At 40.8% G+C, this 72,089-nt stretch overlaps 1 protein-coding gene across 2 annotated transcripts; it reads left to right on the top strand.

Annotated features, from left to right (window-relative positions):
- Positions 1 to 33,220: 33,220 nt before the first annotated feature.
- AQP9 (aquaporin 9) lies at positions 33,221 to 71,336 on the top strand. 2 transcript variants are annotated; one of them, XM_059056300.2, is made up of 6 exons: positions 33,221 to 33,331; positions 57,013 to 57,139; positions 62,611 to 62,748; positions 64,139 to 64,257; positions 66,031 to 66,248; positions 71,162 to 71,336. In XM_059056300.2, the coding sequence occupies exons 1-6, from the start codon at positions 33,221 to 33,223 to the stop codon at positions 71,334 to 71,336; spliced, it is 888 nt and encodes a 295-aa protein (XP_058912283.2). The 2 variants fall into 2 exon arrangements, with proteins under 2 accessions (XP_058912283.2, XP_066886825.1); XM_067030724.1 differs by lacking the exon at positions 66,031 to 66,248 and having other exon boundaries at positions 71,162 to 71,173.
- The last annotated feature ends 753 nt before the right edge of the window (positions 71,337 to 72,089 follow it).

The following is a 72,089-nucleotide window of genomic DNA, read 5'->3' as shown; positions in this document are numbered from 1 at the left end:
GGAAAAGATAAGGCAAATGTAAAAGATAACTATGGTAGAAGGCTAAATATGTAGTATAAGGTCAGAGACATATCGAAGGTGACTCCAAGATTACAAAACTGGGAGACCTAGAGGATAAAGGTATGTTAACAAGAAATGGAGAATGTGGAAAGACAAGAAGGTTTGCTTGGAAAAGATGAGGGTAAAGAGCCTGCCCTGTGGAGCCAGAATCAAAGTTCCCAGTTTACCTCAGGACTTTGGATCTCCAAGGGTAGCACTTGTGGGATTTGTGCTGAAAACCCAGAAGCCAGACTCTGAAGCCAGGCTTGAGCAAGTGTCCAAGGACAGTCTTTGGGGACTGATTCCCCAGCCAGGAATTGAAGGGAGCCGGAGAAGGGACATGGAAGCCATAGAGGTGGGTATGAGGATGGTACCCTTGACCTGTAGCCACCAAGTCCTCTAATCAATATGATGGATTGACTCCAACCCTGGGGTCTAGCCAAGGATCAATCCTGTCCCTAGAAGGAGGGGAATTTAGGAACTCTAGGTCAAGAATTTATTAACTCTATGATTAGTAAATTGGCCTTCAGTCAGAGGGTATTCAGACATAAAGGTTCAGTTAATTGGTTCCTGTTAGGAATAAGGAATCCTGAATGGCACTGAAATAAAAACAACAATAGCAACAACTGGAGCAAAACAAATAAACAAAATGCAGGACAGCTGTGCCAAAATGTACAATCAGGGCTGTCCCAAGAAATTCCAGGCGTCTGGATTGAACTGATTATGGACAATAGGTCCATGTCCTTATTTTGGGAGTCTATAAGAAGGTGCCCCTAGAATATGCAAACAACTTAAAGAAAGGGTTGTTCTGAATTTTATGAGGGAGACCATAGAGCATTAAGGAGAAGGAGAAAAGCCTGGGTTCTAGAACTGGGAAGACCTCGGTTCAAGTAAGAGCTCCTCCAGTTGCCATCCATTCCAGACAACGTCCTAATACCAGGAAGCCCAGTTTCCTCATCTTTAGAACTGCAAAAACAATACCTTCCTTTATAAGGGTGCTGCCAATGTTACATGTGGTAATATTCATAAAGCTATTCACATGGTGCCTGACACATTAATGAGTGCTAAATAAGTGGTGGCTGTTGTCACTGTGATGAGGCAGATGCTAAGTTGTGTATGCTGGAGATGGTAAGCAAGTATGAATATGCTATCTAATCTAATCTGATCCTCTCCTGCATCACATCAACAGGGTGTCACTCTGAAACAATAGCCCAGTCAACTGCATTGTGAAACATCTGAGGTCATTGTGCTCTCATAAAGGAAAGGGGCTACTTGGAATCCAGAAAAAGTATAGACCAAGAGCAGTAACAGTATTTTGTGCTTACTATGTGCCATATGGATTGTTCTATAAAATAATTCATTTACACCTGAGAAGCTCTGAGATATGAACTATTATAATCCCCTTTCTATAAAAGAGGAAACTGAGGTGCAAAGCACTTAATAACTTGCCAAAGGCACCACAGCTATTAAGTGGTGAAGAAAAAATAGAAGCCAAAGCTCTCTGACTCCGGGGCCTGTGAGTTCAACCCCACACTGAGCTCTCTCTCAAAAGAAGAAATGGTCTCCAGGATTGCTGATGGAGTCATGACCAATGGATACAATGGTCTCATTCCTTCCATGGATAGATTTCTGTAGTAGAAATAGGTACATCATCCATCAGGTTACTTTCTGAATCCCCTCCAGGACAAAGTGATGGGGAGGCGGATGCTAGGCTTTTGGATGGAGAAGGATTCTGGTTGCTGGGCTAGACGTGAGGGTGAGCAGTGACAGTGCCAAGAGTTATCTGAAGGACAGAAGCGAAAAGTGAAAGTCAGATTGAGATCCAGGGACCATCTAAGGAAACATCAATCCCAAAGCAGAGGGACTGAAAGGTGAAAATTGAAAAGGTTGATGAAAAGGGAATACGAAAAGGAGCCAAGAAGATGAGGATCAGGAGGATCTGCAGCCTAGAGAGGGAATCCCTAAGTGTGGAATGAGAAGCAAATCCTTCCTGAAGGGCAACACCTTGTGGGTGGAAGAAGCAGTTGTTGAGGCAGCCAATTCCCTCTATTCTGATCCATGTTTTCCAAGCTTTCAAGAGCAATTTGGCTTCTGCGAAGACTATTAATAGTAAATTAATAAAGACATCTCATTCATTAGTCAGCATCTAGTGAATTTGGTGACTTGAGTCAGTCCTCCAGGGCTTAGTCATATTTGAGTGACATTATGAAATTAAGCTTTAGATCTGTGAAGCTGAAGACAACATCCTGGGTCTCAGTTCATTCCATTCAAGGACAATCTCCTTTCATAAGAGTTAATCAGACTCTCTCTTTGACATCCTTTTAAAGGCAAAAAGTTCTGGAAATTCTATGGATTAAGAGTTTACTCAGTTCAACCATTTATACATTTACAAAATTTATACGTTTACAAAATTTACCAACTATCTATGTGGTTTCTTAATTGGATTGAGATCATCTTGAAGGCCCAGGCTCTTTTTCATTCAACTTCATGTACCCAGGACCTAGCACAGTCCTAAGCACTTATATATTCCAAAAATGTTTGTTGAACTGAATTGCATCAGTGTGGATAAAACAATATACCATACTATAGACAATACAAACAACATGCCCAACACGTTTTCAGATAGTATATTAAGCTGCTTTCAAATATCACTTTGCCTCTCTCCATGTACCAAATATAATATTTTAATGCTCACTTGATAAATATAACTGACTGCCATTTTCAAATCGACGGTAATGTTCTCCTTCATATCCTTTAGTAGCATCCCAAGTTTCATCAGTCAAACCCTTTGATATCACAGAAACAGCAAAAACAAAAGTGACCTTCCTCCATTTAGTCAACATACTTTCCCTTAAATTCTCTCTGAGCAAATATTTGGGAAAACAGATGTTCTTTATCTTTGTACCCAGAAGATCAATGAACTCAGATCATAGAGGACATGACAGTCATGGAATCAAAGATTTCCCTGGGCAAGCACACATTAGCTACAACTACATTCAATTCAGATCAAATGGAGTTGACTTAAAATTTTTTCTCTACTGCTTATGGTGATCATTAATTGATTGGTTACTTTTTGTCAAGTCAACCGTTAAAGCACCTCAGCTAGGTGGAGATTTGATCCATTATTCAGAGATTAATTTGCAAAAGGTCCATATGAGTAGCCACTATTGTAGTCTCCAAATTCTTTGCATTAAATCAGATGTTTAGAGGTGTTTTGAGAGCACACTTCCATTGGGAAATATTGCATTTCAAAACACACTGTTAGAGCTTCCCTGGAGGTGCAGTTGTTGAGAATCCGCCTGCCAATGCAGGGGACAGGGGTTCATGCCCCGGTCCGGGAAGATCCCACATGCCGCAGAGCGGCTGGGCCCGTGAGCCATGGCTGCTGAGCCTGTGCGTCCGGAGCCTGTGCTCCACAACGGGAGAGGCCACAACAGTGAGAGGCCCGTGTACCACAAAAAAAAACAAAAAAAACCACACAAAAAACAAACACACTGTTAACTCACCACCAATAACAAAAATGTTTTGCTGCCAGTGGTATATTCTGCAGTGAATTCCTAGATAATGGTCTACTTGAAACTATATGGTTTTGTTTAAAAATTTCTGGAGGTCACTGTAATATATTTTTCACCAGCTAACAAATTAAATTTTCAAACATTGTAATAATAATTTTTTAAAAAGCAACCTTGGTAGATTTGGGAAATGAAGGAAACTTACACTGCATGTGTGACTCAGTTTCTCATGGGAGTCTCCCAGAAGTATATGGAGAGTTCCAGGATGTTCTTTAGGTTAGGATGCCATGTCTTATCTAAGGACAAGGTAAAGTTCACCCTTTACTTTGCCCTTCACTGAGAAATGGATCAGTAACCATTGCTGATTCTTCCCATTGCGCTACAATAAATACAAAATTAGGAGAAGAGGGCTACCTTGGAAAGAACTTTAAAAGCAGATTTTTGTGCCCTCTGTACTTAATGGAGCAGTTAGAATTGTAATTCGTGGAGTAACTTCTGGAAGGAAAGCCTTCTGATCTAGCACTTTTATAGACATGACTGACAATATAACCAACCAAAAGAGCAATAGTTACTTGCTAGAATAAGAAGGAATTCCCAGATTCTCAGGACTGTATGGAGAGCAGGCTGGGCTACTATATAGAACCAGTAGGCATTTGGGGAGCTCCATTGGCAGAGCTCAAAAAGCAGGCAATGGGGCTTCCTTGGTGGCGCAGTGGTTGAGAGTCTGCCTGCCGATGCAAGGGACACGGGTTCGTGCCCTGGTCGGGGAGGATCCCACATGCTGCGGAGCGGGTAGGCCCGTGAGCCATGGCCGCTGGGCCTGCACGTCCGGAGCCTGTGCCCCGCGACGGGAGAGGCCACAACAGTGAGAGGCCCGCGTACCGCAAAAAAAAAAAAAAAAAAAAAAAAAGCAGGCAATGGACCCCTAACCTAACTGCTGAAAGATATGGGGGGAACTTCAATGCCTTTCTCAAGTTACTGTGTCCAGCATCTTCCTGGTGGGGGGAATGCATGAACTTCCAGGGCAATGGGCTTCCTTGTGGAACTTGTGATCCCTCACCCCGATCCCAAGCCTGATGAATTATTTAGGCTCTTGAAATACTAAAGTTACAGTTGTAATACTAGCTGCCCTATACAGAGATGTTGTTGCTAATGTACTATCTACAGGGCACATGCTTTTGTTTTCTTGAAGTTCTGGAGATAGATTTGCACAAGATAACCCCTGGACTGAGTGATCAGCTGTGTGTAATTTGGAGATGCACATGACGGGCTGTGGAGTCATCCAGGTCAAATGACACTAGCAGGACCAATCCCTTGGCCTCAGCCTCACTCACAGAGAACTGCAATTCTACCAAAGGAATCTTTTCCCAATTATAGTGTATTCACTCTATGAAATAGCATACTCATAAACAAATTGGGAAAGGTTGAATAAAAATCTACCATAAGCCAATATCTCCTTTCACTTTATGACAAAATGGGATTTCTCCACTGTATCTGAGCAATTGTAGAAGGTGAACTGGAACCAGAGTCCAAAGGTTCAGATTTGAATCCTCACCCTCCCACTAACTGCATGGTTTTGGACAGGTCGCTACTTTGTCTTGGGCTTCAGTTTTCTCAGCTGTAAAGGGAGGCTTCTCCTCACTCCCTACATCAACAGATATTTGTATTCAAAGATTATGTGCCATGGACATACCACATCCTGGGTGTCACAGTCAACATAGTTTCTTTTTTTTTTTTTTTCTTTTTTTTTTCTTTTGTGGTATGTGGGCCTCTCACTACTGTGGCCTCTCTCGTTGAGGAGCACAGGCTCCAGATGCACAAGCCCAGCAGCCATGGCTCACGGGCCCAGCCGCTCCGTGGCATGTGGGATCTTCTCAGACCGGCGCACGAACCCGTGTCCCCTGCATTGGCAGGCGGATTCTCAACCACTGCACCACGAGGGAAGCCCAACATAGTTTCTAATCCTTGAAACATTCACAGTATAGTACAAGAGACAGAGAAATAACAAGAAATTGCAATTTATATCTACCCCTTTTACTTTACATGATTGTTTTGAGATATAAATAAATAATTTATGCAAAAGCTCGATAAACTGTGAAAAGCTATTAAAAAAAAGAGCATTCTGCCTATATGGAATCTCCATAAATACTTATAAAGTTGTACTTCTATGATGATAATTTTATTGTGAGATGATTTGTGTGTTTGATAAAGACAGAGTTATAGGTTTTCTTTTTTTTTTTAACATCTTTATTGGAGTATAATTGTTTTACAATGGTGTGTTAGTTTCTGCTGTATCACAAAGTGAATCAGCTATACATATACATATATCTCCATATCCCCTCCCTCTTGCGTCTCCCACCCACCCTCCCTATCCCACCCCTCTAGGTGGTCACAAAGCACAGAGCTGATCTCCCTGTGCTATGCAGCTGCTTCCCACTAGCTATCTATTTTACATTTGGCACTGTATATATGTCCATGCCACTCTCTCACTTTGCCCCAGCTTACCCTTCCCCTCCCTGTGTCCTCAAGTCCATTCTCTACGTCTGTGTCTTTATTCCTGTCCTGCCCCTAGGTTCTTCAGAACCATTTATTTTATTTTTAGGTTCCACATATATGTATTAGCATATGGCATCGGTTTTTCTGACATACATGATTCTGTATGACAGACTCTAGGTCCATCTGCCTCACTACAAATAACTCAATTTCATTACTTTTTATGGCTGAGTAATATTCCATTGTATATATGTGCCACATCTTATTTATCCATTCATCTGTCGACGGACACTTAGGTTGCTTCCATGCCCTGGCTATTGTAAATAGAGCTGCAGTGAACATTGTGGTACATGACTCTTTTTGAATTATGGTTTTCTCAGGGTATATGCCCAGTAGTGGGGTTGCTGGGTTGTATAGTAGTTCTATTTTTAGATTTTTAAGGAACCTCCACACTGTTCTCCATAGTAGCTGTATCAATTTACATTCCCACCAACAGTGCAAGAGGGTTCCCTTTTCTCCACATCCTACCCAGCATTTATTGTTTGTAGACTTTTTGATGATGACCATTCTGACCAGTGTGAGGTGAAACCTCATTGCAGTTTTGATTTGCGTTTCTCTAATGATTAGTGACATTGAGCATCCTTTCATGTGTTTGTTGGCAATCTTCTTTGGAGAAATGTCGATTTAGGTCCTCTGCCCATTTTTGGATTACTTGGTTGTTTTTCTGATATTGAGCTGCATGAGCTGCCTGTATATTTTGGAGATTAATCCTTTGTCAGTTGCTTCATTTGCAAATATTTTCTCCCATTCTGAGGGATGTCTTTTCATCTTGTTTATCATTTCCTTTGCTGTGCAAAAGCTTTTAAGTTTCATTGGGTCCCATATGTTTATTTTTGTTTTTATTTATCTTTCTCTAGGAGCTGGCTCAAAAAGGATCTTGCTGTGATTTATGTCATAGACTGTTCTGCCTATGTTTTCCTCTTCCAAGAGTTTTATAGTGTCTGGCCTTCCATTTAGGTCTTTAATCCATTTTGAGTATATTTTTGTGTATGGTGTTAGGGAGTGTTCTAATGTCATTCTTTTACATGTACCTGTCCAGTTTTCCCAGCACCACTTATTGAAGAGGCTGTCTTTTCTCCATTGTATATTCTTGCCTCTTTAATCAAAAATAAGGCGATGATATGTGTGTGGGCTTATCTCTCGGCTTTCTCTTCTGTTCCATTGATCTATATTTCTGTTTTTATGCCAGTACCATACTGTTTTGATTATTGTAGCTTTATATTACAGTCTGAAGTCAGGGAGCCTGATTCCTCCAGCTCCGTTTTTCTTTCTCAGGATTGCTTTGGCTATTTGGGGTCTTTTGTGTTTTCATACAAATTCTGAAATTTTTTGCTCTAGTTCTGTGAAAAACACCATTGGTAGTTTGATGGGGATTGCACTGAATGTGTAGATTGCTTTGGGTAGTAGAGTCATTTTCACAATGTTGATTCTTTCAATCCAAGAATGTCTCTCCATCTGTTTGTATTATCTTTAATTTCTTTCATCAGTGTCTTATAGTTTTCTGCATACAGGTCTTTTGTCACCTTAGGTAGGTTTATTCCTAGGTATTTTACTCTTTTTGTTGCAGTGGTAAAAGGGAGTGTTTCCTTAATTCTCTTTCTGATCTTTCGTTGTTAGTGTATAGGAATGCAAGAGATTTCTGTGCATTAATTTTGTATCCTGCTACTTTATCAAATTCAATGATTAGATCTAGTTGTTTTCTGGTAGTACCTTTAGGATTCTCTATGTATAGTATCATGTTACCTGCAAACAGTGACAGTTTTACTTCTTCTTTTCCAATTTGGATTCCTTTTATTTCCTTTTCTTCTCTGATTGCTGTGGCTAATATTTCCAAAACTATGTTGAATAATAGTGGTGAGAGTGGACAACCTTGTCTTGTTCCTGATCTTAGAGGAAATGGTTTCAGTTTTTCACCATTGAGAATGATGTTGGCTGTAGGTTTGTCATATATGCCCTTTATTATGTTGAGGTAAGATCCCTCTATGCCTACTTTCTGTAGGGCTTTTATCATAAATGGATGTTGAATTTTGTCAAAAGCTTTTTCTGCATCTATTGAGATGATCATATGGTTTTTCTCCTTCAATTTGTTAATATGGTGTATCACATTGGTTGATTTGTGTATACTGAAGAATCTTTGCATTCCTGGGATAAACCCCACTTGATCATGGTGTATGATCCTTTTCATGTGCTGTTGGATTCTGTTCGCTAGTAATTTTGTGTGTGTGTGTGTGGTACGCGGGCCTCTCACTGTTGTGGCCTCTCCCGTTGCGGAGCACAGACTCCAGACGCACAGGCTAAGCGGCCATGGCTCACGGGCATAGCCGCTCTGTGGCATGTGGGATCTTCCCAGACCGGGGCATGAACCCGTGTCCCCTGCATCGGCAGGCGAACTCTCAACCACTGCGCCACCAGGGAAGCCCTGTTTGCTAGTATTTTGTTGAGGAGTTTTGCATCTATGTTCATCAGTGATATTGGCCTGTAGTTTTCTTTCTTTGTGATATCTTTGTCTTGTTTTGGTATCAGGGTGATGGTCGCCTCATAGAATGAGTTTGGGACTGTTCCTCCCTCTGATATATTTTGGAAGAGTTTGAGAAAGATAGTTGTTAACTCTTCTCTAAATGTTTGATAGAATTCATCTGTGAAGCCATTTGGTCCTGGGCTTTTGTTTGTTGGAATATTTTAAATCAGTTTCAATTTCAGTGCTTGTGATTGGTCTGTTTATATTTTCTACTTCTTCCTGGTTCAGTCTCAGAAGGTTGTGCTTTTCTAAGAATTGGTGCATTTCTTCCAGTTTGTCCATTTTATTGGCATAGAGTTGCTTGTAGTAATCTCTTAGGATGCTTTGTATTTCTACGGTGTCTGTTGTAACTTCTCCTTTAGCATTTCTAATTCTATTGATTTGAGTCTTCTCTGTTTTTTTCTTGATGAATCCGGTGAATGGTTTAGCAATTTATCTTCTCAAAGAACCAGCTTTTAGTTTTATTGATCTTTGCTATTGTTTCCTTCATTTCTTTTTCATTTATTTCTGATCTGATCTCTATGATTTCTTTCCTCCTGCTAACTTTGGAGGTTTTTTTGTTCTTTGTTTCTCTAATTGCTTTAGGTGTAAGGTTAGGTTATTTGAGATGTTTCTTGTTTCTTGAGGTAGGACAGTATTACTATAAACTTCCCTTGTAGAACTGTTTTTGCTGCATCCCATAGGTTCTAGGTCATCATGTTTTCATTGTCATTTGTTTCTAAGTACTTGTTGATTTCCTCTTCGATTTCTTCAGTGATCTCTTGGTTATTTAGTTGTGTATTGTTTAGCCTCCATGTGTTTGTATTTTTTACAGATTTATTACTTGTAATTGATATCTAGTCCCATAGCATTGTGGTCGGAAAAGATACTTGATATGATTTCAATTTTCTTAAATTTACCAAGGCTTGATTTGTGACCCAAGACATAATCTATCCTGGAGAATGCTCCATGAGCACTTGAGAAGAAAGTATATTCTGTTGTTTTTGGATGGACTGTCCTATAAATATCAATTAAATTCATCTTGTTTAATGTATCATTTAAAGCTTGTGTTGTTTATTTTCATTTTAGATGATCTGTCCATTGCTGAAAGTGGCATGTTAAAGTACCCTACTATGATTGTGTTACTGTTGATTTCCCCTTTTATGGTTGTTATCATTTGCCTTATGTACTGCAGTGCTCCTATGTTGGGTGCATAAATATTTACAATTGTTATATCTTCTTATGGATTGACCCCTTGATCATCATGTAGTATCCTTCTTTGTCTCTTGTAATAGTCTTTATTTTAAAGTCTGTTTTGTTTAATATAAGTATTGCTACTCCAGCTTTCTTTTGATTTCCATTTGCATGGAATATCTTTTTCCATTCCCTCACTTTCAGCCTGTATGTGTCCCTTGGTCTGAAGTGGGTCTCTTGTAGACAACATATATATGGGTCTTGTTTTTGTATCCATTCAGCCAGTCTATATCTTTGGTTGGAGCATTTAATCCATTTACATTTAAGGTAATTATCAATATGTATGTTCCTATTACCCTTTTCTTAATTGTTTTGGGCTTGTTATTGTAGGTCTTTTCCTTCTCTTGTGCTTCCTGCCTAGAGAAGTTTCTTTAGCATTTCTTGTAAAGCTGGTTTAGTGGTGCTGAATTCTCTTAGCTTTTGCCTGTCTGTAATGCAAAATTTCTCCATCGAATCTGAATGAGATCATTGCTGGGTAATCTTGGTTGGAGGTTTTTCCCTTTCATCACTTTAAATATGTCCTGCCACTCCCTTCTGGCCTGCGGAGTTTCTGCTGAAAGATCAGCTGTTAACTTTATCGGGATTCCCTTGTATGTTATTTGTTGTTTTTCCCTTGCTGCTTTTAATATTTTTTCTTTCTATTTAATTTTTGATAGTTTGATTAATATGTGTCTTGCTGTGTTTCTCCTTGGATTTATCCTGTATGGGCCTCTCCTTGCTTCCTGGACTTGATTGACTATTTCCTTCCCCATATTAGGGAAGTTTTCAACTATAATGTCTTCAAATATTTTCTCAGTCCCTTTCTTTTTCTCTTCTTCTTCTGGGACCCCTATAATTCGAATGTTGGTGCATTTATTGTTTTCCCAGAGGTCTCTGAGACTGTCCTCAATTCTTTTCATTCTTTTTTCTTTATTCTGCTCTGCAGTAGTTATTTCCACTATTTTATATTCCAGGTCACTTATCCGTTCTTCTGCCTCAGTTAATCTGCTATTGATTCCTTTTAGAGAATTTTTAATTACCTTTACTGTGTTGTTCATCATTGTTTGCTCTTTAGTTCTTCTAGGTCCTTGTTAAACGTTTCTTGTATTTTCTCCATTCTATTTCCAAATTTTGGATCATCTTTACTATCATTACTCTGAATTATTTTTCAGGTAGACTGCCTATTTCCTGTTCATTTGTTTGCTCTGGTTGATTTTTACCTTGCTCCTTCATCTGCTGTGTATTTCTCTCTCTTCTGATTTTCCTTAACTTACTGTGTTTGAGGTCTCCTTTTCACAGACTGCAGGTTCATAGTTCCTGTTGTTTTTGGTGTCCGCCCCTTGTTGCTAAGGTTGTTTCAGTGGATTGTGCAGTCCTCCTGGTTGATGGGACTGGTGCCTGTTTTCTGGTGAATGAGGCTGGATCTTGTCTTTCTGTTGGGTAGGACCGTGTCCAGTGGTGTGTTTTGGGGTGCCTGTTATGATTTTAGGCAGCCTCTCTGCTAATCAATGGGGTTGTGCTCCTGTCTTGCTAGTTGTTTGGCATAGGGTGTCCAGTGCTGTAGCTTGCTGGCTGTTGAGTGGAGCTGGGTCTTAGCATTGAGGGGAGATCTCTGGGAGAGCTTTCACCATTTGATATTATGTGGAGCCAGGAGGTCTCTGGTGGACCAATGTCCTGAACTTGGCTCTCCCACCTCAGAGGCTCAGGCCTGACACCCAGCCAGAGCACCAAGACCCTGTCAGCCACACAGCTCAGAAGAAAAGGGAGAAAAAAAGAAAGAAAATAATAAAATAAAATAAAGTTATTACAATAAAAATTAAAAATAAAAAAATTATTAAGTATAAAAAAAATTTTTAAGTAATTAAAAAAAGAAAGTAGATAGCAACCAAACCAAAAAACAAATTCCCCAATGATAACAAGTGCTAAAAACTCTACTTAAAAACAAACAAACAAGAAAACGGACAGACAGAACCCTAGGACAAATGGTAAAATAAAGCTGTACAGATAAAATACACAAAGAAGCATATACATACACACAAAAAAGAAAAAGGAAAAAACAATTTATCTATATATTAAAAAAAAGAAATGGAGGAAGAGGGCAACCAAATCAATAAACAAATCTACCAATGATAATAAACTAAATACTAAATTAAGATAAACATAAAACCAGAAACAAATTAGATGCAGAAAGCAAACCCCAACTCTACAGTTGCTCCCAAAGTCCACCGTCTCAATTTTGGGATGATTTGTTGTCTATTCACGTATTCCAGAGATGCAGGGTGCATCAAGTTGATTGTGGGGATTTAATCCGCTGCTCCTGAGGCTGCTGGGAGAAATTTCCCTTTCTCTTCTTTGTTCGAACAGCTCCTGGGTTTCAGCTTTGGATTTGGCCCCGCCTCTTCATGTAGGTCACCTGAGGGTGTCTGTTCCTGCTCAGACCACATGGGGTTAAAGTAGCAGGTGATTAGGGGGCTCTGGCTCACTCAGTCTGGGAAAAGGGAGGGGTATGGAATGCAGGGCAAGAGGCCAGTGAGACATCTGTGGCTGAAGAGGCCAGTGACGCACTGCAACAGCATGAGGTGCACCATGTTCTCCCAGCGAAGTTGTCCCTGCATCATGGGACCCTGGCAGTGGCGGGCTGCATGGGCTCCACGGAGGGGAGGTGTGGATAGTGACCTGTGCTTGCACACAGGCTTCTTGGTGGCTGCAGCAGCAGCCTTAGTGTTTCATGCCCGTCTCTGGGGTCCATGCTCATAGCCACAGCTCGCGCCCATCTCTGCAGCTCGTTTAGGTGGTGCTCTGAATCCCCTCTCCTCGCACACACTGAAACAATCGTCTCTTGCCTCTTTGGCAGGTCCAGAATTTTTTCTGGACTCCCTCCCGGCTAGCTGTGGCGCGCTAGTCCCCTTCAGGCTGTGTTCATGCTGCCAACCCCAGTCCTCTCCCTGGGATCCTACCAAAGCCCTAGCTTCACCTCCCAGCCCCCCACCCCCACCCCAGCGGGTGAGCAGACAAGCCTCTGGTGTTGGTGAGTGCTGGTCGGCATGGATCCCCTGTTCAGGAATCTCTCCCCTTTGCCCTCTGCACTGCTGTTGCTGCGCTCTCCTCCATGGCTCTGAAGCTTCCCCCCACCCACCGGCCAACCCCCTGTCTCCGCCAGTGAAGGGCCTTCCTAGTGTGTGGAAACTTTTCCTCCTTCACAGCTCACTCCCCGAGGTACAAGTCCCATCCCTATTCTTTTGTTTCTGTTTTTTCTTTTTTCTTTTGCCCTACCCAGGTGGGTTAGGGAGGTAGTTTCTTGCCTTTTGGGAAGTCTGAGGTCTTCTGCCAGCATTCAGTAGGTGTTCTGTAGGAGTTGTTCCACGTGTAGATGTATTTCTGATGTATTTGTGGGGAGAAAGGTGATCTCCACGTCTTACTCCTCCGCTATCTTGAAGGTCTCCCAGAAAGCTTCTTTATTTATGACAAATGTTTACTGTGCTAAGTAAATAATTCTTATTATTTCTGAAGAGTTTGTCATCCATTTGGGGATAAAAAAACACGTGTGTACATACATACACACACACAGACAAGAAGAGGTAAGAAGCTGTATATAATTAAGGGATAAGTGAGTAATTCATGCCATGAATGGGACAGGCATTTGACTGTGAGAGATTTCACTGTTCAGTGGAATTGAGAGGAAAGGGTTCATAAATCAGTTAGCAAGTAGTCATGGCCTTTGGGAGATAAGGTGAGTAGGGTTTGAATGGGAAGAGAGGCAGAGGAAGGGCATTTGAGGTGAATGGATAGAGCACAAGGAAGAACCTGTGGGCAGAAATGAGCAAGGCACTTTGTGGGACCCTTATGGGCCCTTCCAGAAGAAATGGAGTGATTAATTTGGGAAGATGTTGAAATACATATTTGGGTAGGTCTGGAGGAGCCAGATTTGTGAAAGACCTTGAATATTTGTCTAGGGAGTTTGGACTTCACTCTCTAAAGAATGGGGACTCACTGAGCTATAGGAAAGGAAAAATTGTAACTAAATCATGTTTTTAAAAGATTTCTCTTGGAGTTCCCTGATGTCCTAGTGGTTAGGATTCAGTGCTGTCTCTGCCGTGGCCTGGGTTCAATCTCTGGTGGAGAAACCGAGATGCTGAAAGCCATGCAGTGCAGCCAAAAAAAAAAAGACTTCTCAAAGACATACAGGGTGTGCTTCCCTGGTGGCGCAGTGGTTGGGAGTCCGCCTGCCAATGCAGGGGACACGGGTTCGTGTCCCGGTCTGGGAAGATACCACATGCCGCGGAGTGGTTGGGCCCGTGAGCCATGGCCGCTGAGCCTGTGAGTCCGGAGCCTGTGCTCCACAATGGGAGAGGCCACAGCAGTGAGAGGCCCACGTACCGCAAAAAAAAAAAAAAAAAAAAAAAAAAAAAGACATACAGGGTGAATCAGTGAGCAGAGGGAAGCAGAGAGCTCATTTCTTCTGTTATTTTTTCAATGTTTTACTTCTTCTCTTTATTAATAAAACAAAAGCAAGGTATAAAAATTCACGATACAATGAACACCTCTGAGCCCATCTCCCAGCTTATGATGAGCAATAGGACTATTACCTTACTGTCCCCTGTCTGGTCCCTCAAATCCCCTTCTTCTCCCCCCTCTCCTGAGACATAAGCCCTGATAATCCTGAGCTTTATTTTTAGCATCACTTTGCATTTCTTCATAGATTTATCACGTAGACTTTGTTCCTAAAAATTGCTGGACAATTTTCTATGTTTTTTCCTTAATGTAAAAAGAGTTGTTCTTTATGAATTCTTCTGCAACATGCTTTTTTTGGGTCAACATTCTATTTCTGAGATTCACTTATGTTGTTTTTTAGAACTGTAATTCATTAATTTCAACTGCTTTATAGTATCCCATTATAAAAGTTTACTCAGTTTATTTATCTATTTAACTATTGTTTAGCATCTGGTTGTTTCTAATTATTTTACTATTAGAAATAGTGCTGCTAGGAACCATCTTATACATTTCTCTAGGTACATTATGCAATCATTTTCCCAGGGTGTATTTCTTGGTGTGGAATTGCTGGGTCATTGGGTACCCACATCTTCAAATTTATTAGATAATGCCAAACTAGGTATTGTCTTATATCAATTTATACTGCTACCAGCAATGTACTGGTGTTGCAGTGGATCTAAATCCTGGCTTACTCTGGATACTGTAACATTTTTTGTTTTTGCCAATCTGATTGGCATGAATTGTTATCTTATTGGGGTTTTAATTTGCATTTGTTCAGTTACTAGCACAGGAGAGCATATTTGAGGTCCATAGGGCAGGCAGTTAGAAAGGGAAGATGGATGAAAAGTGAGGGAGAACAAGAACAGGCCGGAAACTACCAGCACAATCAGGAGTCCACAAGGACAGACTGACAACTGCTGAAAACTCTTAGCCCTTATTGTCCCTGACCTTGGTGGTTTGGATGTCCTACAGAAGCTGAGACACTTCATTGTGGAATCACACACACATACACACACCCCTAGTGCAGGAATCAGAGAAGCTGAAGGAGGTGCCAGGGCAGGTGAAGTGGGTGCAATCTGGCTGCTGCTTCCCACCCACCAGGTGAACCAGCAGACAAGCAGCAACACGTGTGAGCTACGAAATGCCTACCCTTTAAATTCTGTCCTCCACAACTTGTGTGAGAATCTCTCTGGTGGCTCCACCCCAACCAGAAATATACAGAAAAGGGAATTCAGCAAGATGCATTGAGCCCAGCCATGCTGACACAGTGCAAAGCCACCCAACAAACAACAAAGCATAATATAGACATATATTAAGTAAAACCTTCCAGTAACACAGGAATTTATTAAAACCATTATCATGGCAGAAGATCTGAACATAGTTTCCTCAGGATTTGATAGGTTAAGTGTGGCAGAAAGAATTCTTAGTTGGTCCCCAAGTTTCCCATCGCTGGTATATACACTCTCTATAGGCCACTCTTCTTGAGCATGGGCCAGGCTTGAATACAATGGGATATCACTCCTGTGATTGTGTTATGTTAATGGCTGAAGGGATTTTGCAACTATAATTTATATCCCTAATCAGTTGACTTTGAGTTAAACAAAAGGGAGGTTATCCTGGGTGAGCTAGATCTAATTAGAGGAACCCTTAAAATGGACAAGGCTGTTTCCAAACTAAGAAATTTGGAAGTCAGAGACGGCTTATGGAGGGGGTTATATGGCAAGGACCTGAAAGCAATCCTAGGGTCTGAAAGCAGCTCCCAACCAACAACTAGCAACACAATGGAAACATTCTTTCAACCAAAAGGAAAATAATTCTACCAAAAACCTGAGGTACTTTGAATGTCTTTCTCTAGTCGAGCCTCCAGATCAGGACACTGGCTGATGGCTGGCCAACAGCTTGATTTTAGCCTTGTGAGGTCTGAGCAGAGGAATAGTCAATGCCATCTTGGCCCATACAATCTGTAAGATAATAAATTTGTGTTGTATTAAGATGCTAGGTTTGTGGCAATTTGTAATGCAATAATAGAAAACTAATATAATAAATATAATAAAGTAACAAGTTTAAATAAGCATTCATCTTGATTATATAAATATATAACTTTGTGCAATGCAAAGATATTCTTCAAAAGCTTGCAGACTGTTAAAAACTTGGATTGTATATTAGGCCACAAAGACATTTACAATATCTCCCACAAATTTGATATCTTAGCACACATTCCCTGAATATTCTACAATAAAGTTAGATACTAATAATAAAACTTCCTTGGATACTATATTTAAAAATCACACTGACAAGTAACTATTTGGTCTAAGGGAAATCAAACAGAAATGACAGATTTTTCTAAGAATTAACGACAATTAAACACAATATACCAAAATATATTTATACAACCAAAGCAATTCTCAGAGGAAAACTCAAAACCTGAATTACTTCTACAAGGAAGAATATAAATTAAAATCAGTAAACTTAAAGAAACAAATATGAACAATGAAAGAAATTAAACTAAATCAGGGGACATATATTAAGAAAAATAAGAAACTAGTTGATTTTAAATAAAACAAAACTAACTGACAAAAATCAAGGCATCATTCTTCAATAACTATGAAAACAGATACACCTCTAGCAACTGAGACTAAGGAAAAAAGAGAGGAAAATATAAGTAAATAATTTTTGAAATGAAAAAGGATGCTTTAAAATTGTATGCTACATCAGTATTACTAATTTTAAAAATCTACATCAAATAAAAGAATTTCTAGAAAAGCATAACTGATCAAAAATCACTTAAGACATATAAACAACAATAACTATAGTAGATACTAAAACCTTCTCCAAGATCTGCTAACCAAAGAGGAGGTTGGCTCATGTTTGTATATAAATGGAACACATTATTATTATTATTTTTTTCTTTTGTGGTATGCAGGCCTCACTGTTGGGGCCTCTCCCGTTGCAGAGCACAGGCTCCGGACGCGCAGGCTCAGCGGCCATGGCTCACGGGCCCAGCCGCTCCGCGGCATGTGGGATCTTCCCAGACCGGAGCACGAACCCGCGTCCCCTGCATCAGCAGGCAGATTCTCAACCACTGCGCCACCAGGGAAGCCCAAGAACACATTATTTTTAAGGAACAGATCATTCTTGGGTTATATAAATTGTTCCATAGGCTAGAGAAATATGGAAATCTTTCCAGTTCTTTTGTTCATGAATAGTATTAGTTTGATATCAAAGTCTGAGAAATAAAACACAAATCACCTACTTATAATTTCCAAGCCAAAAAGAAATCAAAAACTAAATACTGGAAAATTAAATCTAGCTGTATATGAATATGTGTATCATGACTAAATGGGGTCTTTTCAGGAATACAAGGCTAGTTCAACAGTAGAACATTTAAAATATAGTATAATTAAGTAATAACATAAGAAGAAACAGAAGAATTTTTTGAAATGCAATATCCTCATTAAATATTCAAAAGACACTTGATAAAATCCAAACTCATTCTTGTTTTTAAAATCACATTGCTTAAATTTTTTTTAAAGTCTTATCATGAGAAACAGGAAACATGAAACTTAATGAATGGCCCACTAAAGACATTGTCAGTAAATTAAGGAACAATACAAGGATGCCTGTTTTTTTTCTTTTTTCTTTTTTTTTTTTTGCGGTACATGGGCCTCTCACCATTGTGGTCTCTCCCGCTGCGGAGCACAGGCTCTGGACGCACAGGCTCAGTGGCCATGGCTCACGGGCCCAGCTGCTCCACAGCATGTGAGATCTTCCCGGACCGGGGCACAAACCCGTGTCCCCTGCATCAGCAGGCGGACTCTCAACCACTGTGCCACCAGGGAAGCCCTGGATGCCTGTTATTATTATTATGATTCAGTATTTTTGTAACAATTTCTGCCCATATAATAAGGGAAGAAAAAGAAATAAATATAAGGATTAAGAAGAAAAAAGAGAGTAAATGATGATTATTTATAGTTCATATTATATTCTATCTTAAAAATTTAAGATACCAAACAAGTTAGGGCTCTTTAACATTGAAATTAAGAGAAATCCTGTTCAAACTGGTTTTGAAAATATTAAACATTATTGGTTTACATAACTGAAAGCTCAGAAATGGCATGGGCCTCAGGGTTGATTGATCCAGTAATTCAGTGATATCATCAAGGACTCAGCTGCATTCTGCCTTCATGTCCTGGTCCCTGTGTCAGCTTAACTGAAAGGCTAGTTTCCCTTAAAGTTATAGGATGGGTGTCTACAGTAGTTGGGGCTATAAGCTTCCTTGTTCATGTCCAGGGCATGACAGAGAATTGGGCTCATAGCTTTCAGAGAGTTGAGGAATTCCTTTCTAAAGCCTCAGAAAGTTTCTTCTCAAATTTCATTGGCCCAAATTAAACCACATTGTTATTTCTGAACCAGGCATTGTTTCAAGGGTGGAAAAATGGTTCTCATAGGTTAGACTAATCTGTTTTTACCCTTAAACCTTAAACTTGTATTTACCCTTACTCAGTGTTCCACGCAAAGCCTATAGTTGCCTAGAAAAAAAGGTGGATATCCAAATAAAAATGGGTCCTATTAGAAAGGGTGGTTAAGAGATTCCAAGTAGGCAACTAATGCTGTTCACTACAATGTCAACTAGAAACCTATTTAAAACTATAAGAAAGTTCATTAGGATGGGAAGATAAGATATACATGCAGAAATTTGCTCATAATTAATGGTCAGTCAGAAAACAGAATTAAAACAGGGATCTCATCCTAACTCCAAAAATAAAGACAATTAAATATCAAATGCCTAGAAATAAATTTAAGAATTTGCAAGACCCAGTGGAGAAAACAATGTAACCTTACTTGAGAACATAAAAAAGGCTTGAATAAATGGGAGAGATGAGAATTATATTTTTGAAGGGAAAATTCAATATTATAACTTTATCCATAAAGTTAATGCTTTTTCATTAATTAGAGTTGGGAGGATATGAAAGTTTAAAAATGATTTTAAAGTTCACCTACATAATAAATATTTGAAAACAGTAATGAGGAGGGTCCTACACTACCAAAAACACATCAAAAAGCATAGCAAGACTAGAGTAATTAAAATTACAGAGGAGGAGCTTCAAGATGGCAGAAGAGTAAGACGTGGAGAACACCTTCCTCTCCACAAATACATCAGAAATACATTTACATGTGGAACAGCTCCTACAGAACACCTACTGAATGCTGGCAGAACACCTCAGACCTCCCAAAAGGCAAAAAACTCCCCATGTACCTGGGTAGGGCAAAAGAAAAAAGAAAAAAACAGAGACAAAAGAACAGGGACAGGACCTGCACCAGTGGGAAGGAGCTGTGAAGGGGGAAAGGTTTCCACACACTAGGAAAGCACTTCGTGGGCAGAGACTGCGGGTGGCGGAGGTGAGGAAGCTTTGGAGCCATGGAGGAGAGCGCAGCAAAAGGGGTGCGGAGGGCAAAGAGGAGAGACTCCCGCACAGAAGACTGGTGCCGACCAGCAATCACCAGCCCAAGGGGCTTCTCTGCTCACCCACCAGGGCGGGCGGGCGGGGGTTGGGAGCTGAGACTCGGGCTTCAGAGGTCAGATCCCAGGGAGAGGACTGGTGTTGGCTGCGTGAACACAGCCTGAAGGGACTAGTGCGCCACAGCCAGCCAGCAAGGAGTCCGGCAAAAAGTCTGGAGCTGCTGAAGAGGCAAGAGACTTTTTCTTGCCTCTTTGTTTCCTGGTGCAAGAGGAGTGGGGATTAAGTGCGCCGTGTAAAGGAGCTCCAGAAATGGGCACGAGCCATGGCTGTCCACATGGACACCAGAGACAGGCATGGGACGCTAGGGCTGCTGCTGCCACCACCAAGAAGCCTGTGTGCGAGCACAGGTCACTCTCCACACCTCCCCTCCTGGGAGCCTGTGCAGCCCACCATTGCCAGGGTCCCGTGATCCAGGGACAACTTGCCCAGGAGAATGCACAGCGCGCCTCAGGCTGGTGCAATGTGATGCTGGCCTCTGCTGCCACAGGCTTGCCCCGCACTCCGTACCCCTCCCTGGCCCGGCCTGAAGGAGCCAGAGCCCCTGAATCAGCTGCTCCTTTCACCCCATTCTGTCTGAGCAAACAAAAGACGCCCTCAGGAGACCTACACGCAGAGGCGGGTCCAAATCCAAGAGGAACCGTGGGAGCTGTGTGAACAAAGAAGAGAGAGGGAAATTTCTCCCATCAGCCTCAGGAGCAGCAGATTAAATCTCCACAATCAACTTGTTGTACCCTGCATCTGTGGAATACCTGAATAGACAACGAATCATCCAAAACTGAGGAGGTGGACTTTGAGAACAAAAATATATATATATTTTTCCCTTCTTCTCTTTGTGTGAGTGTGTACGTGTATGCTTCTGTGTGTGATTTTGTCTGTATATCTTTGCTTTTACCATTTGTCCTAGGGTTCTGTCCGTCTGTTGTTTTTTGTTTTTTTACTTAAAAAATTTTTTTCTTAATAATTATTTTTATTTTAATAACTTTATTTTATTTTATCTTCTTTCTTTCTTCCTCCCTCCCTCCTTCCCTCCCCCCCCCCCCCTCTCTCTCTCTCTCTCGCTCGCTCGCTCTTTCTTTCTTTTTCTCCCTTTTATTCTGAGCCATGTGGATGAAAGGCACTTGGTGCTCCAGCCAGGAGTCAGGGCTGTGTCTCTGAGGTGGCAGAGCCAAATTCAGGACACTGGTCCACAAGAGACCTCCCAGCTCCACATAATATCAAATGGTGAAAATCCCTCAGAGATCTCCATCTCAACACCAAGACCCAGATTCACTCAACAACCAGCAAGCTACAGTGCTGGACACCCTATGACAAACAACTAGCAAGACAAAACACAACCCCATTGATTAGCAGAGAGGCTGCCTAAAATCATAATAAGGCCAGAGACACCCCAAAACACACCATCAGACATGGACCTGCCTGCCAGAAATACAAGATCCAGCCTCATCGACCAGAACACAGGCTCCAGTCCCCTCCACCAGGATGCCTACACAACACACTGAACCAACCTTAGCCACTGGGGACAGACACCAAAAACAACGGGAACTGTGAATCTGCAGCCTGCAAAAAGGAGACCCCAAACACAGTAAGTTAAGCAAAATGAGAAGACAGAAAAACACACAGAAGATGAAGGAGCAAGGCAAAAACCCACCAGACCTAACAAACAACGAGGAAATAGGCAGTCTACCTGAAAAAGAGTTCAGAATAATGACAGTAAATATGATCCAAAATCTTCAAAATAGAAGAGAGGAAATATAAGAAACGTTTAACAAGGACCTAGAAGAACTAAAGAGCAAACAAACAGTGATGAACAAAACAATAAATGAAATTGAAAATTCTCTACAAGGGATCAATAGCAGAATAACTGAGGCAGAAGAACAGATAAGTGACCTGGAAGATAAAATAGTGGAAATTACTACTGCAGAGCAGAATAAAGATAAAAGAATGAAAAGAATTGAGGACAGTCTCAGAGACCTCTGGGACAACATTAAACACACAAACATTCAAATTATAGGGGTCCCAGAAGAAGAAGAGAAAAAGGAAGGGACTGAGAAAATATTTGAAGAGATTATCTTTGAAAACTTCACTAATATGTGAAAGGAAATACTTAATCAAGTCCAGGAAACACAGAGAGTCCCATACAGGATAAATCCAAGGAGAAACACGCCAAGACACATATTAATCAAACTATCAAAAATTAAATACAAAGAAAAAATATTAAAAGCAGCAAGGGGAAAAACAACTAATAACATACAAGGGAATCCCCATAAGGTTAACAGCTGATCTTTCAGCAGAAACTCTGCAAGCCAGAAGGGAGTGGCAGGACATATTTAAAGTGATGTAGGAGAACAACTTACAACCAAGATTACTCTATCCAGCAAGGATCTCATTCAGATTTGATGGAGAAATTAAAACCTTTACAGACAAGCAAAAGCTAAGATAATTCAGCACTATCAAACCAGCTTTACAAGAAATGCTAAAGGAACTTCTCTAGGCAGGAAACACAAGAGAAGGAAAACACCTACAAGAACAAACCCCAAACAATTAAGAAAATGGTAATAGGAACATACATATCGATAATTACCTTAAATGGAAATTGATTAAATGTTCCAACCAAAAGACATAGACTGGCTGAATGGATACAAAAACAAGACCCGTATATATGATGTCTACAAGAGACCCACTTCAGACCTAGGGACACATACAGACTGAAAGTGAGGGGATGAAAAAAGATATTCCATGCAAATGGAAATCAAAAGAAAGTTGGAGTAGCAATTCTCATATCAGACAAAATAGACTTTAAAATAAAGACTATTACAAGAGACAAAGAAGGACACTACATAATGATCAAGGGATCGATCCAAGAAGAAGATATAACAATTATAAATATTTATGCACCCAGAATAGGAGCACCTCAATACATAAGGCAAATACTAACAATAGGAGCACCTCAATACATAAGGCAAATACTAACAGCCATAAGGGGGGAAATCGACAGTAACACAATCACAGTAGGGGACTTTAACACCCCACTTTCACCAATGGACAGATCCAAAGTGAAAATAAATAAGGAAACACAAGCTTTAAATGATACATTAAACAGGATGGACTTAATTGATATTTATAGGACATTCCATCCAAAAACAGTGAAATACACATTCCTCTCAAGTGCTCATGGAGCATTCTCCAGGAAAGATTATATCTTGGGTCACAAATCAAGCCTTGGTAAATTTAAGAAAACTGAAATCATATCAAGTGTCTTTTCTGACCACAACACTATAAGACTAGATATCAGTTACAGGAAAAAATCTGTAAAAAATACAAACACATGGAGGCTAAACAATACACTACTAAATAACCAAGAGATCACTGAAGAAATCGAAGAGGAAATAAAAAAATACCTAGAAACAAATGACAATGAAAACACGATAACCCAAAACCTATGGGATGCAGCAAAAGCAGTTCTAAGAGGGAAGTTTATAGCAATACAATCCTACCTTAAGAAACAGGAAACATCTCGAATAAACAACTTAACCTTACACCTATAGCTTTTAGAGAAAGAAGAACAAAAAAAATCCCAAACTTATCAGAAGGAAAGGAATCATAAAGATCAGATCAGAAATAAATGAAAAAGAAATGAAGGAAATGATAGCAAAGATCAATAAAACTAAAAGCTGGTTCTTTGTGAGGATAAACAAAATTGATAAACCATTAGCCAGACTCATCAAGAAAAAAAGGGAGAAGACTCAAATCAATTGAATTAGAAATGAAAAAGAAGTAACAACTGACACTGCACAAATACAAAGGCTCATGAGAGATTACTACAAGCAACTCTACGCCAATAAAAGGGACAACCTGGAAGAAATGGACAGATTCTTAGAAATGCACAACCTGCCGAGACTGAGCCAGGAAGAAATAGAAGATATGAACAGATCAATCACAAGCACTGAAACTGAAACTGTGATTAAAAATCTTCCAACAAACAAAAGCCCAGGACCAGATGGCTTCACAGGTGAATTCTATCAAACATTTAGAGAAGAGCTAAGACCTATTCTTCTCAAACTCTTCCAAAAGATAGCAGAGGGAGGAACACTCCCAAACTCATTCTATGAGGCCACAATCACCCTGATACCAAAACCAGACAAAGACGTCACAAAGAAAGAAAACTACAGGCCAATATCACTGATGAACATAGATGCAAAAATCCTCAACAAAACACTAGCAAACAGAATCCAACAGCACATTAAAGGGATCATATAGTATGATCAAGTGGGGTTTATCCCAGGAATGCAAGGATTCTTCAATATATGCAAATCAATCAACGTGATACACCATATCAACAAACTGAAGGAGAAAAACCATATGATCATCTCAATAGATGCAGAGAAAGCTTTCGACAAAATTCAACACCATTTATGATAAAAACCCTCCAGAAAGTAGGAATAGAGGGAACTTTCCTCAACATAATAAAGGCCATATATGACAAACCCACAGCCAACATCATCCTCAAAGGTGAAACACTGAAACCATTTCCACTAATATCAGGAACAACACAAGGTTGCCCACTCTCACCACTGGTATTCAACATACTTTTGGAAGTTTTAGCCACAGCAATCAAAGAAGAAAAAGAAATGAAAGGAATCCAAAGAAGTAAAAACAAAAATCAGAAAAGAAGTAAAGCTGTCTGTCTGTTTACAGATGACATGATGCTATACATGGAGAATCCTAAAGATGCTACCAGAAAGCTACTAGAGCTAATCAATGAATTTGGTAAAGTAGCAGGATACACAATGCACAGAATTCTCTAGCATTCCTATACACTAATGATGAAAAATCTGAAAGTGAAATTAAGAAAACACTCCAATTTACCATTGCAACAAAAAGAATAAAATATCTAGGAATAAACCTACCTAAGGAGACCAAATGCCTGTATGCAGAAAATTATAAGACACTGATGAAAGAAATTAAAGATGATACAAATAGGTGGATAGATATACCATGTTTTTGGATTGGAAGAATCAACATTGTGAAAATGACTCTATTACCCAAACCAATCTACACATTCACTGCAATCACTATCAAACTACCACTGGCATTTTTCACAGAACTAGAACAAAAAATTTCACAATTTTTATGGAAACACAAAAGACCCCAATAGCCAAAGCAATCTTGAGAAAGAAATACGGAGGTGGTCCTCCACCTCCTCCGGGAATCAGGCTCCCTGACTTCCGACTATACTACAAATCTACAGTAATCAAGACAGTATGGTACTGGCATAAAAACAGAAATACAGATCAATGGAACAGGATAGAAAGCCCAGAGATAAACCCACGCACATACGGTCACCTTATCTTTGATAAAGGAGGCAGGAATATACAGTGGAGAAAAGACAGCCTCTGCAATAAGTGGTGCTGGGAAAACTGGACAGGTACATGTAAAAGTATGAAATTAGAACACTCTGTAACACCATACACAAAAATAAACTCAAAATGGATTAAAGACCTAAATGTAAGGCCAGACACTATCAAACTCTTAGAAGAAAACATAGGCAGAACACTCTGTGACCTAAATCACAGCAAGATCCTTTTTGACCCATGTCCTAGAGAAATGGAAATAAAAACAAAAATGAACAAATGGGACCTAATGAAATTTAAAAGCTTTTACACTGCAAAGGAAACCATAAACAAGATGAAAAGACAACCCACAGAATGAGAGAAAATATTTGCAAATGAAGCAACTGGCAAAGGATTAATCTCCAAAATTTACAAGCCGCTCATGCAGTTCAATATCAAAAGAACAAACAACCCAATCCAAAAATGGGCAGAAGACCTAAATAGACATTTCTCCAAAGAAGATATACAGATTGCCAACAAACACATGAATGAATCCTCAACATCATTAATCATTAGAGAAATGCAAATCAAAAGTACAATGAGATATCATCTCACACTGGTCAGAATGGCCATCATCAAAAAAATCTACAAACAATAAATGCTGGAGAGGGTGTGGAGAAAAGGGAACCCTCTTGCACTGTTCGTGGGATTGTAAATTGATACAGCCACTATGGGGAACAGTATGGAGGTTCCTTAAAAAACTAAAAGTAGAACTACCATACGACCCAGCAATCCCATTAATGGGTATATACCCTGAGAAAACCATAATTTTAAAAGAGTCATGTACCAAAACGTTCATTGCAGCTCTATTTACCATAGCCAGGACATGGAAGCAACCTAAGTGTCCATCAACAGATGAATGGATAAAGAAGATGTGGCTCATATATACAATGGAATATTACTCAGCCATATAATATACGAAATTGAGTTATTTGTAGTGAGGCGGATGGACCCAGAGTCTGTCATACAGAGTGACGTAAGTCAGAAAGAGAAAAACAAATACTGTATGCTAACAAATATATATGGAATCTAAAAGAAAGGAAAGAAAATAAAAAGGTCATGAAGAACCTAGGGGCAAGATGGGAATAAAGACACAGACCTACTAGAGAATAGACTTGAGGATATGGGGAGGGGGAAGGGTAAGCTGTGACAAAGTGAGAGAGTGGCATGGACATATATACACTACCACACGTAAAATAGATAGCTAGTGGGAAACAGCTGCAAAGCACAGGGAGATCAGCTCGGTGGTTTGTGACCACCTAGAGGGGCGGGATAGGGAGGGTGGGAGGGAGGGAGACGCAAGAGGAAGAGATATGGGAACATATGTTTATGGAAAGATGTTAAAAAAAATTACAATTTTACTTCCAGGAATTTTTTTATATAGCGTAGATGGAATTTCAAACCAAATAGTGTTGCAAAACTTGTCAAAATATTTTGGAAATATATTTGAATTCTACCTTATACTGTACATCATAACATATTCTAAAAACATTAAAAACTTTAGTGTTAAAAGTAAAATCGTGAAAGTATTGGTATAAAACATAAGACAAAGTTTAATATTTTTGTAATTTGGGGATAGAGTAGGTCTTTTTAACATAAATACCAAATTTGGTAACCATACAGAAAATATTTATAGACTTGAGTACACAAATTTTATAAACTTCTCTATGGCAGCAACACATCATCATTATAAATTAAAGATAAAAGATTAAGTAGAAAATGATTTGCCACATATAACAGATAAAAGATTTATATTCTTATAAAGAGTGACAAAACTTAATAAATAAAAAATGGAATGGATGAAAAAGAAGTAGAGGATATAAAATTTAAATGTATAAAAGAATAAACACACATAAATTTAAAATGTATAAAAGAATAAACACAAATAGCTAACACATGAAAGATGCCCAACTTCACTGTTAACCAAAGAAATGCCTACTAAAACAATGTAATTTTTTAACTGCTATCGTCGGAAAATAATTAGAAAGAATTTACATTAACCAATATTAAAGAGACCCCTTTGCCGCACCACACGGCATGCAGAATCGGATCGAACCTGTGCCCCTTGTGGTGGAAGCGAAGAGTCTTAACCACTGGACCGCCAGGGAAGTCCTGGAGAAATAGGTACTTTTGAAACCCAGAATATATGCATATTCTTTGACCAGTAATTCAACTTCTAGGCCATTGTGCTAAGAGACAGATAATTATATACACTAGGATGTTCATTTAATGGGGGGAAAATAGCAACAACCAATTGTCTATTGGAAGGAAGTTGTTTAAATTATGGCGCATTTGTACAATTGAATATTACAGTCATTAAAAAGATGAGTTATACATTGGCATAGAAAGAAGACAGAAATTTTGAAGAGAAAACACATTAATCTAGTATGTATAATATAATCCCACTTTCAGAAAAAAAATACATATCTACTGAAAAAAATTCTGGAGGGATATATTTCAATCTGTTAACAGTGGTTATCTATGAGGGCTGGGATTATGAGAGATTTTTGTTTTAATTTAAATACTTTTGAATTTTTTTTCAGTTTAGTATGATTTTTTGCTCAAGGTAAAGTGGTTATTTTTTACCCCAACTAGAAAAGAAAAATAGCAAATGAGACATGAAATGGTTGCTATGAATTCCTCACACACTGAGACCCTAATTTCCAAATGCGGTGGTGTTTGGAGTGGGGGGACTTTGGGGGAAACTGGTTTTGAATGAAGTTATGGAGGTAGAGTCTCCATGGTGGGACTGGTATCCTTAAAAGAGGATAAAAAGACTAGAACTCTCAGCCATGTGAGGATGCAACAAGAAGGTGGCTGTCTATACCCAGGAAAGGAGCTCTCACCCTCTCCCAACCTTACTGGTATCCTACTCTCAGACTTTCAGCCTCCAGCACTGTGAGAAATAAAAGCTTGTTGCTTAAGCCACCTAGTTTACGGGTCTTGATATGGTAGCCCAAATTGACTAAGACTATGGAATTTGAGGTGAAACAATTCTGAAGGAACGTTTTTCAGGATAGTCAAGACTTGAGCTTGTTTTTAGGCCCCAGGAAAGAAGCCAATGGGGGAAAGAGATTGAGAGAGTGAGGAGAATGTTAATCAGCCAAGGTCTCAGAGGGGCTGGGACAATACACCAGCATCAGGGCTAACTTTAGAAAGAAGGAAGGGAAAGAAGGACAATATAAATAAAATTAGGGCAACATTTTGAGGAGAAGAGGTACAAAAGTATTATAGCTAATGAACCCATTTGTTTTCCCAGTGGATTGGAAGAAAAGGTCATCAGCTGATTAGGAGAATTAGGACAGGGAACTGGAGGCGCATGGAAGTGGTATATTACTGCTGCAGAGAATGAAATAGTGCATGGTATCTGAGCTCCATCCCGGGATCTACCAAATCACACCCCCTGAAGTTGGGTGTCCGAATGCACCCTAAAGTCTGGAACCTTTGAAATAAAAGGTTAACTAAGGATATGGGGCCACTGCTGATGCTAGACAACTATCTCTAGGGTCAACCAACACATTTATATAATTTTTCCAGCATTATTCACAGTGTGGGAAGAGAGCATTTGAGAAAAATCGATCACTGGATTTACTCAGAGTTGGCTTTGGCAATGTGGGTGTAGAAGAAAGTCAAGGGGTCAATGGAACCAGAGACGCTGGTAAGTGCATCATTAACCTGGGTGACAGTGAGGTAAGAGCTGGGTGGAGAGGGAGGAGTTGAGAAACTGAAATCTATGAAGAGGATGTAAAGCAGATTTGTGAAAGAGAGTGGGTGAAAGTCGGGAACTGGAAGTTTTAGTCAGTGGGATGTATCTTGGTATGAAAGATTTTGAGAGAGGAGATGGTAACACAGTTCCAACAGGGGCCATAAAAGGGGCTTCTGAACTAGAGTGGGGATAAATTTGGCCAAAGTAGAAGAGGTTGGAGGAGTAAAGGTCAGAGTGTGAGATGATTATTCTTACGAACAACAGATTTGTTGAATCCCATGATGGAGGCAAAGATGGTTTCTCTTCTCAAGGCAAAAGCGGAGAAGAGAATGTTGGGGTCAGGGAGGGACAGAGTCAGGGAGAAATAAAAGAGCTGGGTACAATATTGTAAATCAACTATACTTCAATAAAAATTTAAAAAAAATAAAATGAGGAAACTGAGGCAAAAAATAAATAAATAAAAGAGCTGGGTAGGCTAGCTCCATAGATTCAGCATGGCACTGTGTCTAGGTAAGCACAATTTTAGGACTGTTGGTGGCAGGATGAGTCAATATGTTGACAATGCAACGTAACCTCTAGGATATCCATGCAGTGATAGCTGGACTTTTGGTTCAGTACTTTGCACATGCTTCTATTTTACCATATGATGTGTTGTTCATTTGGAGGTACTTGTCACTTAGACTATATAACTCCTTAGAAGTAGAGATATGTATTCCTTATTTTTGAATCCCTGCTGCTTAATGCTGTGCCTGACATGGTAAATAATAAATGGTTTTTCTGAATGAATGAAAGAAACTAAGCAGTCCCATATTTCTAACAGGAATTTTGGCGTGAGGGTGTTTTGCAAAGGGGGGTGTGAGTGAGTTAGGTCTGATGATGAATTCATGGTGATGCAGGTAAAAAGTGTAACTGTCCTCTGAAGGTAGACTGAAAGAAATGATAAATATTTCATCTCCTCCACTTAAGACTGAAATGTTCAGTACCACAAGCTTAACCTGTGCTTTCTTCAAACTCTCCCCTCAGGTAACCTTATCTTCTTTAAAAAATTAATTTAATTTAATTTTAGGTAACCTCATCTTTATTCATGGCTTCAGTTATCACCTCGATGAGCACAAGAACCTTCCCTCTGAATAGAGATCCATATCATTTCCTACTTGACATCTTCTCTCAGAAGCACCAGAGAGCCCCCGAGGTCTCAACCTGCACAAGCAGAATTCATGACCTTCCCTTGCAGTCCTGGTCCTCTTCCAGCATTTCCTCTCTGGAGGATTAGCACCTCCTTCCCCAACAAGCCAGGAATACAGTCATCACACTTGAGTTTCTTTTCCTCATCCTTCATAACCAATCCATCAAGTCCTTCCAATTTTAAGATATAAAGAACTCTCGAGTCCTTCCATTTCTCTCCATTGTGAAAGCCACCACCTAGTCCTGGAATTCTGGAATATCCCCCAATGTCTACATATGCCCACCTTAGGCCTCCACCATTCCCCTCTCCACCTCACAGCTAGGATGAGGGTTCTCCTCACTCCCTACCTCAACATGTTTATTCAAACATTATGTGCCATGGACATGAGTTTTAAAACTCAAATCTGATGGTGTCCTGCTGCTGCTTAAACCACTTCAGTGACTTATTATTGCTCTTACCCTAAACTTGATTTACAAGGCTCACTATGGTCCGATCCCTGCCCACGGCTCCAGGTTCATTCCACACTGTGATCCTTTGCTGCCTCTTTTTCATTCTTGGATACGCATCATACTGTGCCCATTCCCAGCCCACAAGACACTCCCCACTACACTTGTTTCTGATCTCAGCTCAGACATGATGTCCTTGGAAAAGCTATCAGAGATCTCTGGCAAGATGAAATCCCCCTCTTACATCTGCTTACAGAAATATGTCCTCTATCTTCAGAGAATACATTTCTGTTGTAATTTCATATTTCTGTGTGTATGACTAGTTCACTCACGTCTCTCTCCCGCATGAGACTCTAAGCTCTGTAAGGGGCAAGAACCCCATGTGCTTTTGTTAAGTACAGTGTTTGGCACATAATGAGTATGCCATAAATATTTGTTAGGTGAGGGAATGGAGAGACCACAGAACACCCTTGTGTGGTATTAGTTGTAATCACAATAAAGTCCTGTCTCTCTGGTCCATCCACTGGGACCTGGGAATAGCATGGTCATAAATAACTCTTGGAGTATAATTGCTTTACAATGGTGTGTTAGTTTCTGCTTTATAACAAAGTGAGTCAGCTATATGCATACATATATCCTCCTCCCTCTTACATCTCCCTCCCACCCTCCCTATCCCACCCCTCTAGGTGGTCACAAAGCACCGAGCTGATCTCCCTGTGATATGCAGCTGCTTCCCACTAGCTATCTATTTTACATTTGGTAGTGTATAGCTACTCTCTCAGCTTCCCCTTCCTCTTCCCTGTGTCCTCAAGTCGATTCCTCTACATCTGCATCTTTATTCCTGTCCTGCCCCTAGGTTCTTCAAAACAATTTTTTTTTTAGATTCCATATATATGTGTTAGCATACGGTATTTTTTTTCTCTTTCTGACTTACTTCACTCTGTATGACAGACTCTAGGTCCATCCACCTCACTACAAATAACCCAATTTCGTTTCTTTTTATGGCTGAGTAATATTCCATTGTATATATGTGCCATATCTTCTTTATCCATTCATCTGTCTATGGACATTTAGGTTGCTTCCATGTCCTGTCTATTGTAAATAGCGCTGCAATGAACATCGTGGTACATGCCTCTTTTTGAATTACGGTTTCTCAGGGTATATGCCCAGTAGTGGGATGGTATCCATAATTTAACCAGGAGTTACAGTCAAAATGCTCATTCCTGTTTTGGCTCTGCAATGGCATGCCCTCAGGCAAGTTATAATCTCTTTAGGCCTTAACTCTTGATTTCACCTACAGACTAGGTATGTCTTCTGTCCTTGAAATCTCTATAGCTGTTTTTTCCAGGCCCCTCTTCCAGCCTGCCTCTTCAACTGGGAATGACTGTAGGCCTCCTGCAAAGATAGGGGAGGGTCTGAAACAGCAGGCTTTTCTGTGGGAGGACTGGGAGGAAGCACACGGCAAGGGTACTAATTCCATAGGACTGCCTTGGTATTCAGAAACAACTGCTGGATTCTACTTCTTCTCACAAGCTCGTTTTGAAAAACAAGGCTTGAATATTTGACATGATGAGAAGCTAGTCCTGAACACAGTTTGTTGCCTGTAAGGGTGTTAATTCATCAAACTTAAAAGATATAATCTAGGAGACTTATTTAGGCATCTTTACTCCCTTTCTTGTTTAATTGGGGTGACATATATTCAGATTGATCTCCTTCTGGCTTAGTGATCTCCAAGCAATATAGACTTTTAAGCTACTATTGTTTATTTGCTATGTATTTTGCCTAAATATTTCATGGTAAATGAAGGAGAGTAACTTGGTTTTCAAACTAGAATGCTTAAGAAGTTGGCTTCTTCATCTTTCTGATTCTTGATCCCAAGCTATCCTCAGTAGATGAACCCCAGCTACAGTAACCGAGGAGGAGATCCCATCCTGTTCTACAGACTTGCCATGTGAGACTTGGAATGGTCTCTCTGTAAGTTAATTTCTTCATCTCTAGAAAGAATGCGGTGGTTCTTAACACCCTCAGGGAGGTGTAATTAAATCACTGAAATGTTACTGGAAGAAAAAAAAGAGTGATTAATCTTGTTGAACAACACATCTTATTTTTCTTCTTGTTCTCCAATTTGCATGAAAGCTCCTTCAGAAAAGAATGTTTACATTAGATGTGCATATACCTGATATGACAATTCCAAACTACACCTCAACCAACCAATTCTGAATAGGAAAAAAAAATCAGAAGCTTGCAATTGTGCAACATGTAAATCTCTCCTGGACTGGAGCCCATCACTGTGGTTTGGCAATGCAACCAAAACATCTCTTGAAAAAAAACCAAACAGAGAAAGAAAAAAATACCTTGAAAATAAAGGTAATGATTAATCCATCAGGTACAAAAAAGGACTGTTTTTAGGATTTCAGGTTCTAATACACCATTTCAAATAAACAGCAGCAAACAGGGAATGACAATTTCACCAGAAGAGGATTAAGCCACAGGCTCTAATTGGGACTGGATTTGTACAGCCATATTATCTAATCAGGCATCTCCAGGAATCTGTGAGCAGTTGTTAAAACTTCCATGTGCCAGTGAAGTAGGGACCAGAAGAAGCAGGTATGGGTGAAAAGAGTGGTCCCTGTAGAAGCCCCAAGATGCAGCGTGAGATGGAACAAAAGAAAAAAAGCTTGAAGCAGAGACTGGTCTTGAAGAGCAGCTTAGCTAAAGAAATGCTCTCCGAGTTCTTGGGCACATTTATAATGATTGTGAGTATTTTCTGATTTCTGTTATAAAAAATAACAAAAAGTTATTTTTGTCCATAAACTTTGTACATTAAAAGTTCTTTGGTAATGTACAGCATGGTGACTACAGTTAATAATACCATATTACATATATGAAAATTGCTGAGAGTATATCTTAAAAGTTCTCATCACAAGATAAAAAAATGTGTAACTATGTATGGTGATGGATATTAACTAGACTTATTGTGGTGTTCATTTCATTATATAAATAAATATTGAATTAGTATGTTGTACACCTGAAACTAATACATTGTTATATGCTAATTATATCTAAATTTTTTTTTAAAGTTCTTTGCATTGGATAAATACATAATGCTTTAGGAGACTAAGCCAACACTGAGAAACAAATGTGAATTCAAAAAATGGAACTAGTGTAAAATAAGAGAGAGCAATACGTTTTCTGGTCTCTGAAAACCTCTTTGTACCTGATCTGTTCAAGTATTTTCAAGGTGTTATGGACAATTTCCTACATTCCCTCTTGACCATCCTCACCTCTCATCTATGGTGACTTGTTAGGTGGGGGTAGTGTGGGGGAGAAGGGCATTGGAAGGAAAAGAGAGAGAAAATAAAAGTCCAAGATTCTTCTGATTCTCATCACTCTTTACTGGAAAATCACCCTCAGGGAGACAGAAACCCTGGGGTCATGTTACTTGACAATCTGGTCCCAAAGGGGAGAGTGGTTGCTGCCCCTGGCCTAACTTCATCCTCAAGGTGATCTGTGGTACAGAGAAGTGAGGCAAATTCAGTTCCAATTCTAAGTGCTCTGCAAATAATACAGAAGAGGAAGTGAACTAAACATCTATGTATTTTGTAACCAAAAAAGTTAAAACCCTCTTTATTTCTTAACAAGAACCTATTTCATGATCCCATCCTGTCTGAGTTAAGTAAAGGAAAGTGGCTTTTAGCCATTCAGTATTCTACTCATGAGAATAGTATTGTGTCTTCCCCTACTATTCAAGGTGGGAGCTAAAGAAATAATATCTTAATACTGTATGCTGAAAAGTTAAACTTTGTATCTTCTGGCTAAAGCCAATAATTTCCTGAAAGGTTTGATTTCTATTTATACTGTTCTAAAACAAACCCTGATGAAATCTTTCATGGTGAGTATAATCTTCAATTTTGCTGAGGCTTGTTGGGATGTTTAAACAAGAAACTTCTGCAAAAACACAATTTTTAATATACATGTAAATTAAAAATTTAATTTTTAATAAATCTACATTGTTTTCCTCAACGGTTACTCAAAGTAATTGTTTCTGCTTTATTAGAAAATGTGCATTTTGCCTAGTAAAAAGCTTTGCATGTTGATAAGGCATGGAGCAAAGGGAGCACTGAAAAGATGACAGAGTATATGCAGGACTCACTGGTCTTTCATATGTAAAATTAGTTTTCCCCCAGACACTGGGAGTCTGATGCCATTTGTCTCCCTCTTCTCAAAAACTGCTCTTAAGGGAAGCACCTCAAGCTCATTCACACCGTGGTATACATGACTAATAAGGGCTCCTGGTAGCACTAAGGAAAGAGCAGGTCCATGAAAAATTCTCTGTAGACTACAACTACAAACAACAATAATTAAGTCATAAGCTAAAAAACTAGCTCTAAGTTGGCCTTTTAGACATTGGGATAGGTAGGCCTTTATGCCTTTGCTAGTGCCAGGGAGAAAGTTTGCAATGCATCTTCCCCATCACAGAGAAGAGGTTTAGAAGCGTTGAGCTGCAAAGGTAGGGAGTATGTGTTAAGTACCTACCATTTGTTAGCTTCTTTACCTACATTTGTTTAATCCTTATGGTAGCTGCATTACGAAGACTTTATTATCACCCATAAATAGCTGGAGAAGTGAGGGCTCAAAGAGATGAAGTAATTGGCCAAAACCGGGAAAGCAGTGAACTGGGATGCTTTCTAATTCTAGAGGCTACGCTTTCCCCGTACTTCCACCCATTGCTGGAATTCCTTTGGCACTGTCCTTGATAGATAGTAAATCAGACTCTGCTTTAATATTTCCATAGATTGGAACCTTGAGTTAGTACTGTGGGCATGGGAGTTTAATTGATGAGCACCCGATGAGACCAGACCATTAGTTGCTCCCCTAAGAAGAAAAGACTACTCAACTCAGGTGGAAGGGTTTGAGGTGAAGGCAGAAAACACACTTCTCAGCCCCCTGCACGTGGGCCCATGGTGTGCAGGTTTCAAGTTGCACATTAAATATCCACTACATGTAAAATTCCTAACATATGGTGCTCATTACATGCTAGCTCCCTTATCCCTCGACCCTTCTGCTCTTTTACTTGAAGAGTCTTTGTAATTTTTTTTTTTTTTTTTTTTTTTTTTTGTGGTACGCGGGCCTCTCACTGTTGTGGCCTCTCCCGCTGCGGAGCACAGGCTCCGGACGCGCAGGCTCAGCGGCCATGGCTCGCACGGACCCAGCCGCTCCGCGGCATGTGGGATCCTCCTGGATCGGGCACGAACCCGTGTCCCCTGCATCGGCAGGCGGACTCCCACCCACTGCGCCACCAGGGAAGCCCTGTAGTATTTTAAAACAGCTGCTTTGTCCCCTCCTGGGCATCATGCCCATGCCTTGCCCTAGCACGGACTACGGAACTCTGCCCATATATATATGGGACACGGTCAATGTGTGTTGAATTAAATAGTTCCTTTTAGGGGCTGAACTTCCCAAGATCTCTCATCATTTTTTGAAGGAGCTATGTTCACTCGTCGCTTTTTTGTGCACCCTCTTCTCTCTCCAAACATTTCAGGATTCTTTGATACAGAGCTCATCCTATTGAGGATGCTGAGGTGAACAGCCCACCAAGCAGCCATATTTCCTCTTGTGGTGGAAGGGCATTCTTCCAGGTCTGGACTTATGAGTGGGTAGCATCTACTTGTGTACTGCGAAAGATCCTACATTTTTTGTCTCACCCCATCAAGCTTGTACATTAGACAACCTATCTTTTGGCATATCTAAGAATGAAATAATGCAAGTACTTCTGCTAAAAGTAATACCTTTGATCTGTGCCCTGAAGAGAAATAGAAAGGGCAGAGGCCTGGGACACAGGATATGGAGGGCAGAGGGGAGTGGGCATTGCAGGAGGGAGGGAGGAAATGAGATGGATGGAGACATTTCAGACCCCACCATGTTTCCCACATCTGATCCTGCCTTCATGACTTTATGACAAAACTTCTCTCTTTGACAGAGTCACCAAGTTCGTCACTCTGTTTCTGGAAGGGTTTTCAGATATGATGGCTATAGAAATTCTGGGGCTTTAAAATGATTGATACAAAGTGTCCTCAGATCTTGGAATAGGTCTATTCCATATTAGGGAGCTTCTGAAACAAAAGAATATAGGGTAAGCTGGGACGAAGTGAGAGAGTAGCGCTGACAAATATACGCTACCACATGTAAAATAGATAGCTTGTGGGAAGCAGCCACATAGCACAGGGAGATCAGCTCGGTGCTTTGTGTCCACCTAGAGGGGTGGGATAGGGAAGTTGGGAGGAAGATGCAAGAGGGAAGGGATATGGGGATGTATGTATACATATATCTGATTCACTTTGCTATACAGCAGAAACTAACACAAGATTGTAAAGCAATTATACTCCAATAAAGATAAAGAAAAAGAAAAGAATATGTGGTTAGCATTTAGAGTTCTTAAAATTAGCCAGTTCTTAAAATAAGTCTGCTTTGCAGGGTGTAATTCAAGACAATTCTGGTCTACTACATTATTTATCTGGAGTTCCCAGAGACTGGTAGGACAACTATGAGATAAGAGTGAGGTGAATGCCCTTGGCCCATCTCATTGATGGGGAAGCTGAGGCATGGACTGATGCAGTCATGTGTCCTAGGAGTCAATATGGAGCCCAGTTGTCATGCCTCATGCACATACATGGCCTTGGGTTTCCACTGTGCTTTTCCTCTAAGAGGCAGAGTGTTTTTTCATCTGGACTGTTGCTTACTTTTATAACTCTCCTTGGATATATATATATATATCCTGACACCCCAAAAGTTAAATTATATATATATCCTGACACCCCAAAAGTTAAATTATATATATATCCTGACACCCCAAAAGTTAAATTATTTATATATATATATATATATATATATATATATATATAGAGAGAGAGAGAGAGAGAGAGAGAGAGAGAGAGAGAGAGAGAGAGAGAGGTGATCAACTCCATTTCGGCAGATGGGAAAACAGATGTAACACAATCAAGAGGTTCACCCAAGGTTACCCAGCCCATGAACACAAGAGCTAGGCTTGATATCTTGACTTCAGTCGTTCCTAATATACCAGCATTTAATGAAAATTAACTCATTTCATGTGAAAGTCCAAGAGAACTTTACAGGAAAATTTTATAGAAGATCTATTAGCATGAAGTTTTTGGACCTCTTCACCACCTACAAACACGTTCAAACCTCCTGTAACAGCAGGATTCTGAGGTGGTTCAGCCATCTCTTCATGGCTCTAATGAACACGTTGGCCATGGAAAGCACTGTGTTTTTCCCTTAATACTTCTATTTTCTAGATACTCCATGAGACCAGTCTGTGACTCAGAGCAAAGGACCTAAAGGGAAGTGGCCCTCAAGAGACTTGGTAACTCTTCTCTCTTACTTTCTGTCTCGACAGCCCCCTGCCCTCTGTCTTCTATTTGCTTGGTTCTAGCTTATGGCTTTGCAAAGCCGTGCCCCACTCCAAGTCTGGGACGTCCATGACTGAGGGTCCCACGGAGCTAGAGCTGTCAGTTTGCTGACCGATGATAGGCCAGAAGCCTCTCCTGGTCTCGGATGGCTTGTCTGCCAGAGCCGTAGAGGGATGCTCTGTCCTCAGGCCCTCACACATTGGGATGAAGTAGTCTCTGTTGTCTGGCCCCTGCATCTTTCAGATGAGGAAACAAAGACCCACAAGCTTGCTCACAGAATTCTGTCAAATGCTCTTTCTACCACAGCAGGCCATCAGAGAGAACATCCATGGCCAACCCTACCTGCTTCTTTTATTTACTTATGATTTATGTCCAGTACTCTGCCTTTCATGGATCTGTACTTCTGCTTCTGGGTGTTCTGTAACATTAAGAAAGTCCAAGGTTCTAAATTTGAACTGTGAAAGAACCAAACATGAGCTCTTATGTGGGTTCTTGCCCTGTACCTTCAATGGAGTGTAGCGGGGCCTGAAGCGGAAGGTTCTCTCACTCGAAATACAGTTATGTGATGAGGACAAAAGATGGTGAAGAGCATTAACACTCAATTTAATCTTGGAAAAATCTAGTGAGATAAGGAAATTGTTCTTATTTTACAGGTGAGGAAATTAAGGCTTAGTAATGATGGAACATCTTGCCCACAGGCAAATGTGTGGTGGAGCTGGATTTAGAATCAAACCTCTCTTGTTTCTCTTCATTCTTGTGCATGGTTTTGAACTTTTGTTACTGCCACCCATGACAATCTATGCTACTGTTTCAGATGTTTTACAAACTTATATGCGTGGCTTCATAACTTGTATACCTTCCACAATTTGAAAGTATACAAATGTCAAAGATGTTTTTTGAGATCTACTTGGGGACATGTAGATGTAGGTAATTCATTTTAACTGTTGGGTAGTACAGCAGGTGTATATATCCATTTGCCTCGTGAACTGTTATGTTGTTTGCAATGTGCTGCAATTACCAACACTGCTATTATGAACATCCTGTACAGGTCTCCTGGTACATGAGTTTCTCTTGAGTACATCCTTAGAAGTGAGTTTTGTGGTTTAGGACATGTCTATCTTCACCTTTATGTGTATTGTAACATTGCTCTCCAAAGTGGTTTCAAATTATACTACAGGCAGCAACATAAGAGTCCCCATCTCCATACATTCACCAACCCTTGATACAATCCAACTTTTATATTTTTGCCCATTTGATATGTAGGAAATAGAAGTTCACTAGCAGTTTTAATGAATTCCTAGTGCAGTTGATCTTTTCATGTTTACTGAACCTTAAGATTTTTCTCCTCTGGAAATTAATCTCAAATAAAAGATTAACTGACTGGTATTGCATTGAATTTATAGTATTCTGGATAGAACTGACATTTAAAAATACTGAATCTTCTCACACATGAATAGTTCCTCACTCACAGGTCTGCTTTTATATTTCTTTCCAGAGTTTTATAATTTACTTGGTATTAGTCATATATATTTTTGTTTGATATATTTTTAGCTACTTTATGGTTATTATCACTATTGTGAATAGTACCTTTAAAAAATTATATTTTCTAATTGGTTATTACTAGGGTTTAAGAACAATATTGATTTTTGTACATTGATTGTACATTCAGCAAACTTGGTAATTCTCTTATTAATTCAAATAAGTTTATAGATTATCTTGGTTATTCTGTATAGATCAAGGCCATCAAATCTGAGCACCACTAGCCGTATGTGGGTACTTAAAATTAATCTTAAATAAAATAAAAAATTTAGTTCCTCAGTCTTCCTAGTTCCACTCCACATGCTCAAGAGCCATATATGACTACTGACTACCATATTGGACAACACAGATGTAGAACTTTTTTCTCAATGAAAAATGCACTACTGGACTGTGCTGACACAGTCAGCACTGTGAATATGAGTGTCTCAGCACTGCAGAGAATATGAGAGTTTTTATTTTCTTTCTTTTTAGTCCTTAAATTGTTAATTTCTTCTTATTATCTTATTATAGTGGTTAAAACCTCTTGTTCAATGTTATTAGAAGATATAATTGCGGCATTCTTGTTCTATTCCCAACTTTCAAAAATCTGCTTCTGGTATTTTACCATGAAACATGATAGTTTCTGTAGGTTTTTGGTAGACATTCTTGATCTGAGAAAGGAAACTCCTGTCTGTTCCTCATTTACTAAAACTCTCATTAGGAAAGATTGTTGAATTTTTGAAAAACAGCTTTCTACATCTATTAAAATAAGCACAAGGGCTTCTTTTCTTATCTGTTGATAAAGAAAATTACATTGATAAATATTTTGGGGTTACATCATCATTACATTCCTGAGATTGATTCCCACATACTCACGCAGCATTTAGTTTGCAATGTCTTACTAAGGATCTGGGCTATAATTTCATTTATTATGTTGCCCTTGTCTAGTTTTATTACCAAGGTTATATTAGCTTCATGAAATGTTTTGGAATTTTTCCCTCTTTTTATGTTTTCTGGAACATTTTGTATAAAATGAGGATTATCTGTTTCTTAAAGATTACTTAGCATGTGAATTGAAAAAGGGAGAAAGAGAGAAAAAGAGAAAGATGTGTGAGAAAAGGTTTCTTTAAAGCTATGTCTCATTTAGATTTTCTATTCTTAATTCCATTTTGGCAATTTATTTTTTTCCTAGGGAACTGTACTTCATTTCTGTTTTCAAATGTAGTTTTTCAAAATTGTTAATGCTTTCAAAATTAATATAGTGAAAACAGTAATTTTGAGATGATTTTTCATAGTATTTGCTTACAGCTTTTAAAAATCTCTTCTGTACCTGTGGTGATGCCCTTTCTTTAATTTTTAATGTGGTTTCTTTGTTTTCCACTTAGTAGTTTCTGCTTTGACCTTTCTTATATTCTCCCATTGAGTTGATCAGTTTTCTTTGTTTCTCCCTTTTCTCCCCTGCTTACACTTTCTATTCTTTAAGTACTTATCCTTCCATTTTAAAAAAATGTATTATTACATTCACAAACTTTAAAGTGAATTAATATCTCTTTCCTTCTGAACAACACAAAAGCTTTTTAAAAGCCTCATTGTAATCAACCACTCCATCTTATGCCATTGTTACCTAATATTCTACTCTCATTATTCTTAATATTAGTGTTTTTAAGAGTGAATACTTATTTAAATTTACTATCATTTACCGGTTTACTTGCTAATCATTACTGCATCCATTCATTACTTTCTTTCAGATGCAATTTTCTTTGTGCAATAAAATAAACTTTCTTAAGGAAATTTTTCAGGAAGGATGTGTGAGGGATAAACTTTCTCAGTCTTTGTCTATGTCTATTTCATTCTCAAGGTTCAATGATAAATTAGTTGATAAATTTTAGGTTGATGATTGGCTTTGTTTATCATTTTGCAGGTGTCATCCCAATGTCTTTATTATTGCTATTGACAAGTCTGTCACTGGTCTAATTTTTGTCCTTAAAAACCTGCATTTCTCTGCCTACTATTACAAGTTTCTTTTCTTCCTGAAACTTCACTATGACTAGGAATGAATCTTGGTAGTGCTCAGGATTCATTGTTCATCTTCAATGTAAAAATTTGCAATTTTCACCAATTCTAGAAAATTCTCAGCTTATCACCTTTCCTCTCCTCCAGACTCTTTTCTCCTTTTAGAATTCCTATTATATTTGTATATATGCTTGACCCTCTCACTTTTTTCTATATGTCTCTTAACGATTCTTTCATAAATCTATCTCAATCTCTCTATGATGAATTTTCTGTAGTGTTCTCAAATCTGTCTTCTGATTCACTAATTTCCTATTCAGTTATATCTAGTCTTCTGTTTAATACACTCATTAAGTCTTCAGTTTCATTAATATGTTTTCATTTCTAGAAGTTCTATTTGGTTCTTGTACTTAATTGCTTTTCATTTCCCTCTTTATGTGTTTATTTTTAATCTGTTTAACTTACTAAAGCCTAACATATTTACAGTATTTTATGATATTTTATTTCCATCATCTCAAGTTTTGGAGTTGCTAATCATCTTGCTTATTTTATCCACTGTCTCATTCACAAAGGATCATTTCCTTTAGTGTTTTGTAAATTTGTATTGTAAGCTCTTCAGGAAGGTTTATTATTCAGTGTGGGAAATCTGTACAGCCTGAACTGTGGAGTTGCTCTTCCAGAACCGGTTTGCATTTGCTTTTGCTAGGGTGTCCAGGTATATCACCAACAAGAAATGATTACTGTGAGGTGGAAAACTGACAAAAAAGACTGATGAATGTGGGTGTGGTGGTGAAGAGCACTCACTCTAAAGAACAGCTCTCTGCTCCCTTTCCCCCACATGGGAAGTGTGATCATGAGTGACTAGGAAACCCCATGCTTTCCTAAATGAGGCTGATCCTCTTCAAGTCCTGAGACCCTGAGTCAATATCAGCTGAAGAAGGATTTTCCTGCGGGCTTCCCCTTATCATCAGTGAACATGAAGGGCCAGGCTAACTTGGGAAACTTCAGAGTTCCAAAGAACCCGGGGAGAAAAGTCTGTTCTGAGTCACTGATCTAAGGGCTGCAGACTCATAAAGCCAAATTTGATTCTGCCAAACAAAACTGTGCTTGTGATCCCTGAGTTTTAATTTTGACCCAGAAAACTTGCTATTTTTGTTACTTTCAAAGGGGAAGTATTTTTGTTTTTTACTTTCCAGAAGTAGAGTTGCTTAGTTTTTCTTTAATGACAAAATTTTCTGCAACATGTTCTCATTACTTGACAAGAAAGGAGAACATGGGATGAGAGCAGAAGCTGGCTCCTCCTTACTCATCAGCCTTGTGATGTAGATATGGCATAAAGTGAGGCCTTTGAGGAAGGGAAGCCTCATAGAAGTGAGACAACCCAAAGAATATATCAAGATGCTGAAAGAGCCCAGCAGTGACTCCATGCATCTAGTGGGCACCTTATTTCACATCTGAGGTAGGATTGCTACGTTCACTGACCCTGGAAAGCAAAGCAAATGCTTTAAAAGAAAATATGCCAGCAAAATATGCACTGCCCGCCCTCAGCCACCTTGATACATTGGTTGATATGCTCTAAGGTACAGGTCTGGGATGGTCAGTGAAGACCAAAAAGGACCCAAGGCCTTAGTCCCTCTCATCCTAGAATTGGCCCACATGGCTTAGACTCTGTGTAAAACTTTCTTAGCAGGAAACCTCCCCCCAAAACCTATGCCTCTATCAACAGGTAATTGGTTAAAGAAATTGGGGTGCATTGCTGCAGTGGACCCTTATGCAGCCATTAAAGATAATGGGGCCAACCTTTAAATGCTGATATAGAAAGACTCGCTAAGCTTTTAAAGTGAAAAAGCAGGCAGAAAATGGTATGTATAAAAACTCCCATTTGTATAAATACACACACATATACACATGTTTAACAGAATACACCAGAAAGTATTGATATTAGTTACCTATAGAGGATAAAATATGAAATCTGGGGTGGGAAGGACACGGATTCTTGTTTTTTAAATATTTACTTATTTATTTTGGCTGTGCTGTGTCTTATTTGCAGCATGTGGGATCTTTGTTGCAGCATGCAGGATCTTTAGTTATGGCATGTGGGATTTTTAGTTGTGGCATGTGTACTCTTAGTTGCGGCATGTGAACTTTTAGTTGCGATATGTATGTGGGATCTAGTTCCCGGACCAGGGATCAAACCCGGGCGCCCTGCATTGGTAGCATGGAGTCTTACCCACTGGACCACCAGGGAAGTCCCACGAATTCTTATATTTTATCATATACCCCTTGTAACTGAACATTTTTTAATGTTCATGTATATTTTCTTCACCTCTCTGCTCCCCACAAAAGAACTCACTCAGCAGAATTTATCCCTTCCAAGTGATTTAGGGAGATGCTCAAACTGTGTTCTGAAGAACACTAGTTCTGTGAAATGCAAACAAGAACTACATGAAAGAAAATATGCTGTCCTTCCCAGATATACTTTGGAAACACTGGGTTAAACCAAGCTAAGTAGTTTTCTTAACTGTAGGAGTTATCAGAGCCTTTAATCTTCACTGTAAATTTCTAAGAGGGGACTAGAATATACAGTTGTCCCCAGACTTACTTGACCACAAACAACTTTTTTTGAGGAGCACCTCACAGAACTGATAAACTGTGGGACACACTTTGGGAACTGCAAGCCGTGGAATGAACCTAAGAAACAAATCAGTGCCCCAAACTCCTCCATCTTCAGTGATCTTCCAGATTGAGAGTGACCCAAGGTATACTTGACTTTGTTGGGCCACTCTGAATAAAGAGAGAATTGTCCTCAGCAACCCCCCATCCACACCCAGCACATTCAGCCCCATGGTTATCGTGATATGAACACACACACCTTAATCAATAATTAGTTTCTTATTCTGGCCCTGGGATCATGATCAAGCTCTTGTCCAAGCTAGCATTATTTGGGATGAGCTGAGGGAGGAGTGAATGCCTGCTGTAGATCAGAAAAGGAGAGCACTATTCTTTTCAGCCTAGTGGAAATAGTGGAGTTTAGTCATCTCTCATTTCTGAGGTCCGTGTTGGTTCTTGGTACTCTTTTCTATTTGGAGACCTATAAAATTGGCCATTTTCCCATTCACCTGTTTCTCAAATCTCAGATTCCTCTCTTTTGATGAACCTGCCTTAATATCATCTCTTTTGAAGTACAGCTGGTTCTTGAGAGGTGACTGATCGCATTCTGATATTATCTCAGGCTACATGCCACCCAATACTTTATTTTTATCTGGAATGTCCAGATTTCAGTCTTGGTTCTTTGTGACCATTTTTGTTATGACTGAGAAAGTTTTATTTTCCAGTTGGAAAATTAACTGACTGGAAAGGCATGCCTGAAGAGGTATTCTGTCCTAATAAAGAAACCAAGTAGCCCCACCAAGGTAGCAGAAGTTGTCTCAGGAGAAACACAGGACTGGGAATCAGAGAACCTGGCTCCCGATTCAGATCCTGCCACTTATTAGCTATAGGATTTTTTGTTAAGCCATCCAGTCTTTTACTTTTTAAATGAGGATTAAGTGTTGGGAGGGATAATGGAAGTAATAGAAGTGAGCGTGCTTGGCCCACAGTATACATGCTGTAAATGTTTGCTCATTCATCCACCCAGCGGCCAAAATTATGTGCAATCAAACCTGGGCTTTATCACTTACTGCCTGTGTGTATGTGAGGAATTCTCTTGACCTCTTAACCTCTCTAAGCTTTGTTTCCTGATATGTAAAGTGGAGACAGTTAAGAGGACCCGACTCACAGGGTCTTTGTGAGGATTAATGGGCTAATGTATGCTATTATACTCAATAAATAGTATTTGTTTTTGTTGTTCTTGTTGTTACTAATATCATTACATGTTCCAATGGACACAGTTACATAAACTAAATAGGTATATATAGACAGATGGAGTAGGAAGTGGGACTTCTGGTAACATACCTACAGCACAGGCCGGAGGGACAAGGTTTGCAGAGACCAGTGTACTGACAGGTTGGGATTTGTTCTTCCTCTCCAGTTACAAAAAAACACAATGCTTACAGGGAGAGGAGAGCCTGTGGCAGGCCCCAGAATGACTTTCTTCTCAAGAATAGGACTGTGTTTTCGGTCTCTGTGTTACTACCTCCCTAGATAAAGCTTTGCCCATAGTTATTCCTTCATTTGAAGATAGCCAAGAATCCTTCCTCCAGGACCTGGGAGGCTCCTGCGTCTCAGCCCAGGTAGGTTATCCCCATGGCATCTGTGGGGCCAGGAAGTCACTGGCCCCAAAATCTAAATGGGTTTCTCTTTCTAGGACTTAAGATGGTACTCAATAGTCCCAAAGCTTATTGAGACCAGTCAGGTAAGATATCTGAGTGACATGGGCATGGTGGAGTTAGGGAGGAAGTGGACAGTGTATGCCATGTCTCTGGGGGGCATCTGCCACCCAGACCATCTCCACTGTGGCTAAGCGGGAATGGGGTAAGGCTTTATAAGATATTCCAGTTTTTCAAGAATGGTCAGTAATCCAGAGTTCTATGTGTAATTTTTCTATTTTTTTAGTAAATTTATTTATTTATTTTTGGCTGTGTTGGGTCTTTGCTGCTGTGTGCGGGTTTTCTCTAGTTGTGGCGAGCAGGGGCTACTCTTCACTGCGCTGCGTGGGCTTCTCATTGCAGCGGCTTCTCTCGTTGTGGACAAAGGGCTCTAGGTATGCGGGCTTCAGTAGTTGTGACTCGTGGGCTCTAGAGTACAGGCTCAGTAGTTGTGGTGCATGGGCTTAGCTGCTCCAAAGCATGTGGGATCTTCCCAGACCAGGGCTCGAACCTGTGTTCCCTGCATTGGCAGGCGGATTCTTAACCACTGCGCCACCAGGGAAGCTCAATTTTTCTATTTTTAAATACTGGTAACAATTCCTAAAATTATAAAAAATCACCATGTGGGCCAAACAAAACACATCTTTGAGTCAATCCTACTCATAGGCTGTCTTTAGCCATGGACCACCAGTTTGTGACTCTGCCCTGAAGGTGTCCTTAATCACATTCTACACAGACAAAATATTCTCACCAGAAAAGCGCTAATGGAGAGATTGTGAGGGCTACTGTCTGATATCGTCTGTTTACAGGAGGCCTGGCTATTAGAAATTTAAGTCCTACATGCAAGATTGTGGTCCTTTCCTTTTCCCATCCTACCCCCTGGTAAAATTGGTTGAGGCAATGGGGTGAAAACAATTTTATTTCTGGCAATATCAGAAAATAAATCTTTTTTTTTTTTTTTTTTTGGTACGCAAGCCTCTCACTGCTGTGGCCTCTCCTGTTGCGGAGCACAGGCTCCGGACGCGCAGGCTCAGCGGCCATGGCTCACGGGCCCAGCCGCTCCGTGGCATGTGGGATCCTCCCGGACCGGGGCACAAACCCGTGTCCCCTGCATCGGCAGGCGGACTCCCAACCACTGTGCCACCAGGGAAGCCCAGAAGATAAATCTTGATCTTATATTATCGTAGTCAAGTTCCTCATGAGGCCAACCTGTTATACACTCGTGATATATTAATATATCTTGGACTTAATAGTATTGTCAGGTGGCTCAATAATTTTGGGTATTAATCAAGTAATTCAAGAATTTGGGGAGACTTAAATGTCAAAATTTCTATCAACTAGTTAGTAAGGCTGAATTATAAAACCACATCCCCATGCACACTTTCCCTAGGCATAAATACTTAAACCATTCACGAATAACAGGATTATAACATAAAGCAACAGGAAATCACTTCATACTGTTCTTGTGATTCTGGCAGTTCACAGCTCCTACCTCTCCTACTGGTCTGTAAACTTTGGAGGCACTGTGTCTGGTTTTTTTGCATCCCTATGACACCAGGCACTGTGAATAGCACTTAGAATTTTTGAATGTACAGGAACAGGGAGGAATGGATGAAGAAAAGTGAATGCCAAGTCCCAGTGAGAGGTATTTGTAGATTTGGAGATCTTCATTTCCCACAATTTGATTTTTTGAAAGACAGGCTTCTGAAGTACAAATCTGAACAAATGACTTATTTGGCTCAGGTACACTTGAGGGCTGTTTATGTAAGTGAAGGAACATGAACTTTGGACAGAAATGTTAATTTTAGGTTCAAAACGATCTTCTCACTAGCTATACTCCTCAGGCAAATTACTTAATTTCTTTGACCTAAGTTTTCTTTAGATGAAAACAGCAGAGTTTTCCTCCCCCTTAGGTTATTATTGGGACTTAATGAGATTTTTTTATAACATATATATATCTATATATATATGTGAGTGGGTGTGTGTGTGTGTATATACATATACTCTCACCCACCTACACATAATACAACTCAGTTTATTTAAAATATAAGTGTTGCCACAGATATGCCCTTTTAATGCTGACTTCTGTTTTATGAATATTTACACCATTTAATGACAAATTATCTACTGAAGAATACTTTTCATTCAAAATATATTCCTTACCTATTTCCAAGAAGACCTGCAGCAACATAAGGTAAATAGTCATACATGGTCCATGTCTTGGGTCACGTTGTTGCTGCCCACATGGCACACAGCAAACATGAGCCAAACTGACATTACTGGATTAAAGGAGGATATTGGCTTCCTAGATACATTTTTTTTTTTTTTTTTTTTTTTTCGGTACTTGGGCCTCTCACTGTTGTGGCCTCTCCCACTGCGGAGCACAGGCGCCAGGCGCGCAGGCTCAGCGGCCATGGCTCACGGCCCCAGCCGCTCCGCGGCATGTGGGATCCTCCCGGACCGGGGCACGAACCCGTGTCCCCTGCATCGGCAGGCGGACTCTTAACCACTGCCCCACCAGGGAAGCCCCCTAGATACATTTTTAAAAGAACAATAGTAAATAAACACTAGCCAGGTGTGCTTTGGAGGTACTGGAGCAGTTTAGAATGGCCACCTGGGTTAGCTCTTTGGCTCTTTTTCAGTAAAATGTACTAACGGGGCACATGGGCCAGAGAGGGAGAGGTGGAATTGGTTGACTTCTTGAGTCTTGGTGTTGTGAATAGGCTGAATGCTAAATAAGTGCCCTAAATTTTGGCCAGCTCCACAAGAAATCCACATGGCTCATGGGTGTGGTTTGTAAGTGTAGAAAAGGCCTACCCCACCCACCGACTCCCAGGAGTAGGCAGGTTTTGTCAGCATTAGGGAGAGGAGTGTGATGATCTCTGCTGATGACTACAAGATTGGGAGACACTATGAGGAAAGAAAACGAGCAAAAGAGAACAAGAGAGGAAAAGGTTTAACTCTGCCTTCAGGTCTCGTTTTCCCCAGTGAGCACTTGGTCATCTAGTGGAAGTTGTCTCTGCAAGGGGAGCTAGAAATCCATAAAAAAAAGTTTTGCCTAAACTAAAAAGTTGCACTTAATCACCAACATGTCTCTTTTTTGATCTCCGAGAAAGGAAGGGAAATGGGGCTGAAAAGAATTTTTCTCTAGGTCATGGGAAACTTTAGAGAAAAAGTACAAGTGTTGGGTACTTTTCTGAACTAGAGTGATCACATACGTTGTCAGCAGAAAAGCCACTTGTCCTGGCACAAAGAGCAGGGTCTACAAGGAGGCTTCCAAATGAGCTTCAACCTCAGTCTTTTTTCCTCAGACTGTATCTGGTCTGCAGGGAGGCCTTTTATACTGGGTGGATGGTAACAGATGGTTGCTGCCTGGGCTCTCCAAATCCTTCAACATTCCCGGACAGCCTTTACTCTTAGTACACAGATAGGAAAAATGGTACCCCATCTCACTTCCTGTGGAAAACCCAGTGTCCTCCCTGAAAACTTCCATGAATTCTTGGGGGCATTGGTTGGTTCTGATGACCTCTTGCTCTGTCCAATATGTCATGGTTAGGAGCACAGTCCTCTGACTAAGACCTGAGATCAAATCCTGGTCCTGTCTCCTTTATTTTTACTATGTAACATTGGGAAAATTGCTTGGCCTTTCCCAGCCTCAATTTCCTCATCCATAAAATGGAGGTAATAATACTTCCCCTTCAAGGTGATAATAAGTTAATGGGATAATGATGAAGTAATACAGGTAAAGCACTTAGCATGGAAGTTGGCACAAAGCACACACCAAATAGATGGTAGCTGGTATTTGTATTCCTTTACTCACATTACCCAAAACAGATGAGTAAAGATAGTCAACATTTCATACAGCCTTTATTCCAAAGTCTATGACAACTTTTCCCAAGGAGCTCCTTTCGACTTTAAAATTTTTTTTCAGGGGGTTTCCCTGGTGGCGCAGTGGTTGAGAGTCCGCCTGCCGATGCAGGGGACATGGGTTCGTGCCCCGGTCCGGGAAGATCCCACATGCCGCGGAGCGGCTGGGCCCATGAGTCATGGCCGCTGAGCCTGCACGTCCGGAGCCTGTGCTCCGCAACGGGAGAGGTCACAACAGTGAGAGGCCCGCATACCGCAAACAAAAAACAAAACAAAACAAAGAAATTTTTTCAGGAGCTTTATAGGATAGAAACTGTTCTTTTAGTATCCATTAATTCTGAAAATACTGAAACAGAAAGGTAGATACAAGACATGTTAATTTTTTCCTTCTTTGGATAACGTTGATGTGCACAGGGAATCACAGACCTCTTGCGATAATTAGAAGGCTCCCAGGTGATCCCTGGCTCCAGGGTGCATGCATTTGTCAACATTTTGCTAAGTAATCCCTAACCTTAGCTAACTGCTTTTCCGAAAGGGCTCAGTTTTTACATACTCGCTGAACAAATATTTTGAGTGCCTGTTTTGCACTCTGTTCTGTGCTCAGAACATGTTGGCTTTCACTTTAAAGGAGGTAGTATATGCAAAGGGGATTTGAGAAGGCTCAAATGAAATAAAATCTGTGGACTCATTATTCTCTCCTCATCTCCAGCATTTCATTGTGTCCATTAATCAGCCTGTCATAGGGTTCATGGCTCAGTTGGGAACTTCCCAGCAGTCCCAAGTGGTATGTCTTAGAAATTACACCTCCCACTTTTTACATCTTACCCTCAAATTAACTTTTTCTCTTGAAAAGGCATTTTACACAGGAGTTTTTCCTGCTTGTTTAGATATTTAAATTTTTTTCATAAGTATTGTCTGAGCATGGAATACAAAGAAGTGTGAGTGCCCTGGTGAACATTACAGCCTTGGTGGGGTGCCACAAGGCAAGGTGAAATACAAAGAAATGACATTGTAAAGACATGGCAAAATAAGCAGAAGAGAACCTTGAGGGCTTCAGTTGCCAGAGAAAGCCCTAGGGAAAAGGTAGCATTTTAGCTCAGTGTTAAGAATAGATCGGTTTTGATTGGGAAAAATGCAGAAAAGATATTCTGCTGGAAGGTATAGCATGAGCAGGTGTGCAGAGGTGGAAATGAGTGTCATGAGCTCAAAGGATTCAAAGTGGCTGGCTGATGCAGAGACTTATGCTGAAGAACCCTGGGCAGAGAGTAGCTGGGGATTGTGAGGCAAGGCCCTGAGTACCAGGTTAAGGGCAATTTGTTATGCTGGCAATTCCTGAGCAACGGGGGTGGGAGAGTATGTTGTGCTTCATCTGGCATGGTCACTGAGTAGGGAGACAATGAAAGTGGGGGCACTGGTCAGAGGCCACAGAAGAAGACTCCGAAGATTTAGGCATGATTGACTATGGGTAGCCAAGAGAGAGAAGAGGAAGGAATACCGAAAGATTCCAGAATGTATGGCCTGGGTGACTGAATGACTGGGGGTACCTCACTCACCAATCAATCTTTTACAGGAGTTCTGCCTTTCAAATGTCTTTCTTCCTTTTCTACTGAAATTCCTCCTCCCACTCCTGCCATGCAAGGAACCTGATAACAATGGTATTCACCCCCTCCTCTTTTCTAGTGTTGCTTTACTACCAAAAGCACTAAAATCTTGCCATCTATGCAATGACCTATCTTTCAAGAGTAATCACAAATACGCAAAACCCCTTGAAGTTCTTGTCAGTCTCTCACTTCCCCCTCTCCCCCAAAATTTTGATCTCATGTTTGGAATGAAATAGTAGCTATTTCTAATATCTGTCATAGACGTGTTTTCGCCCCCATTTTTATTGCCAGGCAGTGCATTAGTGGTTAAGTTCATGAGTCCCTTTGTTTTAATTCATTCACCCTGAATTGGAGTTTTCCTTTGAGTTTATACCAAAGGCAATAATATCCTACACCTATTATTGTCCTTTGTTGTTTAAATAGTGCCTTCATTAAGGTTATCCCATTTGAACCTTTACTGAACAATCCTATGAAACAAGTCTGGCAGGTATTATTTTTTAATAAATGAGCAAGCTGAGGCTGAGAAGTAACATGTTCATTTACACAGACACCAAGTATCATAACTGGAAATAACATGTAGGATCTGGTTATTTAATTACGTCCAATATACTAGATGCTGTTAAAAGGCAAAGAAGTTTCCTACACAAACTTAAGCATCTTACAAAATTGGAAAAACCAGGTATTAATATGTGAACAGTTGAATTACATCCTGTGGTTAAGTGCTCCACTAGATAGCAATAGAAGCAAGGAGCAGACGGTACATGATTAATTACCATGTCATAATGTGATGCACAAATAAGGGAGGACTGCCTACAAAAGAGAAGACATTTGCAAACGATATATCTGATAAGGGGTTAATATCCCAAATATGCAAAGAACTCATATAACTCAACATCAAAAAAACAAACGTGTATAGGACCTGAACAGACATTTTTCCAAAGAAGACATACAGATGGTCAGCAGACACATGAAAAGATGATCAACAACACTAATCATCAAAGAAATGCAAATCAAAACCACAATGAGGTGTCACCGCACACCTGTTAGAATGGCTATCATCAAAAAGACAACAAATAACAAGTGTTGGCAAGGATGTGGAGAAAAGGGAACTTTCGTGCACGGTTGGTGAGAATGTAAATTGGTGTAGCCACTATAGAAAACAGGATGGAGGTTTCCCACAAAATTAAAAATAAAAGTACCACATGATCCAGCAACTCCATTCCTGGGTATTTATCTGAAGAAAATAAAAACACTAATTTGAAAAGTTATATGTATTCCCTATGTTCACTGCAGCATTATTTACAATAGCCAAGATATGGAAGCAACCTAAGAGTCCATCAATAGAGTAATGGATAAAGAAGATGTGGTATGTATATGTAATAGAATACTACTCAACCATAAAAAGAATGAAGTCTTGCCATTTGTGACAATATGGATGGACCTCGAGGGTATTATGCTAGGTAAAATAAGTCAGAGAATCTAAAATCAAAATACATAAACAAATATAACAAACAGAAACAGACTCACAGATATAGAGAACAAATAGGTGATTGCCAAAGGGGAGGGCGGTGGAGGGATGAGTGAAATAGGTGAGGGAAATTAAGAGGTACAAACTTCTAGTTACAAAATGAGTCACAGGGATGAAAAGTACAGCATGGCGAACATAGTAATACTGTAATAAGTTTGTATGGTGACAGATGGTAACTAGACTTGTGGTGATCAATTTGTAATGTATGAAAATAGTGAATCATTGTGTTTTAGGTCAATTATACTTTAATAAATAAATAAATATTTTAAAAATTACTGGGGAGAAATAAGCCAAAATGTTTATAATATCTGTTCATAGGTAGAGGCATTGTGATTGGGTTATTTTTTCTTTATATTTTTATATATTCCTCATATTCTCTCTAAGGAGACTGCACAGGAATTTTGGTCTTAAATAATAAACATTTTTAAAAGCTTAAAAAAAATAAGGGAGGATTGTGTCCATTCCTGGGCTCCATGCTTAAAAGGGGTGCTAACAACCTAGAGCTTATCCAGGTGAGACTCACCGGGAATCTGAGGAGCCCTAGGGATCAAAGGTGAAGGGACAAACATCCAGCAGAAAAGAACTCAGGGAGGACTTTTTGCTCCCTCTACTTAATGAAGTGCCTGGTGTATAAAAGAGGCTTCTTCTCTGAGGTCCCAAGAGTAAGCCAGGAGAGAATGAACAGAAGTTACAGGAAAAAAGGACTCCAACTTCATATATGGAAGGACTCCCCAACCACTGGAACACCGAAAATATTTAGAACAAGCCACCTGAGGTGGTAATGAGCTCCCCATTCCTAAAGGTAACCAACATGGGCCAAGCTAATGCCTATTAAGGATGTTGTAATTTGTGTGCTATTGAGTTCAGAACCAAAGTAGTGCTATGGCTGAGAGGTAGCATGATGCAGGGTTTAAGAACGCAGGCTCTGAAGGCTGTACAGTGCTCACCCTTGGAACTCAGCCAAGCCACACAGAGACCATTTGTAGGTGTGTTGGCCAACCCACAAGCTGAGGCATCAGCTGACAGCTGACATCAACCACTAGACATGTGACTGTGTGAGCCTTCAGATAATTCCAGTCTCTTAAGTTTTGAACCATCACATTTGATACCAACTGGGGCAGAGGTAAGATGCTCTACCAAACCTTGCCCAAATGACAGATTCACAAGCAAAGTAAATGTTACCATTTTAAACCACTAAGTTTGGGAGTAGTTAGTTACGTAGCACTGAATAACCGGAACACAATGTTTATGTGATCTTCTGAATTGCCATTGATCTTCAAGGCCACCTACAGGTACTGAGTCAAGTAGAAGGAGATATTATTTGCCGAAAGGGGCTCAGGTGTCTTGGGCTAATGAGAGAAGAGAAGGCTTGACGAAACTATTGGGAGAATATGAATGAGAAATGAACGAAGACTTTTGGGGGCACAGTGAAGACTAGATCCATGGCTTTGTAACACCCTCCCTTCCCTACATGGTCTTGTGATTTTTTTTTTTTTTTACCTACCTGGAGAAGGTAGGTGCTGGATCCTAGCAAGAAGGTGGAAGTGACCTTGGAGGTCTGTGGATGGCATGCATATGGCTGGTGGACTTGGGAAACACAACACCCAAGGAAACAGAATAAAAGAGGATAGACTAGCATGTTGTTGCCTGTTGGTATGTAAAGGAATCTTAGAGATTGTTTTCTAGATGAGGAAATCAAGATCAGGAATCTGGAAAACAACTAAGTATTAATTGTTCAGTATGGACAGTACAAGTGAATTTCAGAGAAAAGAGGTTAGGTTTAGTGAGAAGAATATGAAAGGGTGATGGGTCCAAAAGAAGATTTCTAGATGGGGAGATCAGAAAAATTGAGACAGGTTGGCTCTTTCTGTGTCTAAGAAGGGGAAAACTATGGCAGTTCTTAAAGGTTAGAGCACAGAATCATGCTGGAAATTCTATCAGTAATACCATAAACAACAGTTCTCTCATTTTTTTAAGGAAAAAAAATTACAGTGGGCACACAAAAGAAGGAAACCAGAGTGGGTGACCAATTCCCTAGCAATCAGACCATGATAACATTAGACTATCCCAGATCTGTTTCCCTGGCAGTGTAAATGCAGGTGGGATGAATGAAGCAGGCAAGGAAAGATACTAGCAGGCCATTACCTGTCTTCCTCATTGATTTTCAGGCTGTATGAATGTATTTAAAAATTAAGAAGCAGTGATGTCAAGTTGGGCTGAAATCTTCTGAGTAACAATTTCTGACTAGGGTCACTAAAGTCCTTACCTTGTTCATTTCTTCTTCCGCTCCTTTCTTGCAGTGCACAGCATCAGTTATCCTCTCTAGAAAAGAACAAAAAAGCAATTTCAACATCTAGGGTAGAAGAGGAGAGTATTGATCACAATGAAGTTTGACAGGACAGAAGCCTCCCCAGGTCCACTCAGGCCTTTTAAAGCTTTTATGCCCCCTGTAGACTATCACAAGTGCGTGAACATCACACCATGAAAGAGGAAAGAAGCTTATGTGGAAAGTAGTAATAGCTCAGGACTGGCCAGTGTCTGGATGTGTCTCTTCTTACCCGTGGTTGTCTAAATCAGGTCATCTCAGCTGTCAGGAATGTTTATTTCCTTTTTTCAGAAGATGCTACCAAAATGCCAGTTAGCTTGGAAGTTGTGCCAGGTTCATTTAACTGGCTATAAATTAAAAAGAAAGACAGCAGTGTGGTTTTAATTCTGACAGTTATTATAACAGATAGGGATCCTAGAAAAAAATAATGTCAAGCCTAGGTGAAATTGGTAGGCTGTGAAATGAACCCAGGGGAGTTTGTTCATTTTGGAAAGGGAAAAGGGAACATGTTCCTGCTACAACTTTATTTAGCTCTCAGTACAGGGTCTGGAGTCTGTGATTAACGTCAAAGACAGCCCTGTGCGTGTGATATGCAGCCCCCGTGCTCCCCTTGAGATGTCAAGTCCTACTTCTCCCTACTGTCTAGCAGGTAGAGCTAAATCAATATAACTTAGAATCAGGGACTGGAGTGGATGTTAAAAGATCATCTAGGTAATTTCTCTGCCTTCAGGGAGGAGTAAGCCAAAAATCATTCTATATGTATTAAATATCCATTGTTTGTAAATTGTATTTCTCTGAAGGACTCCACAAATGGGTCCCAAGGGAGCTATTTAGACTTAATCACTATCAGGAAATGGTTTATGTGCAAACTCTCATATTTCAGGTTCAGACTTCCTTTCTCATTCTTTTGTGAAGGGACACAAGAGCTGGTTATTATCTTCCTGATAAGAAGTCTTCACATTCTTAATCTCTTGTTCCTTAAATACATTTGTTTCTGAAACTTTTCTTCATCTGCCCTTAAATAATATCCATTACTTGATGCTGAGCCCTCCCTCCAGTTGGTTGCTCTTGTTTAGTTATAAAACCCAAAATAGAACCTGTATTCTACAAAAAGTTGCGGCTACTTGACATCTAAGAGCCATGATCTAATGATCCTGCAGCCCAGAACTTATTCCTCCAGGACCACACTGGCTCTTTAAACCACAGAGTGACAAAGGCTGATGGTGGTTCATTGTCCTGTTGTTTTCCTACCAAACTTGTATGTGACTGTTTCATCTTTCCCAATAACCTTCCCTCACCAAATGTTCCTTTCTTTCTCCCTTCCTTCCTTTTTTTTTTTTTTTTTGCATTACGTGGGCCTCTCACTGTTGCGGGCCACGGCTCACGGGCCCAGCCACTCCGCGGCATGTGGGATCTTCCCAGACCGGGGCACGAATCCGTGTCCCCTGCATTGGCAGGCGGACTCTCAACCACTGCGCCACCAGGGAAACCCCCTTCCTTCCTTTTGAGGTATAATTGACACACACCATTATAAAAATTAGTTTCAGTTTTACAACATAATGATTTGATATTTATATATATTATGAAATGATTACCAAATTACTTGGTTTATAAATTCATACAAAATTTTAACACTGTGCAGTCTTAACGAAACTCATCCATAAGCCAGATGCAGCCTTGGGACCATCATTTTGCTACCTGTGCACAGCTGGAAGATTATAATTTGATTTGCACGAGGCCTATGGCAGTCCAATCCATGAGTGTGCTTGAAAAATGCTTCTTGTCACTCTGACTTTCCATTGTCTTCGATAGTGGCCATCTTCACTTACTTGTTGAGTTCCCTTTCCTTCCAGGTCCTTGGATGTGGCTCTGTTGCCCAAGCTGTCCTCAGTCGAGGACATTATGGAGGAATCATCACTATCAATACTGGATTTTCACTGGCAATAGTAATGGCCATTTATGTTGCTGGAGGTGTCTCTGGTAAGTAATAGAAATAATAATAATAACTATTAACTCAACCATTCCAATGTACTAGCGCAGTTCTGGGTACTTTACAGACCTTAATTTTTTTAGATCTCAACAGTCCTGCAAGAATATGTATTTGATTCTATTTTTATAGATGACAAAATTTAAATGGCCAGCAAATGGTAAGTGACTGGCACAAAGGCAACATTTAGCAAAAGACAGAGATAGGGTTGGAACTCAGAACTGACTTGATTCCTAAATCTGGCTATTGAATAGTATTCTTCATCTATCAATAGAATCTTTTACTAGTTCTACCCCATGCCTGGAAACCACTTCCCAGATATGCTGTGAATAGCCCAGTGAATATCACTTCAACAGAGGCAATTCCCTGGACCTTTATCCACAGCAATCAGAGAGAGCCTAGGTCATTTGCAAAATAGCTAGTGTGTTCACGGAGGTGCAGGGCTAGTCAGAAGGTCTTGGACCAATTCTGTCCTGAGTGGTAGGCTAATTAGAAGCCATCCTCAAGGTTCTGAGAAGCAAAATGAAATGATATTTAATACAGCCTGGGACCTTAGGAAGGAACTGTGGAAATGATCCACTTCCCAAAGGCTTGCAGAATCCTCAGCAGCCTTGTCTGGGGGCTCAGAGAACTAAGGCAAGACTGTTGGTGATAATGGAAGAAGGGACCCCCTGCATGCTGGGCACTGTACTGGGTGCTGTACATACTTTATCTCCTCTCACTTCTATAGCAGCACTCTGAGGCCGGTATTATTGTCCATTCTACAGAGAAAACTGGAGCTCCAAGGGACTGAGTAAATTGCCAGAAATCCCACAGCTGGCAAAGAGACAGATCAAAGATTTGACCCAGGTCTATACGACAGCAAAGCACAGGTCCCGATTACTATACAACATTTCCAGTGGTCTACTATGAGAAGGACAGTACAGGCAGGGCCTATGGGCAGTACGGTCCAGCTGGAAGATCCTGCAGTTGAGCTGGCTGGACTGGTGACAAGTGCTGCCACTGGAGCGCTAAAGAATGACTTCCCAGACCCCCACAGAGCACCCATGGGCTGGACACTTGGAACAGTCATTTGCTAGCTGTCAGCCTTTCTATATCACAGGCGGACTCAGATCCTGGGGCAGACCATGTTACAGATTCCCATATATGTGGTTTGTTTGGCATGAACAGTGTTTCTGTTCAAACTCTTGCCGAGCCTTTGCTGTGATCCCAGCACTGTACTATCTACTTAAGACACAAGAATAACCAGGGGAACACCATGAAAGTGCCAAGGCTTAATTACAGTTGCAGGCCTTGACACCAGACACAGAACACACTCCTGGTTTCAAATAAGCATGCAGGATGCTCCACTGCCTCCTCTCACACTCCCAACTACATTCACACAGGTGTTGTTTCCACAAACCAGGTAATATAAATGTAGGCATATTTTCAGCGATTTTTTTAAGGTGGAGATGTGGTTTTGCAGTATTTCACCTGCATAACACCCTGAATTAAACTTCATCAAATATTTACTTAGGATGAATTGGTCCCAGACCCTACCAATGTAGCTAACACCCTTTACCACCAGTGCTGTCAATGTCTGTTTGCATCCATTGACATATTTGGAGTCACAATAGGAGGAGAAGGGACAGGGACCAGCAGGAAGGGGAAGAGTGAGTAAAGGATGGTGTGGAGGCTTCCCATCCGGCCTTTAGACTGGGATTAAGCCCCTGCACTCAGAGTAAGGGCCAGAACTGATGGGACTGTTTTCACTAGAGTCTGTTTCTGGGTGAGGCTTGGGAGCTGTCCCAATTGTTTATGAGAGACTGTGAGATCTCAAAATGCAAGGAGAGCAGTTTCTGAGCCTGGCTGATATAAGGTAGCATTGAGTTGGAAAAGGAGCTTATCTCCCCATCTGTTTGGAAGTGATATTCAGGCTCCCTGAGAACTGGGGAGAACATGCACAGACAACACACTGGCCCACTGACGACATCAGTGCAGACTCAGTATTGGCTTCAGCAGCCCAGGAATAAGAAAGGAAGACTATGTAGGGGAGGTGACTTTCTCACAGTGGCTGCAGCCAACATGCTGGTTTGTGGGCATATGTGAGGCCCTCTTTGGGAATTCCAAAAATAACCAATGTATATTAGGCATAAACAAAAATGGGATCCCACTTTGTGGTCCAGACTGGTAAGGTCAGCTGACATCTGGTTGTGGAACATAAAGCATTACCTTACTGCATGGCAGTTACCACACCCTGCTCCCTTGTGAACTTTGCCAGTAGTCTGGCAATCCAATCTGGCCAATCAGAACTCATAATGCCCTAATTATGCACCCTCCCCCACGAAGTGTTTACACTGCCAGCTTGTACCTAGACTATGGCGGTTGTTTTTGATGAAGTTTTTTTGTAAGCAATCAAAATTCACTGAAAAATCAAAATAGCTTTGCTTAATGACAAATAAAATATGAAGATGATCTCTATCACAGAGTTGTCTGTGGGTGGTGGGGAGGAGACTCGTCTAGGACAGAACCTTGAAAGAGTTCACCTTGCTCAAGTAAGACTTTCATCACAGGCCTCGGGGAATCCAGCTATCCCCCTGGGCTCCTTATGTGAATAATCTGATCCTCACAACCACCTTGGCAGGGCCAAGATGTGAGTGTGGCCTTCTCTGACTCTAGCACTCATGTTCTTTCCACTACACAGCTCTGCTTTGTCCTTCGGGTAAGCCAAGTGAACACGCATCTCTACAAGGAGAAACTCTGTTGCTTTGCAAAGCACCCTCCCGGCCACACCCTCCCTGACCCCCAAACAACTTTTCCTCTGTAGATCGTTGTAGTCTGAGCTATCTGAATAAAGACCTCTGACTATTTCTTCAACTTTCATATCTTTTTTTTTCTTCAATTTTTTAAATTGAAGTAGAGTTGATTTACAATGTTGTGCCAGTATCTGCTGTACAGCAGAGTGACTCAGTTATACATATAGAGACATTCTTTTTTTATATTCTTTTCCATTATGGTTTATCTCAGGAGATTGGATATAGTTCCCCATGCTATACATTAGGACTTGTTGTTCATCCATTCTGAATGTAATAGTTGGCATCTACCGCCCCAAACTCCCAGTCCATCCCTCTCCCTCCCCACCTCCCCCTTGGCAACCACCAGTCTGTTCTCTATGTCTATGAGTCTGTCTCTGCTTTGTAGATAGGTTCATTTGTGCCATATTTTAGATTCCACATATATCAACTTTCATATCTTGAAAACCTACTAAGTGCCTTGCGGCATGTCAAGGTCAAGGTGAACAATAGTTCCTGCCTCAGGGTGCTTTTGAGGGGCTAAAAGCATAAACCTACCTACAGCAAGTCTTATTTTGGAAGAGGAGCTTGCTAAACAGTAACTCTCCCATTGGTAGACTCATCTGAGGGGAGACATTTTTGATTGGAGGTGATTTCTTACATCCCCTTGTCCTTTCACAATGGGTTCCTCCAGGCTGGCTGGTGGGCGGCTACCCTCCAACCAGCTCTGGGGGAAGAGGAACAGGGCTGGCTCCAGGGACTTTCCACTGCCCTGGGTGCTCCCCTCTTCTAACCCCTGTTCCCAGCTTCCCTAGGAAGCTGTATTCCTGCCAGTCTCCAGAATTATGACTCTCTTAGATTTAAAAGTAAAACAAAACAGGTGATGTGTGTGTAAGGCTTCAGGAAGTCATCTGTGCTTTGATATACTGGCATTTTCTTGTTCATATTAGCCCCAGAGTGGCAGAGGCAGGTGAAGAAAGGACCCTCACGGTATAGTCAGCAGTCAGAACCCCTCCCCACTGCAAGCCCACTTTGGCTTAGAGACTCAGGAAAAGCATAGCTTTCTTCACGGACTGGGGAGAGGGGGGAAGGCTTCCCAAAACAAGCTCACCAATAGGTTCTGTGGGGGGTCAAATGGCAAAGTGTCATCATCATCATCATCATCACTCCTTTGTTTACAACTATTTCCACAACCCAGAGGTCCACATTTCAGTGTGATCACATTGACAGTTACTCTAATCCCCCCCTCCACACTAAATGTCATTGGCACTCTGCATATGAGTGTCCTTCATCCCTAGGAATCAAGCCCATATGCTCAAAGATGATCTTTGAAAAATTTTTCCCTGCCTTCTAAGGCAGAGAAACCTTTATAAACTTGGTGAAGAAGGTCTAGAAAAGAACACAGGCCCAAGAGTTCAAATAAACCTGAATTTGAATCCTAGACCTACCACTTATTAGCCATGTGACCTTAAAATGTTCCTTTACTTCTGTGCCTCAGTTTCCTCAGCAATTAACTGGACTAGTACTCACCTCACTGGGTTCTTAGGAGGATCAAGTGCATGTAATACCCCTATGACAGCATCTGGCAAGTTTTCAATATGCATTGTTGTTACTGTTGTTACTAGCAAAGCCAGCTGGGGATGTCAGTAACCTACCCCAGAGCAAGCCCTCTACCTGACCTTGCAACTTAGAATCAGAGGCTGATTTCTCTAGTCAGAGTTTAGGCTGGAGTGGAGGAAGTGTTACTCCATTTCTGTGTGTGAGATATACATCGTTTATGCAGAGAAACTACAGAAAATCCACTCAGACACTGTCACTACCTCAAAATAAACTGAGCCCCTTACCTCAGTGAGAGGCACAGCCGACAAAGGAAGGGCCATTTCCCCTTAAAGAGATATCTCTTGGGCTTCCCTGGTGGCACAGTGGTTGAGAGTCCGCCTGCTGATGCAGGGGACACGGGTTCGTGCCCCGGTCCGGGAGGATCCCACATGCTGTGGAGCGGCTGGGCCCGTGAGCCATGGCCACTGAGCCTGCGCGTCCGGAGCCTGTGCTCCACAAGGGAGAGGCCACAACAGTGAGAGGCCCGCATACCGCAAAAAAAAAAAAAAAAAAAAAAAAAAAAAAAAAAAAAAAGAGATATCTCTTTTCAGTCTTAAGATTGTTTCTATATCCTCTGGACATGGACTTAGAAATGACTTGATATAGATTTAAATCTTACAAGTATATAAGTATATTGACTTAAAAATATACTGAAGTTAACGGTTTATATCAATCTCTTTGGGGTTATTGCTTTATAGTTAGGCAAAACCCAGTACATAGATGATACAGATAGACAGATAGATTGATATATAGATAGATAGAGAGATGAGAGAGAGAGAGAAAATTAGCCACTTGAGTACAAGTTTCTTTATATATTTGACTTTCTTTTGAGACAGCTAAACTTCCTAAACAGCGTCTAATGATGCCATGAGGATTATTAGTCCTCTCTTCCTCTCCACTCAAACACACACACAGACACACACACAGAGACACACACACACACACACACACACACACACACACCTCTGTCTCCTCACATACAGTTCCTCACCTAGAAGACTGAATTCTGCCTGCAGTCCCTAGATAAGGTTTCCTTCACAATAATTCTCCCTGGCCTGCCCTCTGACTTTCCTAATCACCTATCTTCCTTGCAGGTGGCCACATCAACCCAGCCGTGACTTTTGCAATGTGTCTTTTTAGACGGATGAAGTGGTTCAAATTCCCCTTTTATGTGGGGGCCCAGCTCTTGGGAGCCTTTGTAGGCGCTGCAACCCTCTTTGGCATTTATTATGGTGAGTAGGGCCCCTGAGTCCAGAGATTAGGGAGAGCTGGCTATAAGTTGAAAGTCAAAATTACTTGGTAGGAAGAGGTGAGATAAGGTAAGAACAGGAAACGTTCTCCACTTGACACGCAGTTCTAAGAGTCGTAAGTTCTAAATAATGGGGCCAACATTATCATCAGGGCACGTCCAGGAAGCCTCTTAATGAAAATGGCCACCACTTAAATGGAGGGCAGAACTTAAAGGAAGTATATTTTTAGACCCAACCAGCACTACAGTGTGAACAATGCCAAAGTAAGCAATAGGCCACTGGCTTCTCCATGGCTTTCTCTGATTCTGCTGGGAAGGGAGCTGCTGACTTGTGGCAAGGAGAATGATGAGTAAGTATTTAAAGAAAGAATCTGGAACAAAGTCTTTGAAGGAAGAGGCACAGCAGAGAAATGGGCTAGGTGGGGAACCTCTTCTCCCTTCCGTCCAATAGCCAGGGCTTCCATTCTGCAACAGTCCTGGGGGAACCACAGTACTGACGATCAAAGACCCAGACTTTAGCTCCATGTGAACTAAGTACGTAGCTGTGTGACTTCAGTAAGTCATCTGACCTTACTGGTCTCAGTTTCCTCCTCTGGAAAATAAACGAATTGAACTAGGTGACTTCTTAGGCCCTTCAAACTAAAAAATCTTGGGGTTCCATAAAATCAGTGTTAAAGTAGTTCCTTCTATCTAACCCAAGGTAAGTCTTAATACTTTATGACTCTCAAACTGAAGCCCTTAGGAACTAGAATTTATGAGCCAAGCCTGAGAGGTACATTGTGGAAAGGGACCTCTTCCCACAGAGTATCCTAAGAATTAGAGTGTAAGAAGACTAAAGAATTACTCAAGACCAGACCAGAAACCTAGAGAACCAGCTTCTGTGGCCAAAGAGGCCTGGGGGTGGTGCTGGTTGTGTCGGGGACTGCTGTGTTCCTTGTTCTAAGGGCATCTTCACCGTACCTTGATGCCCTCAAATTCTGGACTGCTATTAGGGGTTACTGAGAACCCTCTGGGAATCATGACCTCTGCCTAGAGCAAGTCCAAGCTTCACTTTGGCTTTTAGTCAATCTTGAAAATTCCAAGAATTCCCCTCAAAGAAAAATGGTTCCCGAGACCCACTGAATAAGGATTTGGCTCAAATGTGGAGTGAACCATCAAGGGCAGCCGGGGATTTCTCTCTCTGACCCGCTATCCTGGGAATTCTCTGGGTATCTCTAAAGCTAGCATACTGTGAAGTGAAAAGAGGCAAATGATATGGATCTGCCTAGCTGAACCTGAGGGTTCACCTGTACTTGTTCAGCACAAGACCTGGCATAGGCCTACCTCCCCCCTGCCCAGAGGACACTAACATGCCAGAGCTCTGTCTTCCATAGACGCACTTCTGTCTTTCGCTGGTGGAAAACTGCTCATCGTGGGAGAAAACGCAACAGCACACATTTTCGCAACATATCCAGCTCCGTATCTGTCTCTGGTGAATGCACTTGCAGACCAAGTAAGTGTACATTCAACAAAGACCTAACTTTGGTGAAAAGACATAATCTAATAAAGGGGATGCATAGGAACATTATAGGCCTATCAGAAAGGAAAGGCTGTGTTTCCAAAGTCAGAGGTCCCTACGCATAACCCAAGCTTTGTTGACAAATTTCTGCCCTTGCCAAAGTTGACACCACTAAGGGTTTCCTGCCTCCTCTTTATACATACACTTGTTCCACATCAGTCAAGTTTCAGAGAAAAGTGCATGACTGGACGTTTCAACCCCTGTATGGGCAAATGGGGTTTGTTCCACTTAACTGTCTCTTTTGTGCACATGATCTAAACGTAGAGGCCTCAAGAAAAGACACTGATCTCAGTTCAAGGACTGTGAAGTGTAGTAGTTGAGCTTAGAGTATCACAGGTCCTGTGTCTCCCCACGTGCATAGGTTTATCCAGACTCTCTAGGCAGCTAGAAGTGTCTCTGCCTTAATGACATTTAAACAAGCTGCATCCAAGCATCTGTCGTGTAGCCAATAGCACAACTATTCTGGTCTAAAATCACCTGCCTGGTTCTCATCCTGATTCTTCTGCTTATGAGATGGGTGCCCTTGGGCAAGTTTCTTAACCTCTTTTGATCTACATTTCCTCATCTGTAAACTGTGAATAAATAGGATTTATCTCACCGATTGGTGTGAAGTTCTAATGAGAAAAAGCATATGAAGTACCTGGGACATAATAAGTGTCTGGTAAACAGAAGATATCATTTAGCTGTTAAAATAAAATAATAGTTTGGAAATTTTAAAAATTAGAGAGTGGGGAAAATACTCACTGTACCACAGCACTTCAGAATACCTGCTGTCATTGTTCGTATAATCTCTTACAACTTGTTTTTATGTTGTTCTCAAGTATAAAATATAATGCACGTTTTTCTTACTATCATAAGCATTTAAAAATGTTACCAGAGAGCTCTTCTATTTGTTTTTAATGGCTGTATAATAGACTATAGAATGGGCACTTCATAATATAGTTAGCCCTTTTCCTATTGATGTGGACTCCAGTTTTTCAATACTATAAATGATGTTTCATTATTTATTTGCATATTTGCTTTATGATGTTTCCATATTTTAGATTATTTCCACGATGTGGTTCTCAAAATATCCAACTGGGTCTAATTCAGTACATAATCTTATGGATTTTTTTTAATGCATGTTGCTAAATTACTGATGCATTGCCTTTCCAAAGTGCAGTATGTGCTTAGTTTAATTAGGAAAGCCTGAGAGAAGTGGTATCAGTTCCCTAACACTTGGTATTGTTTGCACTTCTTTTCATTGTAAATCAGTTTTGCCCTCTTATTTGTTTCTTAAATCTATTTTTCTTTTATGAATTTTCTTTTCATTTCCTTTGCCCATTCATCTATTGATGTCTCCCATTGTTTTTCTCACCAATTTGAATGAGCCCCTTTGTTCATTTTTCCAGCCTGTAGCTTGCTCTCCATTTAGCTGGTAGTAGCTCAGCAGCATAGTGTAATAAAGATAACAGTCTCTAGAGCTGAACTCTCTGGATCCACACCTGACTGTCACTGACTGTGTCACCTTGGGCAGGTAACTAATCTGTAAAGGAGAACGATATCAGCACCCATGTCTAGGATTGCTGCGATAAGGGTCTGGCACAGAGCTCACCCAGCGTATGTTACTTATTACTAGGTTTGTTTTTAATGAGAGTGGGTGAATTTTGAGGTGGGCAAGGGGGAAGAATATAAGCTAAATCCCTTGTATATTTTCTCCCTCCCCAGGTAGTGGCCACCATGTTCCTCCTCATTGTCATCTTTGCCATTTTTGACTCAAGAAACTTGGGAGTCCCCAAAGGCCTAGAGCCCATTGTCATTGGCTTCCTGATTGTTGTCATTTCTTCCTCTCTGGGAATGAACAGTGGCTGTGCCATGAACCCAGCTCGAGACCTGAGTCCCAGACTTTTCACTGCCTTGGCAGGTTGGGGGTTTGAGGTCTTCACGTAAGTAACAACGGTCAGGGAGGAGGGAGGGAGATTCACACTGTGCCTCAATAGGGAGGGCCGTGCTTTGACCTGGAGATCCAAGAGAGTGCAGATGGGAGGGTGAGGTTAAGTGCATCCTCATCATAAGCGTGGAACATATCACTGGTGATTTATGATACGGTGTGTGTGTGTGTGTGTGTGTGTGTGTGTGTGTGAGAGAGAGAGAGAGAGAGAGAGAGAGAGAGAGAGAAGGGGGAGGGAGACAAAGAGATAGACAGACACAGAGACATAATAAGAGACAGAGAGAGAGACAGACAGAGAAAGATAGAGAGGCTCTAGATAGATTCAAAGAGATAGGTTTGTCCTATATAATAATAATAATAATTTCTCAATTGGTGTATGGTTTTATGTGACTATTTTGGATGTAGAATTGTCTACATATTCACTTTGTGACAAAGGGGTAGAATTTCTATCTTCTGATACTACTATAGGGCTCTTTCTAGGAGACCATGCTAGCTTCGCTTCATTCATTCATTCAACAGATCTACCTTGATCACCACCTATGCTGTGGTCACTGTGCTAGGCAAGGAAATTTCAAAATCAGAGAAGACACTGGCCTTGAGCAATGTAACAAGTGCTCTGGTAACCCCTGAAACAAAGTGCTAAGGGAACACAGATGAGGGAGTGACTAGCTCTACCCAGGGAAGTTGCGGGAGGCACCACAGAAGAAGTGAGTGCTGAGCTTATTCTTTTTTCTTTTTTTTTGGCTATGCCATGTGGCTTGAGGAGTATTAGTTCCCCAATCAGAGATCGAACCCTTGCCCTCGGCAGTGAAAGCGCAGAGTCCTAATCACTGGTTCTTGAATTCTTGAAGCATAAGAAATTCCTAGCGGGACAGGCATCAGAGAGAGCCTGTGCACGGGGCAAGACCCCGTGCCTTACACCTCTCAGAATGTGCTGATGAAATATGCCAACTACTGGTACCAAGCTCCCAGGACAAACTTTGCCTGTTAATTCCTTCCCACTGTCTCCCCCTAAAGTCATGGTGGCCAGTCCCCAACCACACTCATCACAACTCTCTCTAGGAAAGGCACCCACCTTTGTTCCCCAGGAAACAGGGCTCTGACATGGAGAAAGAGAAGCAGGGAAAACATGTGTGAGCCAATTTTAGTTTAATGTCTGCTGTGAGAACAAAACACTTGAGTGTCCCTAATGCTGACCTGTATATAGTTGTACACAAGTGATGAATTTATTTAAGAGTGTGGGTTGCCTGCACCATCATGAAACACAAGCTACTGAAATCACTGACACCACTCTGATCACCACCACAGACAGCATTAGAGCTGCTATAGCGTAAGCATCATGAGGACGGAGACCTTGACCATGTTTTCACTGCTGTGTCCGCTGTGACTAGGATGTGGCCTGGCGCATAGAAAGCCTCAATAAATGCTACTGAATAAAAGTATGGATAAACGCTATGTTACACACATGTCCTAGGAGATGAGGGATAAAAAAGAATCAAGAAACATTCCCTATCTTTAAGAAACAAACAATGCAGGGAATTTATAGAGCAGTGGTTCTCAGCCAGAGGTGATAGTGCCCTCAGGGACATTTGGCAATGCCTGGAGACACTTTGGGTTGTCACAACTGGGGAGGGTGGGGGCAGATGTTGTCCCCAGCATCTAGTGGGTAGAGGACAGTAGAGGGATACTGCTAAGCATCTTACAGTATCCAGGACAGATCGCCACAACTAAAAATTATTCGGTCAAAAATGTTAAGAGTGCCACAGTTGAGGAGCTCTCTTCCAGAATGATCATACTAGAACGTGAAAAGGTTGAACAAAATGCCAACTAGGAAGGATCATTTGTATTCTTCCAATGGACTGTCAAAAGCATACGTTAAAGATCTCCTTATTTCCAAAGCCCAGAGCTGGCCCATGAGTTTCCTTTAATCCCAATTTCCTGAGGTTCACTCCAGGAGACCACTGCCCCCACCATCAAGACACCTCTGTGAGCTTCACACAGACCCCGAGAACAAAGGTGCCCCACAGTGATGTGATCTCTATTTGAGCCCTGCTTGGTGATTCACCCAAAGTTCTAAGAGTGATGGTGGTTCTAAAGAGGTAGACATCTTGCCTGTTTTCTTTGCTTTGTTGAGTATAGGGCAGGAGACCATGTCTGTGGGAGAATGCTGAAATCACCTAATGCCAAACTCTGAGCACCGTGTCCCTTGTTAGCATCAGGGTCTTTTCCCCTCATTCATGCATTCATTCATCCATGCAGCTACCTGATTTCTCATTCAAGGCCCTGTGCTAAAGATGCCCTTCACCGTTGTTGCCTTTCACTGCTTTATTTACATTCTATTTCAGAGTAGTAAGCATAGGCTCTAACACAGGTTGAAGCTGTCAAGTGCCATTAAAGAGATTTGACTAATTAACTCCAAGAGTTGAGAGAAGGTTTGTAGCTCCAAATTTGAGAATTATGGGGGTGGAAGTAGGGGCATTTTGTAGTATTTGGACATGCTTAAACAGGGGACAGAGAGGATATTTCAGGCATTGAGGATTCTGTATCCCAAGACAGAATGTTAAAATAACACATGATCTAGTTTAGTTGGAAGGGTGTGTGAAAAAGCTTGGAAGGGCAATTGTTTCAGACCATTAGAGGATGTAGATTCCCAGAACGAGACTTTGGGGTTTTTGCTGCTCCCTCTTCTGTAGGTTATAGGGAGCAACAAAGGATTTAGGGCAGAAGTTTGACATGTTTAGAACTTCAATTTAGCAAAATTGATCCAACATTATTATATAGAACAGATTAAAAATGAGTAGAGGGGGCAGAAACCAGTTAGGAAATAGCTAGACTGACTGATAATCCTCAACCAAAAAGTTCCCAAGGAAACCTTTGAGGGATAACAGGACTCCAAAGTGTCCCTAAAGTGTCCCACCCTTTCAGGGTTCTACATCCAAGCTAAGCATCTCAGGGGACTTTCTAGTTTGGATTCACACCCAAGGTCTCAGATTAAACCGAGACTGCCTTGGATCCTCACTTGCCCCTGTACGGCATGGGGTGAGGATGACAGCGGGAGCGGGGCTCCAGCAGGTCTGACAAGGGCAAGACAGACCCTGGCTGACTCTTGCTTTTCCCTTAAGTATTAGGATGTAAGCAAGTGGTCTTCACTAATTCACTTTAAAGTGTTGATAACTTAGTGGATGAAGGATCTCAGGGGTATTGTTAATTTTTAAAATAGTTTAACCAAAGGAATGAATCCCTCATGATGGTACCGTAAGCAATTAACACAGACCTATTTCTGGCATCCCCCAAATCATCGTGTGCAAATGACCTTGCTTACCTGTGAGGCCAGGCAGGGAACCGCATCAGAGCTCCTCCATTTAAGCCTTGTGACCCTGGTGCAACACATCCAGCTCAAGAGGGTTCAGCCAGTGAAAGGAGGACATGTGTGCTGGCAGATACCTTGGACCCTAATCTGTTAAATGACAGTAAGAGATGTGCCACAAACTAGTGACGGAAGAAAGGAAGTGATGGACCAAATAAGGTGGCTTAAACTTGCTTCATGTGCTTACCTGAAGAGAAGGCTCCTAGCTCTTTAAAGCCCAGGTGCCTCTCATAGAAAATTCCGCCTGGATTTGGAGGCACGGGAAAGGGCGCTGTGAGAACAGCTGAATGCAGTGACCTCTTTCCAGTGCGGTAAGAGTGACATCTGCTGGCCACTGCACTTAATCACGGTGCTCTTCCCCAGAGCCTGCGTTTATGGTCTAAGACTTATTATCTTATTGTGAGCCTGCATTGATGATCTAAGATTCAGGATATAAGAGAGTGCTTGGATGATACAGGTGGAAGGGACCACTGTCCAGATGGAAGAATGAAGCTCAGAGATGAGGAGACTTGCCCAAAGACCTTCTGGACCCCCCTGTGCGTATTTCCTTTATTATCCTTTCTAATAAAAAACTGATACAAACAAAAGGTCCCATGGAAATATGTATAGTTGTTAGGAATAAAAATAAAAATAGCAGCCATGAATCCTTCCCCCAAATAGAACACTGTGAAATTCCCATACGTAGTGTGTTCCTCTGCCTCCTCTGCATTATTCTGAATTTTTTGTTCATAATTATCCTGCTTTTAAAAAGTTTTATCTCAAATGTACATATTCTTAAACAACATATTGTATAGTTTTCCTTGCTCCTGACCACTCGTGGTCCTTTCTACGGAATTATTTAAATGGATTTTCTGTCTCCAAAAGAGATGGTGACAATTCGCAAAGGCACCTGCTTTCTCTCAGAACTACGCCTCCGATACAATGTGCTGACACTGAGGATTTCTGGAGGTGAGAGGGAAACATGGCAGAAAGTCCTTATCAGAGAGTAAGTTTAAGTAAGCTGTGACCTCAAAATATAAGTACGGAATTAAATTATATTTAGTAGGTAATTCATATCTCTTACCTTTGATTTTTTAAAATTCACTTACTGGCAGATGTTTCCTGATTGTTTATTTTGTAATTGCCCTCATATACCAATAATGTCCAGGAATCTCTCCACATCTCCCAACCATTCATAATCCCCAGGACTCATTATTTCAGGATGAGGGGAAGGCAACTCCTGAATAATCGACCTGAACTTTCCCTAAATGCCCTCAATTGTAGCCACTGGTTCGGGGACTATATTTTCTGAAAGGAAAATAAATGGGACATTTCTCTCACAAGCACTAATAGGACAATGGAATAGATCATCTGAAATCAGGTATACTGCAAAATCTAGGATGATGGTTCCCAAGCTACAGTGAGTGCCCTTATACTTAGCTCTTGCTGATTTAAAAGGGAGTCATGAGCATGAGAAATGACTAGCTGGTTAGTGAATAACTGGCGGTAATACCAGGAAGAAGGCCAAGTGGTGTATCACTAATTTCTTTGTTTGATTTCAGAGCTGGAAATAACTTCTGGTGGATTCCTGTGGTGGGCCCTTTTGTTGGTGCTATGCTTGGAGGCCTCATCTATGTTCTTGTCATTGAAATCCACCACCCGGATCCCAACCCAGACTGCGAGGAAGAACAGCCAGAGGACAAACCAGAGAAACATGAACTTAATGTGATAATGTAATAGCACCCTCAGTTCTGGGTTTACAATTGGCTACCTACGGGGCTTTACACTTCACAAAGCACTTTCACACATGTTATCTAATTTAATCCTTACAGTCACTGTCTGGGGTAAATATCATGCTGCTCATCTTTCAAATAAGGAAACAAAATCTCAGGGAAGTTGAGTTGCCTAAGGTCACATGGAAAGTTGGAACATCACTGAATGCATCCTATACCTTTCAGAAGATTAATAACTGGATGAAAACCTTGGCCAGCCCCTCTTGGCCGGCCAGAAGTGGGACAGGCAGCTGCCAGAACATGTACACCTTCTGGGCAACTTTCTTTTGGATCCTAAGTTACAAAGACCGCCATTGTCTGGGTTTATTCCCACTGTTACTGAAGCACTAACAAAGGAAAGAGGTAGCCATTAGATCATATTTTCATCTGCTGAAGAACAATATCAGAGGCCTCCCTTCCTAGGCCACGCTTAGTCTTGCTAAGTCTTGATCTTCCTTCCCTGCGAATTCCAACATTGTACATTCCAGGAATTTGCTCTTGGTCAGGCTCCTCCCTGTCACTTTTGTCAAAAATGTCTGTGAATTATAAGCACCAGAGAAATTGTTCTACATCAAGTGATGCACCTTCAGTCAAACTGTTATAAAGCTCAGAATTCCCAGAGTTAACCAGTTTCTCAACTGCTTTGTGATGATAACAAAACAACAAAAAGCACATGTGAATGTCTCCAGGGGCCTATAATAGACTGTAATAGACTGAT

Source organism: Kogia breviceps, chromosome 3, assembly GCF_026419965.1.
Source record: "Kogia breviceps isolate mKogBre1 chromosome 3, mKogBre1 haplotype 1, whole genome shotgun sequence".
NCBI classification, from domain to species: Eukaryota; Metazoa; Chordata; class Mammalia; order Artiodactyla; family Physeteridae; genus Kogia; species Kogia breviceps.
Note: the sequence above shows the minus strand (reverse complement) of the source record. Positions and strands in the feature narration are given on the sequence as shown.

Excerpts from the sequence above, each read along its gene's own strand:
- AQP9 (XM_059056300.2), top strand. The coding sequence starts at position 33,221 with ATGCAGCGTGAGATGGAACAAAAGAAAAAAAGCTTGAAGCAGAGACTG. Across the intron at positions 57,140-62,610 it reads TGTTGCTGGAGGTGTCTCTG|GTGGCCACATCAACCCAGCC; the intron begins GTAAGTAATAGA and ends TCTTCCTTGCAG. Across the intron at positions 66,249-71,161 it reads TGGGGGTTTGAGGTCTTCAC|AGCTGGAAATAACTTCTGGT; the intron begins GTAAGTAACAAC and ends GTTTGATTTCAG.